This window comes from Rhododendron vialii, chromosome 10a (genome assembly GCF_030253575.1).
Source record: "Rhododendron vialii isolate Sample 1 chromosome 10a, ASM3025357v1".
In the NCBI taxonomy this organism is placed as follows: domain Eukaryota; kingdom Viridiplantae; phylum Streptophyta; class Magnoliopsida; order Ericales; family Ericaceae; genus Rhododendron; species Rhododendron vialii.
Window position 1 is genome coordinate 14701625 of NC_080566.1, and position 70969 is coordinate 14772593.

The following is a 70969-nucleotide window of genomic DNA, read 5'->3' on the forward strand; positions in this document are numbered from 1 at the left end:
ATGGTCCATAACAAAGTCCTCTTAGATTGAGGAACACGACTTAGCAGCAAGGTCCTAGGCACTAGGGGCATAACCAGTGTGGAAAGTGACGCGATAAGCAAACATCATGGGGTATGTATCACTTTGGCAAAGTACACATCATGAAGAATCATATGAGATAAGGGGCACGACTAGGCCCTCCTCTATTCTCCTCTCAGAAGTATCCAACCTCCCATTAGGATAGCTGCTTAACAATTCAACTCATGATGATCGACTCAAAACAATGACCTCACCTAAAATGACTAGGGGCATGGGTTTGTGAAGCTATGTCTCATGTCAAATTGAGTGGTATGGACATGGAGCATGATTGATGGAATGGTATGATTTTGAAATCCTTGAGGAATAGTTGTCAAAGTTAATTTTATCCTAAGCATTCTTGACACAGCAACACGAGCACAATTATTATCTACAAACTTTCGAGGAGATAACATGAGTTTCCCATTTCATAAAGAGTGTAGCTAGATGGTCTCTTAGCCAAACAGTATTTTCACTAGAGTGTCACGGCATTTTAAATCTTATCTTGTCATAACTGCTTGGCTGGTGTGAAGTTTTGTCAGTAGTGAGTCACCTTAGGAAGCATTGGATCAAATATGCAAAAGTTGAGATGTCCAGAATACATTGTGGATTTACATACACCCTGTCATTTGCATTGATCTCTTGACCCTAGTATTTCATGTGTACATCCTTATGGTTGCTTAGCAAAAGTAGTTGTCTTGGTTGCACGAGCTAACTCCAAGTATAAAGTGTTCTTATTTTCAAGCAAAGTAGGTTCATCAATGCAAGGAATGAAGCAAGCCGTAGACCCAAGGTTGGGAAAGCTCCCTCCGACAGCTAACCCACCTTCGTTGCTGGATTTACTAACAATTTTGCAGGGGGAACAAAGGGATGCACTGTAAAGTCTATCTCCCTGCAAACACACTTGGCCTTCAAAAAAAAAAAAAGAGTTCTTTCTGAGGGATGTCATATCTTTGAAGAACACCTCAACTCTTTTGTGGAAGGCTGTCACACAGCATTGTCAAGGGCATGTCAAGATCTCTGCTGAACAGAAAGAGAAACATTGCACTCACATTCATTGCTATTAACTTCGCATGTTTCTATGCTAGGGGCAATTAGATTGTTGTTGTCATGGATGGTTGAGTTAGGATCAAGCATTCATGGCCTAAATAGGCGCTTATGTTTCTTCTTATAATACTCAGATTAATAGGCATGTGTATTGCGTTGCACTATGTCACCCAAAACGGTTGAACTAGGGTCCTTAAAAGTGTGGTGGCCTTGCCCCTAGCAGTCAACATAAAAGGATTTTGGCCCGTGGTCGATTCCAAATTTGTTGCATGTAGTTTTCTTATCCATGTTGTTTTCTAAACTATTCGAATGTGGAATTGTAGGTAGTTCTGAATGTTCTCAGCCATCACAATCGCTCCAGTATGTTGAGTACTACTCAGAGTTGTCATGATTACAAAGAAGCTAAAGTCCTCCAAAAAGACATCCATGTTGCTAAAGTCCTCCAATAGGCATTTGTGTTGACAGAAAGCATTTGTATGGCTAGCTTCCAGAAAGCGTTCAGCACTCCGAAAGGCATCCCGTTAGTAGAGGCGTTGAAAATCTACTTAACAATGTTGAAATTAGGAGGCGAAGGAAATCTCCTAGGCATGCATGAAGATCATCTCATCAGCAAAGAAGATGAAAATCTCCCAAACGAGTTGAATTTGCCAAAGGTGGCCATAGAAACCTCCTAAAGCATACGTGTGGGTCACCCCATTAGTCGATGTGATAGAACTTTCCTTGACACCTAATTGAAGAAGACAATGAAAATCTCTGAAGGCAATAATGGCCAACAGGTTTCACCTAAAGCATTTAACAACCCTTATGGCATTTTGGGTCAACAAGTCGACGGAGTCAATGTGGGAATGTGGCTGAAACTAGACTTGGGGGCACCTCAAACATATGGAATTTAGCCTTAAGAAATCAATCCTCTGATTCCTGGAGTTCTCACGACTGGTAAATCATCCTCTCGGCCGCCGCATGCTTCTGCGAAATCTCCCCTTTTAAAGGCAATCGATTTGAATCCAGGCACCAGCAAAGCATTCATGGTATTTTGGGCCCACGACCAATAGAATTCGTGTAATCAAATCCAGCCTTGGGAGCATTCCTAACATGCATGATATCAAGCACCAACATCGGAATGAATCAGAAGCCTCGCATAGGCTCTCAAATATCTGTCAGAAGCGCTCAGTCTAGCCTTAGGATCATTCTGAGCATGAGGAAACTAGCCTTGGGAGCATTCCCAAGCTTAAGAAGGATCCAGTATCAATCAAAGCCTTGCAAGGGCTACCAAATGCATGCATTCAGTCTAGCCATGGAGAGTATCCCAAAGCATGCAGAATTCACTAGGGAACATTTGGAATCTAGCCTTGAGAACAACCCGAGCATATGGAATCTCAAGCACCAATTCTGAACCCACTTCTAAGCTCTCTCTAAAGAAGCAAGCTTGCAATTTCTGGTTGCTTGGCCATCAAGTATTATGAACTCCAAGCTCTTGCTCTTGAAATCCAAGGATCATTGACACCTCAAACTCAGGCTCTACGCCCTAGTTACTATACTCCGGAAGTACGACAGCCGTCATGCTTACTACGACCAAGCTACTCAGTGACTCTATGCCTACAAGTTCAACGGCTCTATGCCCACTATCTCAACTAGCTCTATGCCACAACATCCAACAAGATATCATCTGTTCTCAAGCTCTATGCTTGAATGCTCAAAGTTCAACACTTTGAATGCTCGAAACTCTTTGAATGTCCAACCACTGTGTATTGGATGCTCAAGTTCTATACTTGAATGCTCAAGCCCTACATTTGAATGCCCAACCACTATGTACTGGATGCTCAAAGCCTGCACTTTGAATGCTCGGACTCTACCCTCCGAATGCTTGAACTCTACACTCTGAATGCTTAAGTCCAAATTTGAAAGAAGTTCTATGCTTAAAACAAACACAAACGCATGGGCCCATGCACATAAGTATCAATTGCATCACCATTATCATAATCGAGTCTACATCACCATTATCATTATGTCTAACAATCATAATCATATATGTTTTGCATCTCTCTTTCACCCATGAAACAAATCATTCCTGCATACAATCGGCTCTACGCCTCGGTTCCATCACTTTAAGCTCCAAGCTCTGACCTTCAGGCTTTGCCTTATGTCTACAACCGGCTCTGCAAGCTCCATTCTCCTGTCACCAGTCCCGTGCCACCATATCTCAAAAACCGGTGTCTCATCGTCTCCAGAAGATGGTTTCAATTCCACCCAAATTACATCAATCCCATCCACCTCATTCACAAGGATAGGCTACCCAACCGAGCTCCCCTCAGTCAAAGTAAGGATGTTCATGAAAAGAAATCGACTCACCCGCTGTGTACTAGTCTACCCCAAAATACTAAAGATGTTCGCCGCCAAATTCCCCGGGCAGCTCAGCGCTTCTTCAACTATTCTCCTCTAAGATCCTGGCATAGCCCAAGTACGTTGCATTACGGCTTTTAAGGCTCGAAGGTACATCTTCTGTCCTCAACCCTCTGAACTTTTATTTTTCCTTATTGCCCCGAACTACGATTGGTATGAATTTCCCTTCTGGAATATGTAGGCAGCCTCCAGGCCCGACCATAACAAAAATCTTTTTCAAAAAACTCCTTGAATAGTTGTTCGACCAAATTGAGTTGTTTTACGGCTTTAACTCTTACTTGACATGTCTCGCGATCTGTCTAAGTTCAATCAAAGAGGGGCATTTGTAGACACCCCAATTTGGCCTAACAATTATTTCAAGTCCCACCTTGGGGACCATCCAGATGATGAATACATGTGATTGCTGGTTGACTTCACGTAAACCCGTGGACTTTTGGTGAGCACTTTTAGCCACTTAGAAGACCTAATTCAGAGTCATATAGCTGTTCAGACAAAAATACAATATTCTAGGAAAATACATCTGTTAGTTGCAAGATTGATCTCATGGCCTCCACTTCATTCTTTCACCTGTCAAACATATTGTTTGAAAATCTCCCTGAGAGATTGATTCCTCGACCGCCAGATCGACTTTTTCTAGAATTCTAGAATGTTCTGTCATTCGTTTGATCGACACACCAAAACCCTAGCAGCCTTTTTCCGATTCTTCGGGGCTACAAAAAGAGGTTAGAGCAAAGATCTTCTAACGACATACTACCTTATTGATTCACGCCATTTGATTGGCCGGAGTGAGTCATCCCATGCCTATATAAAGAGGCCATAGGGTTCTGAAATTATCAACTCAATACACCCTCTCATGAGCTAATACTCTACAAAATCTATCTCCTATACTCTCTCTACAAAAGCCCTAAATTCTTGTAGGCAGCCGCGATCCGACGATCAAACCCTTGAAGTACAAATCCTAACCCTAGGGTTTCGAGAAAGAAGTCAGTCAATTACCCTCAATCCGAAGCAATTGTGCACTGAGGGATCTAGGTGGTGAGGCCCAAGGGCCTATGGTTTGATTTACATTTAGTCTCTGTACATCAATCATAAATATTTTGAATTTCTGATTAATTGTTCATATTTTGGTGTGAGGAAGAACATCGGTTGGGACATCGTTCCCATGGCCGATACATCAATCCAGAAGGATCCCTCGGTCGTGACATCTATTCACCGGCCATGGGATCCATTCTCTGGGATAGCTTGTTTTCTATTTTAATGTATTAACTGTTAAACGCTAATAATCAGATTACGTGTTTAGAATAAAAAAAAGCAAGTACCAATCATATGTCGAATGATTATGGGCCAGTCTCACGACTGAGAAAGAGGGGTGCTTAACACCTTCCCCTATTGTACTTTTAGCTCCCACACCCGGAATCTCTATCTGTTTTTCCTAGTTTTCATAAACTAGGTGGTGACTCTATTTTGATGATGACCGTTATCGTGTGGAGATATTCCTAGCCATGAGAATGTCCACGATCATGTAGAGATATTCCTAGCCATGGGAATGTCCACCATCTTGATCTATGAAGTGGAACAGAACATGAGAGGATCATCTGTCACTACTAGAATAATAGATAAAGACCACACTCAAAAGTTTAAAACGATCATAGCTTTAATGAAAGTGTGATGAAGAAATATGGAATGAAATTTTCATATCACTTTACTAATGAAACCGTGATAAAAAATAGTTTTTATCACAGTTTTGATAAAACTGTGATTGTAAGTTCTTGTTTTAATCACATTTGGTCTTGAAGCATGATGAAATATGCTTGCTTGTTTAACTACGTTTTGGTAAAAGCGTGATTGAATAAGTTCATTGTTCGTTTCAATCACATTTTGTGTTGAAGCGTGATAAAACATACTCACTTATTTAACTAGTTTTCATAAAAGCGTGATAGAATAATTTTGCTATTCCTTTTTTTTTTAATCAGATTTTGTTATTCATTTCAATCACGTTTTGTTTTAAGTGTGATAATATTGTAGGTTGGGAAGAGGCTTGTGAAGGGCACTGAATAATCTCTCTCTATATATCGATCTGCAACAAAGCAAGCCCTAGCAAAATCGTTCCCTCCCCACGCAGATCAACCATCGTTGCAGCTCTCACTTGGTATGTTCTTCTCTCTCTCTCTCTCTCTCTCTCTCTCTCTCTCTCTCGGGAGCCTATCCTCTCTCCCCCTTTCTTCGATGGAGACGTCGGCGAGGGAAGAGGACCTTGGAGAAAACGGCATGGGGGATTAGCCGTAACCTCTTGTTGGCCCCGTCGCCGAAGATTTTGGATATTTTTCCATCCCCAAAGCACCAAACAACTCACCTACAGAATCTATTTTTTGTCTTTCCTGGAAATATTTTTTTTTAACCCAACAGATAAAATTTTCCAAAGCTTTGGGCACTATTTTGATCAATGTTTTTGCACACCTGGCTAAAACCTTTTTTTGAATTGATAAAGAAGGGTTAGCCCCTAAATTAAAGGAGTGCACACCCTTAATTCCTGTATATTCCTGTATTGCATGATCTTCGGCTATGTTTTTTAATCATGAATTGATGGGGTGTAATAGAGTAATATAGTTGAAGAATTCCTTTATTGCATGACCTTAGATCTGTATTTGACTTTTGTATTTTTCCTTTTGCAAGGGTTACGTGAGGACAGAGATCCATTCAATCCAAAAGCTTACATTTTTGCTACTTGGTAAGTTCGATTTCTTATTTTTCCCTGTTTTGTACATTTGCTTGTTGAGTTTTGGTTGAAATATCTCCCGCATGGCCGCATGTGTAAGAGGAATGAGATTGTGCTGTTTGTTGATATTCTGATAATAACAAAAACAAGATTATGCAATTTGATTTATACTGATCTATAGCATTTTCATACCTTTTGTCTTTGGTATTCTAGAATTCACTTAAAATGGATAAATCCTGGATGCTCAAAGATCGTAGATCAAAAGATTATGAGGATGGGGTTGAACAATTTTTGAATTTTGCTATGATATATGCGAGGGATCTTCAATCCATCCGATGTCCATGTAGAGTATGTGGAAACTTGAAAAGCCAAGCTGTTGAAGAGATTAGCAATCATCTCTTTTTCCATGGTATTGATCAAAGCTATCAAACATGGATATGGCATGGAGAAGCAGCCACTAGAAAGGCACCGCCGTCTGGATATGCAGAAGATACTTTCCATCGGCAAGTTGACTCATCCCCCTCAAATGATGTAGCAGAAACAATTGAAATGGTTGAAGCCGCATATAATTATTGCACAGCTGATCCGAATGAGTTCAGAAAAATGCTTGAAGATGCAGAGAAACCCTTATATCCCGGATGTTCAGATAACACAAAGTTATCTGCTTTGGTCACAGCGTTCAACTTCAAAGCTCGGCATCAGTTGTCTAATACAGCTTTCGATGAACTGTTAAAGATTTTGGGCCAGTTGCTCCCAAAAAAAAATGAAATGCCGTCATCGATGTATGAGGCACCGAAGACCATGGATACATTAGGGATGGAAAATGAGAAAATACATGCATGTCCTTCAGACTGCATACTCTATCGGAAGGAGTACAAAGATGCAACTACATGTCCTACATGCAAAAGGTCAAGATGGAAGTTAAAGAAAAATTCAACTGAAGTAAGAGAAAGTGTCCCAGCAAAAGTTGTATGGTATTTTCCACTGATCCCGAGGTTCCTAAGGATGTATCAGTTACCAAAAACAACAAAGAACTTAACATGGCATGCTAATGAAAGAGAGTCCGATGGAAAACTACGTCACCCAGCAGACTCCCCAGCATGGAAGTTAGTAGACCACATGTGGCCAGATTTTGGTGCAGAGCCAAGAAACCTTCGGCTAGCTATTTCTGCCGATGGTATAAACCCACATAGTTCTCTTAGCAGCCGGTATAGTTGTTGGCCAGTTGTAATGGTTAACTATAATCTTCCACCATGGTTGTGCATGAAGAGGAAATTCATGATGTTAACTTTGTTGATATCGGGTCCACAACAACCTGGTAATGACATCGATGTTTTTCTAGCACCTCTAATTGATGATTTGAAACTATTATGGGATGTAGGGGTTGAGGCTTTCGTTGCTTACCGACAACAACATTTCAATTTGAGGGTTGTACTGCTTTGGACAATTAATGATTTTCCTGCATATGGAAATTTGAGTGGTTGCAAGGTAAAGGGGTATGATGCATGTCCAATTTGCAGCGAAGGAACTTGCCTTCGTAGATTAAAACGTGGTAAGAAGAATATTTATGTGGGACATAGAAAATTTCTTCCAATAAACCATCCATATCGAAGGTTAAAGAAGGCATTTGATGGCAAACAGGAGTTGGGATTGGCTCCATCGCCATTAAGTGGAGAGGAAGTATTAAGAAAGGTGCAAGGCATTAAACTCATATGGGGAAAAGAAAAAAAAACAAATCAGCAGGTGTTGGTCATAAAAGTTGTTGGAAGAAGAAGTCCATATTCTTTGATCTTGAGTATTGGAAGTACTTGCTTATCCGACACATATTGGATGTTATGCACATTGAGAAGAATGTGTGTGAGAGTATCATTGGTACGTTGCTTAACATTCCGGGCAAAACAAAGGATGGAATTAGTGCTCGTCTTGATCTTGTGGAGAAGGATTTACGACAAGAGTTGGCACCACAGGTTGGAGAGAAGCAGACATACTTGCCGCCAGCATGCTACACACTATCAAATGTGGAGAAAAGAAGACTTTGCACAACATTGTCGGACCTCAAGGTCCTCGAAGGATATTCTTCAAATTTAAGAAATTGCGTCAATATGGATGATTTGAAACTCTATGGCATGAAGTCACATGATTGTCACGTACTGATGCAATAGTTATTTCCTGTGGCAATACGTTCTGTGTTGCCTAAAGAAGTGAGATATGCCATTACAAGATTATGCTTCTTTTTCAATGCTATCTGTGACAAGGTTGTTGATGTGGCAAAGTTGGACAAAATTCAATCCGATATAGTAATCACATTGTGTTTGCTTGAAAAGTACTTTCCACCATCCTTCTTTGATATCATGATTCATTTGACAGTGCATCTTGTTAGAGAAGTACAACTATGTGGACTTGTTCATTTTCGATGGATGTACCCATTTGAGAGGTTCATGAAAGTTTTAAAGGGTTGTGTTCGTAATCGTAATTTGTCCAGAGGGTTGTATGGTTGAAAGTTACGTTGCAGAAGAAGCAGTTGAGTTTTGCGCAGATAACTTATCTAGAGTCGATCCAATTGGAGTTCCTGTTGCTAGGAACATGACTTCTGATGGTTTGGAAATCGAAAGGCCCTTACCAGGTGGTTATGTTGTTGCCGTCGATCGTGAAGAATTTGAACAAGCACATCGTTATGTGTTAGAAAACAGCAGTGAAGTTGAACCTTACATTGTGTAAGAGCACCCAACTCTCTAATTTTTTTATCTATACTATTTTATACTAGTTGGAGTGTTTTCTTAATGCACCTAATCATTTTGTAGGGAGCATATGGCTTGGTTGAAGGTACAATATCCTCGCCAAGAAAAAAGTCCAAAATGGTTACAAGTTGAACACAATAGAACATTCATAGATTGGATACATTATAAGGTAATATGGCAAACAAATATGCTTCTTTTTTTTTCCCCTTATAGATAGCGTAAACTTTTTTTTGTGATAGGCTAGATACGATAAACTTTACTTGGCTAACTAGTAATCTATTTATAGGTTGCAGATGAATTAAACCTCAAGCGTAATATATCCAACACCCTTGAGTGGATTGCATAAGGACCTCGCCTAGATGTGATTAAAAGTCCAGGCTACATCATAAACGGCACCCGTTATCACACAAAAGATCGTGATAATTCGCGAGTCACCCAGAATAGTGGAGTTGGCTTGGTGGCAACGGCAATGCAAGTTACCGGCTATAAGGATAAAAATCCTGTGTTTGGAGAGATAAATTTTTATGGGATTATTAGTGAAATATGGCAACTTGATTATCTGTAGGGAGTATTCCCGAACAGATACATTTAAATTGCCGAACACATGATGTATAAAAGAGCACGTGAAAGATTGAACAGGACTTATCGCCGAGCAGTGCGTTGAGCGGCGATGAGGGCCGATAAACATGAGAAGTCAATGGTGTAAACTAACTGTTCGGCAAATAGAGACATTCCGATTACGTTGGACCAAGTTACATGTGAAGTAGTTGGTCCAGACAGACTGTTCGGCAACGAGATGGCCGAATAAAGAAAGAACTTCAGTCGAGTGTTGGAACATAGGGAACATTCTGGAAGAATCCTGAAACAGTGGTATTCCGTTAAAGAATGAGATCCCGAGGAAATAGGATCTAGAAAAGATACCCAAACGAGAATGGGATGTTCGTCCAGTTATGGAAAAGAGTCCTAAAAGGACTGAAGGTAATGAATTGATAAGGAAAACGAGAATCCTTGATATCCGGGGATTCCTATACGAAATAGGAATCCTAGGGCAACAGGAGTGCTTGAGCAGCAAGCATATGCAAATCTATAAATATAAGGTAAACCTAGAGGTGAAAGGTACACAAGACATTGCATTCATACGTGACTTCCTATTGATATTTAGGGTTTATTACCAGTACGAGATACTAACATAGGCATCGGAGGGCCTTTGCCACGAGAGGCAAAGGTGCGCTCACTCCTTGTCTATTTTGCAGATCAAGGGTTCCGATGACAAATTAGGGTTCCGGTCAAGAGGCACGAGAGGCTGTTACAATCCAGTGCTGATCAAAGTACTACTTGAATTTGTCCACCTACAATTGGCGCTGTCTGTGGGAATCGAAAGAGTTCCCTTTGAAATACGACCATGGTGGAAGTAGATCCAGCAACACCGCACGACCCAAAAGATGTGTTAGATGGAGGAAAGGATAAATCTCCACCTGGGGCTCCGAGAAAGCCCGAGGGTGGACACAGGAGGACCAAGAGTAAGGGCCGCCCCCTTACCGTCCATGATAACTCCAAAAATAGAGAGGGAGAGACGGCTTCGAGATCCACGAGAAGGAGTAAATCCCATCGAAGGGATCAATTGGTCGCACACTCCAGGAGTGTGCACAGTAGCGAAGACGTTCTTGATAAAAAGAGGCAAGAAATCGAGGAGTATGCTCGTGTGATTAAAAAATGAGAACATGAGATCAGAAAACTAGAGCAAATCAGGGAACATCCAGAGGATTCCGGACTGTCTCGAAGAAATTCTAGAGGCAGTGGATATGCTATGATACAATATAGAAAAGCTCCTTCATGAGGAAGAAGGAGCAGAAGCAGAAGTCCAACCCCAAGGCGACATAGAGCTTCTCCACGAAAAGAAAAGAGCAAGATCCGAACACCCGAGCGAATGAGGGTTTCTCCAAGAAAGAGGAGAAGCAGAGGTCGAAGTTCTACCCCTGAGGAGGAAGGGAGTAGGAAACATCATAGGGACAGGTACAAAAGACCTGATTCCGATTGGGAAAGAACTAGACCCAACGAAAAGAAAGGACCAAAGGATGAAACCATGACTGCACGAGAGGCAGCACGGAAAGCACTTAAGAATATAGCATCCTCCCCTTTTGCAAGAAAGTTACAGGAGGCTAAGTTGCCGACCAGAGTGAAACACGGAATGTTCATCCTCTACGAGACAGATGCTGATCCCGTGGCACATATACAGCATTACTAGCAGGCAATGTTTATGCATGAAGGAGATGATGCAATTATGTGCAAGATGTTCCCGTCAAGTTTAGGGAAGGTAGCTTTGTCTTGGTTTCATAGGTTGGGTTCACGTTCCATCCGAACATGGGTGCAGTTGGCCGAAGAATTCACTGCACGGTTTTTGACAAGCAGGAAAGCTCCAAAACCTTTTGAGAGCCTTTCCTTTATGAAGCAAGGCGAGGACGAGCCGATCAGGAAATATGCAAAAAAGTACTGGAAAACCTTCAACGAGATTGAAGGTTACAGCGAGGAATACGCGATAGCCACGTTCAAGACAGGTTTGCTTGTTTGGGGGGAGCTGCGTAAGTCCCTAAACATGAGCCCGGTGCAGACACTGGCAAAATTGATGGAGCGAATTGAGCAGCACGCCAGAAACGAGGATGACATTCTTCGGGAGGATGGCAAGCTGGCCGCCAAACAAGTAAAGGGGCCAATAAAGAAAGCAGACAAGCCAGAGCCCAAAACTTATCGTGAAAGGAAAGATTATGGACAGACAAAGAAAGAGCCGTACAAGGACAAACAAGCTCCGGATCCAAAATCATTCTTCTCAATAAATACGGTCTGGAAAGAGCCCATCTACAGGATTCTTTACCGAATAAAGAATCAACCATATTTTAAATGGCCTCCAACTCTAGGTGGGAATAAAGATGCAAAACGTGCTACGAATCAGCACTGCAGCTACCATAAGGATTGGGGCCACATGACTGAAGATTGTGAGATGTTTAAAAGGCATCTTGATGATTTGGTCTCGCGAGGTTATCTCAAAGAATTTATCCAAGAAGATTCCAAGGATAAAGAAAAAGCAATGGAGTTGGATTACGAGCAGAATCCAAAGGGAGTAATCCATATGATACATGGATTAGCCGAACCTTATACGAGAAATGAGGTGAGATTGCTTCAGAGACAGATTAAACATGACCAACACGTGATGCAATTGGGAAAGAAAAGAGGGCGTAACGAAGAAGCATGCAACGATGGCATAGTTTTTACAGATGAAGATCTGGGAGGAGTCCAGGTACCTCACAATGATGCTTTAGTCATAACCCTACGAGTTGGGGAATATGATATGGAAAGAATCCTGGTGGACTCAGGGAGTTGCACCGAAGTACTATACTATGATGCATTCAAGAAGCTGGGTCTAACTCAAGAAGATTTGGTACAATCAGTAACCCCTTTGGTTGGATTTGGAGCAGGAGCAGTTTGGTCATTAGGAAAGGTAACTTTACCTGTTCGGGCTGGGACAGTGGTACTACGAACTGACTTCCTGGTGGTGGATGTATCGTCCTCCTATAACGTGATTATAGGGAGAACATGGTTACACAAGATAAGGGCAGTCTCTTCTACTTTCCATCAAATGGTAAAGTTCCCAGGATCCAATGGGATTGAACAGATCAAGGGTAACCAAAAGGTAGCTCAACAATGTTTGGTATCCATCATAAAAAGAATCCACAACGCCCACCATGTCAATACAGTGGAAATTCCAGATCAGCCGACCATTGAGGATATCGGAAAGGACCAAACCGAGAAGGTAGTTGAGGGTTTGAAGAAAACACAGATCAACGAGATTGATCCAGATAGGTATTTTTTAATTGGGGAATCACTGCCAGCAGAGGAAGAAACTGAATTGATAAGTTTCTTGAAGACTTACGTCGACGTATTTGCCTGGACACCAGAGGAAATGCCTGGTGTGAATGCAGACATTATTTGCCATCATTTGAATGTAGATCCACAGCATAAGCCAGTCATTCAAAAGAAAAGAAGGGCAGCCATACAACACGTTGACGCAATAATTGAAGAAGTAGACCGTTTGTTAGAACCCAAGGCAATAAGGGAAGTTTACTATCCGGAATGGCTATCCAATACTGTTGTTGTCAAAAAGAAGAATGGAAAATGGCGTGTTTGTGTGGACTTCACAGATTTAAACAAGTCATGCCCGAAGGACAGTTTCCCTCTTCCAAGGATAGATCAGTTAGTTGATACAACAGCAGGATACGAACGAATGAGTTTTCTCGATGCATATCAAGGATATCATCAAATTGCCATGTTCAGGCCAGATCAAGAAAAGACTTCTTTTATTACACCACGAGGGTTGTACTGTTACAATGTCATGCCCTTTGGATTGAAGAATGCAGGGGCAACATATCAAAGATTGGCAACCATCATGTTCAGAAAATTGCTCGGCAAAACTATGGAGGTTTATATAGACGACATGGTGGTAAAAAGTAAGACTGGGCAAGGCCATATAGCAGATTTGAAGGAGGCTTTTGAAATCTTGAGGAAATACAAACTGAAACTCAACGCCTCGAAGTGTGCATTTGGAGTCGGTTCTGGAAAAATTTTTGGGCCACCTTGTAACCATAAGAGGGATTGAGGCGAACCCCGACCAGATAAAGGCCCTACAGAATCTGTGGAGTCCTCGGACAACGAAAGACATCCAACGGTTGACTGGGATGGCAGCGGCTCTTAATCGATTTATTAGCCGGTCAAGTGACAAGTGCAGACCTTTCTTTCAGCTGTTAAAGAAAAGGGAAAGATTCAAATGGGGAGCAGAGTGTGAACAAGCCTTCCAGGATCTGAAGGGATATTTGGCTTCTCCTCCCCTTCTTTCAACTCCAGAACCAGGTGAGTCCCTAGTTTTGTACTTAGCCGTTTCTGAGCATGGTGTGAGTGCAGTCCTCTTGAGAAATAAGGGATCCGAGAAAATCCCAGTCTATTATGTGAGTAAAACGTTGTTAAATGCAGAAACAAGATATTTACCCCTCGAGAAGTTAGTCCTGGCATTAAGGACAGCAACCAGAAAATTGCCACATTATTTCCAGAGCCATAAAGTTATGGTGTATACTTAGTTCCCAATAAAATCACTGCTACGAAAAGCAGACTTCTCAGGAAGGATCTCAACTTGGTCCATTGAGTTGAGCCAATATGACATCGATTATCAGCCGCGCACAGCAATCAAAGGCCAAGTGTTGGCTGATTTTGTGGCAGAATTCTCACCCACAGTAGCGCCTTTGCCTCCTACGAGAAAGGAGCAGAAAACAAAACTACCCCAAAAGGAGAAACAGGCCCCAGCCGAACAAGATCCCCAGGAATGGAAACTATTCGTTGATGGGTCGGTTTGTAACACTGGATCAGGAATCGGGGTTGTGCTTTTACCCCCTGAAGGGTCAATGTTAGAACTATCCGTTCGGCTAGGGTTTAATGCATCAAATAACGTGGCAGAGTACGAGGCACTTTTAGCTGGCTTGAGAAGTGCAAAAACCCTAAAAGCAGAACGTGTTAGGGTATACTGTGATTCACAACTTGTAGTCCATCAACTGTCCAGGCAATATGAAACCCGGAGCGAGAAGATGGCGGCCTATGTACAGGCAACCAGAGATCTGCTTGATACCTTCGAAAGGGTGTATATTGAGCAGATAAGTTCTGGAAAGAATGCTCACGCAGATTCATTAGCATGGTTAGGCGCAGCTGTACCAACTGAGTTTAAAAGAAAGATAGCCGTAGAGTATCTGACTGAGCCGAGCATTGGGAGAAGTGTGGAGATGGTCTTGGACGTGAACCAGGGACCAAGTTGGATGGACCCAATTGTGGAGTTTTTACGAGATGAAACACTCCCTTCAGACAAAGAGGAGGCTCATAAAATAAGGACCAAATCTGCTCGGTTTTCGTTATCCCCAGAGATTGTGGAGTTTTTACGAGATGAAACACTCCCTTTAGACAAAAAGGAGGCTCATAAAATAAAGACCAAATCTGCTCGGTTTTGGTTATCCCCAGAGGGAAAATTATATAGGAAGTCTTTTACAGGACCCTATTTACTTTGTGTGCATCCTGAAATGGTGCAAAAGTTCCTCCACGAGATTCACGAAGGAACATGTGGAAGCCATGCTGGGGGCAGGTCCATAGCCCATCGAGCAATCACCCAAGGTTATTGGTGGCCGTACATGCAAGAAGATGCTAAGGTATACGTAAAAATTTGTGAAAAGTGTTAGAAGTTTTCACCAATGATTCGAACACCAGCCGAGGATCTGGTGCCTTTGACAAGTCCCTGACCGTTTGCTCAATGGGGAATGGACATCGTGGGTCCACTACACAAAGCAACTGGGAATCAAAAATTCCTGCTAGTTGCAACAGACTATTTCACTAAGTGGATTGAGGCAGAACCTTTGGCCAAAATCACCGAACCTATGATAGAAAGGTTCATGTGGAAGAGCATCATTACTCGTTTTGGGATCCCATACTCATTGATTACAGACAATGGATCACAATTTCAGAAGAAATTCAAAGCATTCTGTGCTCAATATGGAATAAGGAATTATTATTCGACTCCAGCCTACCCTCAAAGTAATGGACAGGCAGAGGCTTCCAACAAAACAATTCTTGATGGAATCAAGAAAAGGTTGGATAAAGCAAAAGGGAAGTGGCCTGACGAAATTACCATTGGTTCTATGGGCACACTGAACAACGCCTAGAAGGTCTACAGGAGAGACCCCCTATTCATTAGCATATGGAACAGAGGCCGTTATTCCATTAGAAATAGGTCTGCCGACCAACAGGACCATTTTGGTTGAAAGTGGAGGCAATGATAGGGCCCTTGAAATTGAGCTTGATCTCGCTGAGGAGAGTAGAGAAAGGGCCTTGATCCATCTGGCTTCCTACCAGGAACAGTTGATGAAGAGCTATAATAAGCATGTTCATCCTCGAGAATTTGGTATGGGGGACCTAGTGCTACAAAAGGTGCTCGGCAATACCAAGGTGGCCAACGAAGGGAAGCTGGGGGCCAATTGGGAAGGCCCATATCGAGTAACCGAGATTGTAGGCATAGGGGCCTATAAATTGGCAGATTTGGATGGTAATCCAGTTCCAAGGCCTTGGAATGTCCATAATCTACAAAAATTCTTTGTTTAGAAGCATTAAAATTCTATTTTAGATAGCACTACGTATTTGTGTGGGAATTACGAATATAATTCCCTTGTTCTAGTTTTGTTATTTTAGTTGCAAGGGGTACGAATAAACGCCCTCTTGAGTTTCACAGATTATGAATACAATCACTTTTTAGCAGTATAACTATTGTGTTCTTAGTATTTGTCTTAGGAATACGAATTATGGGCTTGGTTTCCCTCATTCTTATTGGGGAGCAGGGAACGGGCACTTATACATGTAAGTACGTGACACTTACAAGTATGAAAACACTTGTATGTTTGTTCTTAAGTACGTGAAACTTAACAAGTATGAAAACACTTGTATGTTTGTTCTTAAGTACGTGAAACTTCACAAACACTTGTATGCTTATTTTTTAAGTACGTGAAACTTAAATTCAGTTCAAACAAGTACGAGAAACTTAGAACGTTTTTAAGTACGTGAAACTTAACAAGTATGAAACACTTGTATGGATTTTTAAGTACGAGATACTTAGAAATTCATAAGTACATGAAACTTAACTGCAGTACGAGATACTTAGAGCATATGTTTCTAAATGCAAAAACGAGGGAGCCGAGCAAATGATATAGTTATGCCACAAGGGGCCGAATACCTGTGTCATGCAAAATGTCAAAAAGTACAAGTGCCACGCAGGGCCAAAAACTTACGGTCACGCAGGACCAACCAAACTTTCCAAAACATAAAAACAGTTCATGACAAAACAGATTACCAAATCAGTCCACACTTTGGACCTCTGGAGGAGTTTCACGAGGAACGTCGGAACGGGTCCCGGTCACGGCACCATCTGGATTCTCCTCCAGGATGATAGGTTCATTAGTTGTGTCACGGACAGGTAAATCTTCAACAGTGGTACCATGGTTGTCAGCAGGGGTCTTCTCATCAGCATCGGCAAAGTCTTCAATTTGCTGATCCACGTCTTCCTCCAAATCATCTGCAATGCTTGAAGCTTGTTTGCTCGGCAAATCATTCTCCACCCAAAGGATTGAGTCTTCAGCAATGACAACCTTCGTCAGACAAGCCTCCCAGCTAGAACTCCAGATCTGGTCTCGTATAGCCGGCATCTGTTCCACGTAACTGGCAGTAGCAGCATCAAACTCTTTCTGATACCCCTCCTCTTAAGCAGTTGATTTGGTTTTCTCTATTTCTACCAAAGCCTGGTGGAGGTTGTCTTCAGCTGTCCCAAGTTTGTCTTTCGCCTCTTGAAAATCAGCCTTGGCTTTGTGTCTCTCTCTCTAGTCTGGTAATGGTGCGGAGCAACCTAGTGTTGTTGTTCAAAAGTGTGATCAGTTCGGTATCAGCGTCCTAGAACTTCTGGCCCAGTGTAATCATCTTTTGAATAAACTGCAAAAGAAATCAACAAGATGATATTGTGTAAGAAAACAAAAGGAACATGAAGCATGCTTAAAAGTGACGAGAACACTGTACCTTGATCCCACTAACAAGACCAGTGGAGATAAGCCGTTCAGGTGCGGCCTCGGACTCTTTCTACATATCCACTGGAAGTAGCAGACCTTGGGCGAGTGCAAGTGCTGTTTCTGAAGAACTGGCGCTATCTCCAATGTGGACTGGCCGATCACCCCTGATGAGTTGAGGGGCCCAGCTTTCAGGAAGCACCTGAGTGCTCGGAGAAAGGGGTTGTTGGAGTGAGGCTACGGCTTGGGCAGAGGCGTCTCCAACTTCTTCACTCCTAGGACGTTTGTCCCGATGAGCATTAGCAGCCTCAAGGGAACTATCGTGTACCCGAGGAGAAGAAGATGATCGGGTTGATCGCCCCTAGTACGACGAGATCATGGGGGGGGGGGGGGGGGGGGGGGCCAGTAGAGGCCACCCTACGGGAAGTGCCACGTCCCCGAGTGGAGACGGTAAGGAGGGTGCTGAGGTTTAAAGGTTGAAGAGTCATAATATCCAAGTTGGGAGGAGATGGAGTATAACCTGAGGAAGAAGATTGGCTAGTAACACGACTAGAAGCAGGACGTTCGGGTTGTTGTTGAGGGGCAGATTGACTTTGAGAGGATCTACGGAGTCTCAAGCGTGGTAGTGGGACTCCTTCTGAAATAGGAACTTCACCCAGCTGCCCGGCTACCATCACTCCTGCGTTAGCCCTTAAAATCCTTGGCGGGGGAGAAGTTAAAGTAGAGGCGGCACTATTGCTGGGGTGGGCAAGTCTCCTGTCAATGACACCTCTGTATGAAGGGTCGTATCCCAGCAAAATGTCAGCGTCACGACCCCGACCTGCTGTTCGGGTACCAGGTATGCCTGTATATTTCAATATCTTGTTGATGTCCTCTGTTCGGACGTAGCTCGGCTCTCATCTAGGACGCCTGTTAGCATTCTCCACTGCAAGTCAAAGCATAAAACAGAGGTTAAAAAGCAGAAGTACAAAAACAAAGAAAAATGGAAAATGAGGAGCATACGTGGGTATCCCCATATGTGGGGGCAGTGGAGGCCCACCACCTGACCATCCTCTCCTAGTGGCTCAAAGGCTCCAGTGACGTAAAGGAAATCAATCTCATGATCCCGAGCAGAGTCTGACAGGTTTAGCACGAGACGCTTTTCTGCCTTTCTTACTTTGAAATAGTAGGTATTGTATTTAGGGTTTAGTACAATGCTGTACCACCACTGAATATCCCAAATTCCTAGCTGGGTCCCCAGAATCCTATTCAAGGCAACTACTCCCATTATCAGCCTAAAAATATTTGTTGATACTTGTATAGGGGTGAGACGGTACCAGTTTAGAATCTGGCGAAGTAGTGGATGAAGGGGAAATCGCACTCCACCTTCGATAATGGCCACAATAGGGATACACATTCTATCCCATGAGCCACCATCCCTATTTGCACCTAGAGGCGCGAGTTCGAGTCCTAAATTATCAGGAATGTCATAGTCTGTTCTAAATGCCGCCATGGCAGCAGGGGTGTCGCAGAGCTTCCTAAATTTACTGGGTTTTGGATCATGTTCATCCGCCATGAGTATACTCGAAGAAAAAGTAAAACTGAAAATGGGCGCGACTGAAACCCTAGAAATGACCCAAAATCTGAGAATGAGATCTCAGATGGAAACTAATGGAACAAAGGGAGAAACCTTAGTGGGAAACCTAAATAGGAGAAGTAGAGATCTTACAAATCTGAATGAAATGGTCCCTGTAGCACGAGCAATTTGCAGGCGGCGGCTATGGCGGAAGAAAGGGAGTTTTTTGCCTGAAGAAGACAAGACAATGCTCTGGGTTTTTGATAAAAAATCCAAAGAAAACCCCTTTTACGGATTTAAGTGAAAGAAACGGAGATGAAGCGTCTCGTCTCACTCCGTTACAAGTTAAAGTAACGGAAAGCAAAAACCGTTCTGACGCCGTTTCATAGAACGTCAGTTCGAAATTCATGATAGGCATACGAGACGTGCCACGTGGAGTCATTACCCCGAAATGGTATAATGACAGAGGCGCCAAACGGCATCAATGAAGTGTTAAAGACAACGACCGCACGGGATCAGAAGAGTTTGGTCTAAACATTCATTTTTAAAAAAGCTTCATATATTGCCCCCAAACAGTGGCACGTAAATGAAGCTGGGGAGCAATTGTAGGGAGGTATTCCCGAATAGATACATTTAAATTGCCGAACACATGATGTATAAAAGAGCACGTGAAAGATTGAACAGGACTTATCGCTGAGCAGTGCGTTGAGCGGCGATGAGGGCCGATAAACATGAGAAGTCAATGGTGTAAACTAAATGTTCGGCAGATAGAGACATTTCGATTACATTGGACCAAGTTACATGTGAAGTAGCTGGTCCAGACAGACTGTTCGGCAACGAGATGGCCGAACAAAGAAAGAACTTCAGTCGAGTGTTGGAACATAGGGAACATTCTGGAAGAATCCAGAAACAGTGGTATTCCGTTAAAGAATGAGATCCCGAGGAAAGAGGATCTAGAAAAGATACCCAAACGAGAATGGGATGGTCGTCCAGTTATGGAAAAGAGTCCTAAAAGGACTGAAGGTAATGAATTGATAAGGAAAACGGGAATCCTTGATATCCGGGGATTCCTATACGAAATAGGAATCCTAGGGCAACAGGAGTGCTTGAGCAGCAAGCATATGCAAATCTATAAATATGAGGTAATCCTAGAGGTGAAAAGTACGCAAGACATTGCATTCATACGTGACTTCCTATTGATATTTAGGGTTTATTACCAGTATGAGATACTAACAAAGGCATCGGAGGGCCTTTGCCATGAGAGGCAAAGGTGCGCTCATTCCTTGTCTATTTTGCAGATCAAGGATTTCGACGACAAATTAGGGTTCCGGTCAAGAGGCACGAGAGGCCGTTACAATCCAGTGCTGATCAAAGCACTACTTGAATTTGTCCACCTACATTATCATATGTTCCAAATTCCAATATTGAAGTGTGATTGGGTTGACAACAAGGGTATTAAAGTTGATGAGCTTGGGTTCACACTTGTTGGGCTTGGAAGGATAGGCCACAAATCAGATTTTTTCATTTTGGCTTCCCAAGCCAAACAAGTTTTCTATGTGAAAGATCAACTTGATTCGAGATGGTCAGTTGTCCTAGAACCACCTCAGCGTCGATATCCACGTAATGGGGATGATGAGCTCAATGATTGTTCTTTTGAGCAGCATGGATTTGACAAAGTTATGCCAAAAGTTGAACCTACTGACGTAGCTAATGAATCTGAGCTATCTTATGCTAGAGGAGATCGTGAGGGAACTTGGATCGACAATGAAGGATAAATTACATGTCCCTAGTTTCTAATGTTTTTTTTAATGTCAGATACAATATCTAGTCTAAGTTCACAATGCCAAATTTTGGCTTTACCGGCGATAGTATTACCGGCATTAATTTAATGCCGTTAAAAGACACTTTTAGCGGCATTAATAAGACCGCCGGTAATAATTACCCTAAAACGGCGGTAATCCAAATACTGCCGTTTTTAGTGACTTTTACCGGCGGTTTTTTAATTACCACCGGAAAAAGTAGAATGTACGGTTATTTTTATTACCGGCGGTTTATTACCGCCGTTTATAATAAAACCGACCCGTATAATATAAATAATATTATTTATCTTAGTTGAACCATAATGCGGGTTAGCCGAGTTGGTCGCACGCGCGTTCAAAGATCCGGAGGTTCCGGGTTCGAGTCACAGGGAAAGCAAAAAAATTTAACCACCGATTTTATTGCCGGCGGTATTATTACCGGCGGTTCTTTACCGCCATTTTTAGTATTACCGGCGGTTTTCTAATGCCGCTTTTATTTTTCCGACAATTGTTTTCCCGGCGGTTTATTTCCGGCGGTTTTTGAACTATTACCGGCGGTTTTGAGTATTACCGGCAGTTTTGGGACTATTAACGGCAGTTTTCTCATGCCGCTAATGCTAAAATTTGGCGTAGTGGTTTTTAGCTTGTTCTAAGTTTCTCCTTCACTCTTTATCTTTGTCTTAACTGTTAGTATTTGGATATTGCAAGTTAATGTGTTTTCCTTTACCAGAATACTTGTATAGCCATGTCTAATTTTCTTGCCAGTCGTTATTGTTAAGGTATTTTCTTCGAAGTTTATACAGGATGGGTTCCAATGATGATGAGCAGCAGGGTAATGAAGAGGATTTGACGGCGTCACCAATTTGATACTAGATTTCTATTCGTTAACCCCTCCATCATCAGTGAAAAATTCAAGGCTGGTGAAGTCTCAAAAGCAACAATGCTGTCAAATAGACTACAGGAAGCCAAGGCTGGCCAATTAGTTTTTGTTCCTTACAATTTGGAGTTAGTATTGGTTCTATTTGTTATTCCATGAATAGTTTGATTATATAAGTGCCGTACTTGTGCTCAAACTTTGTCTTGATTAATTTTACAGCATAAGCAAGGCGTGTGAATGTTGATGCCTTTTGGATGAATAAACGTGAATAAAAAATACAATACCAAAATTGTAAGTACATATTAGTCAATGGAAATTATGAATCACCTTTCAATTGGATACATCTAGCGATACCGAAATGACCGCTAAAATTTTCAATCGAATTGTTTACATATTGTAATAACAATTGATATGTATATTCATATTCATATTTATACATTACATTGCTAATGATGCCGCCACCACCGTTCTTTCCGCAATCTAATGTCTAAGTATTCTTCTATCAATTTTTGTAAATCAATCGTGTTAATTAGTTCTCACGAAGAACATTCATTTTACATAGTACAAAAATCACACTTAAAAGTTTAGGCTTTAGAGTTGCATTGACATGTTTTTTATTTTGCCGTGCGACTAATATATTGGTCAGCATGTGCCAGACACTAAAAGGAAATCATCCTCGATCGGCCCACTCTATTGGCTCACTTGTGGTATGGACTCAGCGTCTCCGGCCCTCCGAAAACCTCAATCGTCCCACCCGCAGCGGAGTACAGTCATAGCGTCTCTAGCTTTCAAAAAAATCTGTAAAATTTGTATAGATTTTTGGCCCATCAAAAATCTGTAGATCAGGCTATTGGGGCTTCCGAAACCTCCAAAAGATAGGGAGGCCAAAAAAAAAATTAAATTGTGAAACAGATAGGGATTAAACCTAAAACCTTTATATGTTAAGAAGACGAAGAGATTGGAGGTTAACGACCAGGCCCGGCCCTAAGATTTTCGAGACCCTAGGCGAGATTTGAAAATGGGGCCTCTCAAAGGTTTGTGTATATATATTAGTATTTTTAGTAGTGCAGCATAAAAGGGTTGTAGTCCAATGACAATTTGCGTGACCTTCTCATTGGAGCTGTGGGTCGCGTGGTTGAACCACGGCAGCTCCATTTCCAAATGACTTTTTGTACAAGTTCGAAGGTGTTCAAGTTAAATTTTTTGGCATGGGTGGGATTCGAACTCAGGCTTCGCGTGTGGCACACGTGATCCTTACCACTAAACTACACAAACTTACATGGAAAATAATTGACATATATGACTATTGATTACTAAGTAATGAAAGATGGAAGGGGAACATTAGGCATTACATTCCAAACGGTGGCGTTTTCATCTTCTTTTTTCACTATCCTGCGCCCTTTATGTAGAACAGTTATGACTACACCGTGTGGTTTGTCACGTACGGATCTCGTCTTGATTATCCAAATCATTCATCTTGTAGGAATCGGAAAATTGAACCTTCATGGAAAATTTCAAACTGATCTCATCCCCGCAACTACCTCATCGAAACACTTTTTATATAGAAAAATAGACGAGTCTAATAAGTTTTGCATGACTAAGCTATTCCAATGAGGTGGTTACGGGTGTCCAATAAACTTCATTCTTGGTATGAATGATCTACTCTATAAGATTTATAAGATAGATGGTTCCGATCGCGAAGAAATACCTTAGGCAGTGTTCAAGACGTGCATTATAAGACTTTAAAACCTCCAAATGCATTAAATGTCCTTCGACTATGTGGTTGCCGATATTCGATGATCTTCAATTTGGGTGACATTGATGGAATTGATAAGATATGAAATTCTAACCGTTTAGATCGCCTATTTTCATAATAGACTCAACAATTACTTTTACATTCTATATGTTTAACTTACTTAATATTAAACTAAGTCTTCTGTTGCAGTTGAATGTGTACTAGTCAGGCGACTGCAACACAATCACAATGATCGATACCATTTATTTCCTTCTGCTTATTGATAAAATCATTCACTTGAAATTTTGGGCTCAATCGAGTTTAGAAAGCCCCTTCAACAAGATGCAAATTCATTAACAAATTCCAAATTTTCTATCCGATCAAGTGTCTAATGACACACAATTAACTTCATTCTTGGTACGAAGATGATTTAGTCAATATACGTAAAATATTAGACGGTTCCGATCGCAAAAAATGCCTAATGTGGTTGCTGATATCCAACCGATAAAGGTTTGATCCATTATTTGCTCAATTTTCCAACAGAAATCCTATCAGAGCAAAAGAATAGATGAAGTCCTTACCCATACCGGCATGAGCTAATTTTTTGGAAGATCCCTTATAAAATATTTGTAAACAAATTGAACGGTTTCGATCATTTTTATAGAACCTCAAAGTGGATCCTACATGGCACAGTGTACATTTGGTGTACACTAAAATGGTGGTTTTTGGTGTACACCATAGTCAGGCTCTAATAGATTAGCCAAAAAAGATTTCGCGCCTAAGTCTCCCGCTTACTTTACTTTCCCCCTCCGGAAAAATTATTCTATGCTCTGACGCATTGCCATGTGGTACCTCAAATCTCTTTTTAACCATACATTTTTTAGGTCCTAGATTATTTTTAAAGACCTCACAATAATATAGGGTGGGAAGAGGCTTCTCGGCACATACTGGCCGAGGGTATTGAATAATCTCTCTATCTATCTATATTTGCAGCAGAGCAAGCCCTAGCAAAACCGCTCCCTCCCCAAGCAGATCAACCATCGTTGCAGCTCTCACCTGGTATGTTCCTCTCTCTCTCTCTCTCTCTGGAGCCTATCCTCTCTCCCCCTTTCTTCGACGGAGACGTCGGTGAGGGAAAGGGACCTTGGAGAAAACGGCGTGGGGGATTAGCCGTAACCTCTTGTTGGCCCCATCGCCGAAGATTTTGGATATTTTTCCATCCCCAAAGCACCAAATAACTCACCTATAGAACCTATTTTTTGTCTTTCCTGGAAATAATTTTTTTTTACCCAACAGATAAAATTTTCCAAAGCGTTGGGCACTATTTTGATCAATGTTTTCGCACACCTAGCTAAAACCTTTTTCTAAATTGATAAAGAAGGGTTAGCCCCCAAATTAAAGGAGTGCACACCCTTAATTCCTGTATATTCCTGTATTGCATGATCTTCGGCTATGTTTTTTAATCATGAATTGATGGGGTGTAATAGAGTAATATGGTTCAAGAATTCCTTTATTGCATGACCTTAGGTCTGTATTTGACTTTTGTATTTTTCCTTTTGCAAGGGTTACGTGAGGACAGAGCTCCATTCAATCCAAAAGTTTACATTTTTGCTACTTGGTAAGTTCGATTACTTATTTTTCCCTGTTTTGTACATTTGCTTGTTGAGTTTTGGTTGAAATCTCTCCCGCATGTGTGAGAGGAATGAGATTGTGATGTTTGTTGAAATTCTGATAATAACAAAAAAAAAATTATGCAATTTGATTTATACTGATCTATAGCGTTTTCATACCTTTTGTCTTTGGTATTCTAGAATCCACTTTAAATGGATAAATCCTGGATGCTCAAATTTAGCTTGTTCTAAGTTTCTCCTTCACTCTTTATCTTTGTCTTAACTGTTAGTATTTGAATATTGCAAGTTAATGTGTTTTCCTTTACCAGAATACTTGTATAGCCATATCTAATTTTCTTGCCAGTCGTTATTGTTAAGGTATTTTCTTCGAAGTTTAGACAGGATGGGTTCCAGTGATGATGAGTGGCAGGGTAATGAAGAGGATTTGACAGCGTCACCAAAAAAACAACAAAGCAAGAAAAGAAAGAGTAGAGGTTCAACAACTCTGCTAGATATTATAAAGGCTAAGAGTTCTGGTGTGAAGAAAGTCATTCAATATAATGAAAAAGGTCAACCGACGGGGGTAAATAGAGCAAAGTACGCCAGTTATCTTGGTGTTTTGGCAAGGACACTGGTTCCAATATCTTGTCATAATTGGTTTAAGGTGACACCTCAATTGAAAGATAAACTATGGAGCAGTGTTGAGGTATATCTAACTTGTGTTTTTAGAATTCAATTCACCCATCTCTTCATATTAAAAAAACTCTTTTCCATAATTGCTTAGGCGGCATTTGATGTTGATCGGAACACTGAGAAGCAAGTTTTATCTTCTACTTGCGAGAAATGGAGGACATTCAAGGGAGCTCTTTCACGGCACATACGTAATAATAGTTCAGATCTCGAACTCCTTTCAAAACCACCAGAAAAATACAGGTTCATCGAACAAAAAGATTGGGAATTATTTCTGAAACATAGACTCTCCAAAGAATTTGTGGTAGGTGCAATCTAGTTTGATTATTGCTTAAGTTGCCATTTCTATGATGCATTTGACTAATAATTATACTTTGCTTCTTAAAAGGAAGAGAGCGAGGAACAACGAGGTAAGCAGAGCTTCAACAAATATCCTTGCAGGCTAAGTCGAAAGGGTTATATAGGTCTTGAGGAAGAACTTGTGAGTGTTCACAGATTTTGTTGGTTTATCTGTTAATTTCATTAGTTAAACTGTTGTGTGAGGAATAAACAACAAATATAATACCTTCTCATTTTGAACTCTATCAACTAATTTCTTGTTTCCTCGTCTGTAGAAGAAGAAAAACCCAGCGAATCAGAAGTTTGACAGAAGCTTCATGTGGAAGAAGGGTCGTCAAAACAAAAAAGGAGAGTACAATAATGAGGAAATAGCGCAACAAGTTGCAAAAATAGTAAAGAACTCCATAATGCACTGATCTTAGTCTTTTGTTTCAATGAAATTAGATTGTGTTCATTCTTCTTATACAGTAATGTGTGTTATAGGATGAGGTTACCAAACAAGTAGATGAGGGCGTTTTAATCACGCAAGGAAGCAACGATATCCTAACCATGGCATTGGGTAAGGAACATTCTGGTCGAGTACGCTCTGTGGGACCACATGTTACACCAAGTGCCTACTTCCATATGCCTAGACGTGGAAATCACTCAAGTTGTGAGGAGAAGCAAAAATCTCTTAAGGCAAAGTTGAATCAAGTGCAAGCTCAACTCGATGCATTGAGAGGGCACACCCCATATATACCCCAATTTCAACATATTGGTTCGGACAATTGGAGAAGTGATGACATATGGATCAGTCCACAACGCGATCCAATTGTGATGGAGACTAGGACAAGAATGAAGGATGACTTGCCACCTCCGAATCAGAATCCAAAAGCAAAGAAGGGATGTAAGTTTTATTTCTAGTTAGCATCCATCGATACTCATAATTCACTATTGATGGCCAAAAGTAAAAAAAGGTATGTAACTTTTATTTCTCGTTAGTGTCCATTAATTCTTATATAACTCACTTTTGATGGCTAACATTTAATTTCCTTATTCGTTGTAGAGCAAACAATGTAAGTTAGCAGTGGGATCCATTGAAAACATTGTAGCACATGGTACAATGTACGAGACAGTTTCCAGTGATGAAGCAATGCATACCCAACTAGGAGATTCTAATGTGCGTGTCACCGTTGATTTTGTGATAGTACCATATGCTCATCTTCCCATACCTATGCTAGGAAGTGTGACTCTTGTAGGCGAGGCCATGGGGTATCAAGTGGCCTGGCCCAAAAACCTCGTGTTGGTTGACGATGAGGTAAAGTTTTTTATTGTTACGTACCCTTTTTTTTTTTGAACAAATCCTTATACTGTGAGGATCATTTATGTTTAGGCAATGCCGAAACATCTACCAAAACAAAACAAGTTGAGAACCAAGAGTGATTTGCCACATCCGAAGCCAAATCCAAAAGGAAAAAAGGTATTTAACTTTTATTTATCGCTAAGTCCATTAATACTTATAACTCAATCTTACTTGATGACTAACATGATATTTTCTTATTTGTGGTAGAGAAAACAATGTAAGTTAGCAATGGGATCCATTGAAAACATTGTAGCTCATGGTAGAATGTATGAGAGAGTTTCCAGTGATGAAACAATACATACGCTACCACTGGGGGATCTTAATGTGCGGGTGTACGTTGATTTTGTGATAATACCACATGCCCTTCTTCCCATACCTATTCCAGGAGATGAGACTAGTGTAGGTGAGGTAATGGGGTATGAATTGGCCTGGCCCAAAAATCTTGTGTTTGTTAACGATGAGGTAATTCTTTTTATTATTATCTTTTTTTTAACATATGCTTACCTTTGGTTTGTGAGAAATCCTTCTCTCTCTTTTTTTTGTTTTGTTTAGGGAGCTTCAAAACATCTGCCAAAACAAGCCAACAAGGTATAATCTCCAATCTGGAAAGCTTTATCATGATTTCCTTAATGTGAATGATGCATAACATATGTCTGGTTATGGGAATTTTCTAATTCAGAGGGCTCCGGAGCATGTTCAAGTGAGTGCCAATGAGGTAAACATATCATGTCTTGCATTTTAATGGGGTAAACATTTTGTTTCCATACTTATGTTTAACTTCTACGTATGTACTCTGAAAAATTTGCAACTTAGGCAACTTCAAAAAATGTTGATTCGGACAAGTATTTGGAGTCTATTCAGCTTTTTGCTTCATATGCTATGATTATGGAGTATGAAGATACCATGCTCATTATACTAGAGAAGGGCATATTTGGTGTCGAGCTTGAGTTTTCACTTACAAGAGAAGACATGGAGTTCATTTGTCAATTTAAAGAATTATCTATCTCATGCATAATGTTGTACATCAGGTATGCGTACATAAGTACTTTGATGACTGAACTCCAGGATTTTACACTTCAGATGTTTATATCAATTGTTTCTTTCTCTGTCAGTTATCTTCATGTGGCTATGAAGGAAACCAATTTGGATACTAGATTTCTATTCATTAACCCCTCCATCATCAGTGGAAAATTCAAGGCTGGGGAAGTCTCAAAAGCAACGATGCTGTCAAATAGACTACAGGAAGCCAAGGCTGGCCAACTAGTTTTTGTTCCTTACAATTTGGAGTTAGTATTTGTTCTGTTTGTTATTCCATGAATAGTTTGATTATATGAGTGCCATACTTGTGCTCAACCTTTGTCTTGATTAATTTTAGGTACCATTGGATGTTGGCTGTCATTGACTTGTCTTCTGCTATAATATATTACTTTGACTCAATTTATAGTAAGATCAATGTTAACCTTCAACTCATCATAGAAACGTAAGTTATTTGACTTCTTACAATCTACTAAGATTTTTGTTTCTTCGACTGATTATAACAAGAAAAAATTTCTTCATGAAGTGCACTCAAAATTTATGATTCCAGCAAAGGAAACAGAAGGAGAAATCCTAGTTGGAAAGTCATTAAGGTAGCAATTTTGAATCTTTTGCTACTATTTTCTTGGTAAGTGTGAGTCCTGTCCTTATTAATTTCTCTTTATGCTTTCTTGTAGTGCCCGAAACAACCAACTGAGGTGGAATGTCGATTTTACGTGATGAGGTTCATGAAAGATGTGATAAAAGACCCAAGCATCTTAAGCAATCGGGATGTGAGTTTCTTTTTTCTTTTTCTTTTTTCCCCCTTTACTGCATGCTTTTACTCTATCTGTAGTAGGATAATTTTTCCTCACTTTGTCATATCATTTTCTTGTAGTTTGGCGGGAAAATGATTTACACGAAGACCGAAATTGATTCAACACACGAAGACCGAAATTGATGAAACACGTGTTGAATGGATAAACTGCGTCTTCAGCAGGTCGCAATCAGCTCGTTCACGTAAGTTAATTGGTCTTTTTCATAGGACTTGCCCCTCACTAGACCTAAACTCTAATTGGGAGTTCTAATGTAATGGAAAGTGAAAGTGAAAAGAGAAATTTATGCTGAATAGTATGATGGTACAAGGTTCTGAATTCAAAAAAAGAAATGTGCGCGATATTTGTTTTAGTTGTAACTAATTGCACTGGATGATCAATGCATGAAAGGTAATTTAATGTTTTGGCTCTACGCCTCCTGGGGGAAAAAGGGGCAGGAAGCCTAAGAAGAAATGATTAGATCTGCCTTTTGGAACATAAGGGGTTTGAATGGTCTCCTGAAACAAAACCAGGTGAGGAAATGAGTATATGAGAATCAATTATCTTTGTTGGCTTGGTTGAGACAACAGTTAGGCTAAATAATTTGGATGCAACCATGAGTCATTGTCTCCCTTCTCAGGGAAGTTTTATTCATAGTGTTGGTTCTGGTGTTGTTGCTAGAGTTGTTGATTGGAATGCCTCTTGTTTTAATGTGACTCCTGTGTTGGTGGATAGCCAGTGTATCACCACTAGGGTTGAGCAGCTTCAATCTTCAGTTTATTTCTATATTTCAGTAGTATATGGTGCTAATAGTGTTCCTGATAGAATATTACTTTGGGGTGTTTTGAGGTCCTTATATGGGATTATTGGCGGTAACCTCTGATGAGCGGAACTTTGTAAAGTAAGAGGGGAGGCCACCCATGTAGATTGTATAGATTAATGCGGCTATAGAACAATATCAACTATGAAGACTTCAAGATACTTTTTACTCGAGTGTGTTGTGGTTTCTCAAGGCTTTCATAATTTGTATTCTGCTTTCTTTTACATACAATTTCTGTAATTATAATGCATAGAAGATATAATAATAGTTATGCTTTGTCGAATTAATCCTGCATTAATATGCAGGATAGATTTTGTTGGTGTTGCTGCAGTATGGTGCTGTTTATTGGTCTCAGAAATTCTAACACTAGCATTTTATGTATTTGTTTCAGTTCATATGCCGGACGGTGCAATGTTTTCTGGACCGATCGACGAAGATCATGTTGGTTGAGCTGTTTTGAAGAGATTTTTGTTTTTTAATTTCATGTTTTTGTAGTCCCCTAGTACGATGTTTGGGTATTATAACTCATGAGCTACTGGTATCTATTTTAATAGTTCTTATTGTCAAAGATTGATTGAGAAATTTGGGTTTAATTAATGTCTTTTTTATCTACTTGTTATTGTTTTTTAATTGGGGCGCTGACAAATATTTTTTTTCTTTCTTTTGGCGTAAAATTATTAATGTTGAATGTGGAAGATTATGGCAATATGCATAATCTACCATTAAACCACGGTTTTCACTTAAAAACGTAATCTTTTACGTGAGAACAACAACGGTTTTTCATAAAACCCGTTCTCTTCACTTGACTATTAACCATGTTTTTATGTTATAACCGTGATCTTATAACATATTTAACAACGGTTTTAGGTTCAAACCATAATGTTATAGTTAATTTAATTACGGTTTTTCATGCGGACCGTAATGGTATAATATTTTAAACCACGGTTTTAATAGAAAACCGTGCTTATTTGATTGAAAATGATCACGGTAATTAAGATACAATCACGATTTGAGTAAAAACTGTGATTAGTTCATTCAAAATGATCACGGTTTTAAGAGATACAATCATGGTTTGAGTAAAAATTGTGATTAGTTCATTCAAAATGACTACGGTTTTATGAGAATACTGAGATGTTTAATTGCAAACAATCACGGTTCTTACCTATCAAGCATGGTTTTTTATTAGCTTGTATCACAGGTTATAACCGTGTTTAAAAGTAGGAGACTTTTAATAACGGCCCGATAGACACCACAGTTTTATAACCGTGATTAAAATCAATAGATCACGGATAATAACTGTGATCATTAAGCATTATTGTAGTAGTGTGTATGGCGATGTCCCATTTGAGAGGTGTCTATAGCCGGCTTGGAATTTCCCGAACATAGTAGGCTCAGGCCGAAGACCGAAGCCCCCTATCACAGACATAGTCCTGTGTCAAGGACAACGGCAGCATCTGCGAGCGCGTGTGGTAAATGGATCAAAACCCACTTTGTCCATTCCAATATCCTCCTACAAAACTTCGTACTTATTATATACACAACATTTGTGCATCTTGAGCCACTTCTGGAGACAATTTATCATTCATACCCAATCAAAAAAGGTGTCTAGGTCCCACTTAAATTTTTGGGTCATAATCCTCGAACTTTTTTTCCGAAGAAACTTCCATTTTGCCAGCAATAACACTAGTGATCATATGTCTCACGCAAGCTTTTAAGTAGTTGCAGCTAGCTATGTAGCGGATTGACCGCTATTGATTGGTTGGTCTTCCCGATCCCATCACCGGTGACACTTAAAATTCGCATGCAATATTGATTCCAAAATTTTTTAACAAGATGTTCAAGAATTAGCTTAACTCTACTGACTAGTATATTAACCAATAGTATATACACAAAATTCCATATAGTTGTATGTATAGTGCAATTTGAGACATAGAAGTATGAAAATTCTTACAAATGTTCTTGATCATGAAATTTTACATCTTGAGCCAAACAAGATTAGACTTGCCGCATAAATCTGCTAATATTCAAAAAGGAAAAATTGTGGTGAATAGGGTGGCGCCAATCGTTTTGGTCATATTCTCTTCATTTTGAAAATGTCAAGTCCATTGTCATTCATAGCAAATACCGATACTAATAGATCATTTTTTCTCTCTTTCTCTTAATTTTTTGTCGTAAGGAATATGTACCTCATTTGAGCTAATATATATAAGTTTAATTATTAATTACCTGAATTGATGGGTATCGATATACTGGCTCAATGTTCAATAAAGCCCCAAAAAAAAAAAAACTACTAATAAAATTAGTAACTTTTTTTAATGGTGGTTACTTCACCAGGGTGTAGCCGCCTATTAATCACACACATATCAACTACTCACTCTGTCAATTTTTAAGTATTCACTACGGTTTTGTGCATCATTTTCAATGATTTATATCTATCGACATATATTATGTTTTAAGTTTTTAAAATTATTGTCTTATAGAAGTAATTGAGATCTATCAGACAATATCTATATTATATATTTTTAGCAATATACATTAAGAGATATAAGCAATTGAAAATGACATGCAAAACCGTAGTGGATATTTAAAAAGGAACAATTTGGCCGTAACACCGAAAGAAAAATGGTCCATTCCTTGCATACACTATGGTATTGTTCCATTCTTAAGGATATTTGTTGCCAATTTGGCAACTCTCCATCATTGGCTTTGTTGGATCTATTGACCTATATTTGTAATAAAAATTATGATCGATCCTCCAAGAAAAACAATGTGCAGGATCAAAATACCACACTCCACTTTTGTTCTTCTTTGATCAGTGTATCCAAATCCTATGTTATTTTTTTGCCAATTAATGGGCTAAATGATCTTGAAGGCTGTAAGTACGAGAAATTCACATGAAGAACCTTTTTTAATCCAAGGGAAATCGTAGAAGAGAAACCGCAAATGGGACAAAACTTGGATTACAACCAAGGGAAGAACAAAAAAAATCACAAAGCTATCCGCAAGACCCAAAATGGTTCAAGAATTTTGCCTAACAATGGTGCATTTAAGGGAAACTCTGATATGGCAAGTGCACCAGGGTTTAGAGCAAGTCCAATCGTTTCTATATATATTGATTGGAAAGTTTCAAAGTACCCCCAAACTTTACACCCAATTTCAATTAGACTCCTAAACTTTCAAAAAAAAAATTAATTTTTTTGGAACCAGACAATTTTATAAAGGGCAAATTTTCGTTGTCGTCCCTCTAGTTTTACGGTTGTCTCAGTTTCATCCCTCTAGTTTCAATTGTCTCAATTTCGCCCCTATAGTTTGTTTTTCGTTCTAAATTGGTAAAATCGTTAACACCGCTAATGAAACTAACGGAAAAAAATATGATTAAAAAATTAAGTGCTCCGATTTTCAATCCGGTTGAACCAGTGCGAAGATCTTATTTTTTTGATCATTTTATCCTAGGTGGTCGTAATGAATTTTTGGCTCTAAGGCCTTTCAACAAGCACCCGAAGACTCCTTATTTAGTTTCAGGGCTCTCTTAGGGTGCTCATTGAAAGGCCTTAGAGTCAAAAATCCATTATGACCATTTAAGATAAAATGATCAGAAAAACAAGATCTTCGCACCGGTTCATCAGGATTGAAAATTAGAGCACTTAATTTTTTAATCATAATTTTTCCATTAGTTTCATTAACGGTGTTAACGATTTTACCAATTTGAAATGTAAAACAAACTACAAGGATGAAATTGAGACAATTGAAACTAGAGGGACGAAATTGAGACAACCGCAAAACTAGAGGGATGACTACAAAAATTTGCCCTTTTATAAAGGGACAAAGCCCAACACTCAAGGAGATGGCCTTGAGAAACTTAGGACAAATACAACCAAAATAATCACCAAACAAAGTTCAACCTGGCCAAGCTACTATACAAAGGACCAAAATTTGAGCAGAATTAAAAACAGACTCCAGGAACCCCCATCTAGCACAAAATCTGGAATTGCTAGGTGACTTCACCATCCTCCTCCAAGAGCATGCACATGCCCTGATTTCTCCCATGATCAAAGCCACTGAGGAAGAATCATTGCCAACTTGACGAAAGATTTGGAAATTCCGCACTCTCCAAAGATAGTAAATCGACGCAAACAAACAAAGCTTGAATGTGGATGCTTGAATCGACGTGGATCGACAGTTCAACACCCCCCACTGAATTTCAGAGGCCAAATCCGAGCCATGAGAGGACACCTCACACTTCTCCCTAACCTGCTGCAAGACCAAAGTAGAAAAGGGACATTCATGTAGGTGGACAAAAATGAACAGTGCTTAGAATGGCTCAAGATCGTAACGGCTTCTCGTGGTTCTTGATCGGAACCTTAATTTGTCATCGGAACCGTAATCTGTAAAATAGACAAGGGATGAGCGCACATTTGCCTCTCGTGGCAAAGGCCCTCTGATGCCTAAGTTAGTATCACATACTTTAGAAATCCTAATTATTTGTAGGAAAGTAATAATGCAACGTATTACGTACCTTTTACCTCTGAACTTCAGAGGCCAAATCCCATCCATGAGAGGACACCTCACACTTCTCTCTAACCTGCAGCCAGACCAAAGCAGAAAAGGGACATTCATGTAGGTGGACAAAATGAACAGTGCTTAGAACGACTCAAGATCGTAACGGCTTCTCGTGGTTCTTGATCGGAACCTTAGTTCGTCGTCGGAACCCTAATCTGCAAAATAGATAAGGGATGAGCGCACATTTGCCTCTTGTGGCAAAGGCCCTCCGATGCCTAAGTTAGTGTTACATACTTTAGAAATCCTAATTATCTGTAGGAAAGTAATAATGCAACGTATTGCATACCTTTTACCTCTAAGTTAACCTTGTTTATATAGGCATACGTATGCTTGCTACCCAAGCATCCTTGTTGCCCTAGGTTTCCTATCACGTATAGAAAACCCACGATCCTTTGGATTCTCGTTCCTTTATCTATTTATTACCCTAGTCCTTTTAGGACTCCTTTCCATGACTAGCCGAACATCTCATTCCCGTTGCGTATCTTTCCTAGTTCCTACATTCTCGAGATCTTATTCCCTACGGGGTACCAGTGTCCTAGAACCTTCTGGAATTTTCCTACCGCCTTATCACTTAAAGCTATCTTTCTTTAGTGTTCTTCCTCTGTTCGGCCATCCTTTTGCCAAACAGACTACCTGGACCAGTGACTTCACATGTCATTGGACCTCTATTGATGACTTGGATTACTAACTTCTCATGTCTTTGGTCACTTTGCCAAACACCACCCTCATCAGTAGTACAGCTTGTCTCATCTCCCACGTGCTCCTCTATACCACGTGTTCGGCCATTAGTCTTGCCTGTTTGGGAATACCTCCCTACAATTCAAAGAACAAGTGGGAATGAGATTCCTGTCCTCCATGACATAAGATACAACTTGAATTAGCCTGCACCCCCCAAGCATGTGACCTATCCTTTGTTGACAAACGACCCAAAAAAGCCACCCACTGAATAAATGACCAACGAGGTACTGATTACTTATACCAAACCAGACAGGACCAGTCCACCTCAGGAGCACGCGACCTAAGTATAGCCCAGGTAGACTTAGCAGAAAATTTCCCAGTAGAGTTCAAAAGCCAAACAATAATATCCTCCCTATTAACATGAGGAACAAGATCATGGGCAGTCCCAACAACACTATCCCTAACCAGAGAACTTCTAGCACTAGGCCATCGCCAATCACCAATCACCATTACAGATAATAGAGTCAACTTTTACATAAAGGGACCTTCTAAAAGTAGCATTCACTCTATCCCCAAAAAACTGATACAAAGACCCAAGGGTATGCTAGTTATCAAACCATAAGAAGGTATTAGAACCATTCCCCACTTGTGCTTTAATGAACTTCTGGCCAACACTCCTAAGCCCAAAAATTTTCCTAACAGCCCAAGAGGAGTCACTGGGAAGCTTCATGGGCCAGAAACAGCTATGTTTTATAACATAAGTATGCACCCACCTAACCCAAAGAATATCCTCCTTCTTGCACAAAGCCCACATATGCCTAAGCATAGAAGCCTTATTCCATTCCCTGATTCTTTTAAAGCCCAGGCCACCTTCTTTCTTAGGGACACACAGAGTAGACCAAGCCATTTTAGCTCCACAAGACTTCAATTCCAAACCTTTCCACAAAAAAGCACTAAGCATACTTTCAATTTCCTTTATAATCTTCTGGGGCAAGATAAAGATGGATGACCAATAAACTTGTATACTAAAAAGCACAGAAGCAATGAACTGGGCTTTGCCTCCAAAAGACAATAGTTTATCGGACCAAGATTGAATACGTTTAAGCATCCTATCCTTGAGCACCAAACAATCTGAATGCTTAAGCTTGGAAGAAATCAGAGGCACCCCTAAGTACTTAATAAGAAGCTTAGCCTCAGGGATGTCAAGAATATTCCTCATCTCTAGTTTCAGATGCTCATATACCCCACCAAGAAGCAAGCATTTTTTTGGAAATTAGGTTGAGACTAGAGAATAGATAAAAATCCTTCAGAACAATATCAATGGTAGAAAAAGATTGTGTACTGGCCCACAAATAATGAACATATCATCAGCAAAAACCAGGTGACAAAGATTAATAGTAGCACACTTGGGATGAAAAGTGAAACTCTCAAGGCAGATTCAGGATTGAAGGATAGCAGAAAAGGCTTCCATAATCAACACAAAAAGATAAGGAGAGATAGGATCACCTTGCCTCAACCCCCTTTTGCCAGGGAAGAAGCCCTAAATTTCTCCATTAATAAGAACCGAGAAGCGAGGGGTAGAAACACAAGCTCTGATCCAGTCAATAAAGATAGTAGGGAATTCCATAAAGTGCATGACTTCAAACAAGAAATCCCAATCAACATTGTCATAAGCTTTCATAACATCCAGCTTGATAGCAAATCTTGCAGGCCCCTGATCACGATGGTACCCCCTGACAAGCTCTTGCATTAACAAAATATTATCCATGATAGATCGACCTTTGATGAAAGCAGATTGGGCGAGACCAATTATTGAAGGCAAAACAGGCTGAACCCTATTCGTTAGCACCTTAGTCACACATTTATAGAGAGCATTACAACAAGCTATAGGTCTATAGTCCTTTATAGAGTTAGGAGAAGGAATTTTGGGTACCAAAGTAATAGTTGTAGCATTCCAACCCATAGGCATTACCCTATAAGTAAAGAAAGAAAGGATACCAGCCACAAAATCTTCTTTAACAATCGACCAATTGTCATGGAAGAAAGCAGAGTTGAATCCATCAAGGCCAGGGGCCTTATTCCTATGAATGGATTGTAAAGCAGACCAAATTTCAGCTTCAGTTATAGGGGCCACCATACTAGCCCTAACCTCTTGGGGCACCTATTTAAGTATAGCAGCATATAGAGCCGCTGAAGCATCCTATTTGTACATGAAATCAGACCCCAAAAGTCTCTGATAATACCCAAGAATTTCTTCTTCAATAGCAACAGGATCCTCAAGTCTCACTCCTTGATCATTAACCAAGCTCAGAATGTTATTTTTCACCCTATGAGCATGCATCTTTTGGTGAAAGAACTTAGTATTCTTGTCTCCCAAAGCAAGCCATTGAACTCTAGATTTTTGTTTTTTAAATACTTCTTCAATGGAACTGGGGGCATAGAATTGTTGACCAAGGTCCTTCTCAAGCTCACACAAAGTAACATCATGAGAGAATTGAAAACATAAATTCTGAATTTTAACCAGATTAGACCTGGCTATCTCCACTCTACCACTAAGATTACCATAATGCTCCTTATGAAAGGCCTTAAGCACAAGTTTAAGCCTCCTAATCTTAGAGCTATGCCTGAGCATAGGATCACCACAAACATCTTTGTTCCAAGAAGAATCAATCAAACCACAAACTCTGTCATCGGCCATCCAAAAATTGAAAAATCTGAAAGGATAGGCTTTAAATTTATTGTGAACCATAGTCATAACAAGGGTATAGTGATCAGAGATCCCTGGTGGGTGCCCAACAACCTCAGAATCAGTGAATAACTCCATCCACCCCTCATTGATTGCCACCCTATCAAGCCTAATCTTATTATCACCAATGCCACCCCTCTTGTCAGTCCATGTAAACTAGAAGCCCTTAGTGACCATATCATGCATGTTAATATCATCCAACGATTAAAATCTGTAGCTGCAGCCTCATCAAACCCAGATACTCGTTCTGCTGGAGTTCTCACAACATTAAAATCCCCCATAATCACCCAAGCAAAGCCACCTAAAGAGGAAGATAACATTCTCAACTCATTCCATAAACTGATCCTTTCTCTAGCATAATTCAAACCATAAACCATAGAAACAAAAAAGCTCTTATGTTCAGTATGAATCTCAACAGAAAGAAAAATTATTTGAACTGAAGAGAAGACCAAGGAAACAGAAAGCAGGCTTGGATCCCAGCCTACAATAATTCGAGCAGCTGGGAGGCTCCCCAAATTATGAACATGATGCCAATGCACAAGGAAACAATGGCCAGTAGAAGGAGACATATTTTCAGGCCTAATTTTAGCCTCTAGGACACCAAACAAAGAGATAGAATTACCTCTTATAAAGGAGCACACCTCTTTTTGCTTCAAGGGGTCATTAAGACCCCTAATGTTCCAGCAACTAATTTTTGTCATTTAGAGGAGTTAGAATTCTTACCACGTCCTCTGCCCTTAGCTTTAGCCTTCCCATCCTTAGGAGCAGGAAGAGAAGCAACTCTTCCAAGAAAAGGGTCTTTAGTCACAACACCCTCTCTGACAGGGGTAGGAAGAACAGACCCACAGCCAGAATAAGAGACACCGACTGCATGCAAGGAAGAGACACCCCCATCCAGCTCAAGACAATTCTCAGCCAAAGGATAGAATTTATTCCCAGAGGTGCTAATCACAACGCCAATGTCACCCAAATCAGATTTAGAGGGAAGCCGAGACACCTCCAAGGAACCTTTACCAAACACCTTAGAAGAAATAGACACCTTAGGTGAAACAGTTTCTGAAGCATATGTTTGAACAATCTTATCTATTCCAGCCGAATCACAAACCTGAATATGAGTGGGAGATGAAAGACCGAGCACTTTGACAGGACTAGGCCCAACGTTAGCTCCTGTAGAATTGTTAGAGCCTCTAGGGATCACCCTGAGAGAACTAGAATCATTCAAAACAAACCCAATAGGAGCTATCACAGCTTGCTCAACAACTACTGCAGAAAGAGGGCCAACTACCTACCCTAAAAAGGACATACTAGGATTAGACTCCAGCTTTGTAGGGTCACCATTCACAGCAACCTTGTCCTTGTGACTAGCCACAGTATGCCCAAAGACATGACATTCAGAACATCGGGAGGGTTTCCATGGATATCTAACATTAATAAAAGCAGATAGACCATTAGCATACTCCACTTCTACCACTTCCAAAAAAGGAGAATCAACATTTACTTCAACATAGATATTTGCAAAAGTCAGCCTCTGCCCCTTCTCTGCTAGATCATCAGCATGGGGGGGCTTACCAATTGCACTAGCTATATAGCTAAGACCTTGTTCTATCCAAAATTCCAAAGGGATATTAGAAAATTGTACCCATATAGGAATAGTTCTCAGCTTCTCCTTAGTTAGAACCATTTGAGGTGCCCATGGTTTAAGGATCAACAATTTCCCAGCAACATGCCAAGGACCAGCCACTACAACAAATAGTGCCTTTAATAGCATAATTTGATAGCGTTTTTTAAAAAATGCTATTGTAAAGAGGCAATTATAGCGTTCAGCCATTTAGCACGAAAGGAAACACTCGAGCCCTATTTTAATATAGCGTCCCAGAAGTCTTCAATAGCGTTTCACTCTTTCCAAAATGAAAACCAGCGTTTCACCCTCCCCAGACTTCCCCTTTTCAACATCTCTCTCTCTCCCCCTCTCTCTCTAAAAACAACGGAGTAAGACAGAAGGGGGTGGGGGAAGGCGGCGACTCCTCCCCTCCCACCAACCCCTACCATCTCCGCCCTTCCTCTCTGCCGATCGGACCGAGCTACCGATGGTCGTCACCATCGAACTGCGCTGATCCTCGTCGATTAAATCACCTCGCCTAATCTATACGGACTTTCCCTCTCAACCGATCTTGCCTTTGTATCCCGCCGGACGTCATTTTATCACGCCGACTATTGTCAACCAACGTTCTCGGCCCAACCACCACTTGTCGTCGATCTGCCTTCGCAAGGGCCATCTGTTTAGGTTTCGGTGGGTTTTCCCTTTCTGGCTTTTGAGTTTGATTGCTGTGGGTACCGATGTTTACCCAATCTATTTTCTGTAGCCGATCGCCTCCTCGCTATTGCATGCTTAGTAGATCATGAGTTTTATTTGCATATATGTTGATATTGTTTTGTCAATCTCTGGTTTTTATGAAATTAGATTTTTAAAAAAAATGGTTTGCATCAGTTTTGTTGGGTCCTTGTTTGATGCAAAATCAACTTGGTTTTTCTGCTCGCTCAGGATCGATTGCTGTTGTACTAGGGTTTCAATCCTGAGTTCGTTCTGTCTTCCACCCAAAGGTTTGTTCCTCCTCTATTTTCTAAAAATCTGAAGCTTCATACCCTACTATTTGACTTGATTTTTCATTCTGTCTTCTTGATTCCGTTCTATAGTTTGTTTGATAGTATTTGGGGCTACTGTCTGCCACATATGAATCCTAAGGCTCAATTTGAAATAAACTTTTGTGCCCTAGTACCCTTAGATATTTGGACAATAGAATCCAAAAAATACAATAGATGCAAATGGTTACTCCTTGAACGAGAAGGAAAAAACTATTGTATTTTGAAAAATTGCTGTGCAATTGATCCAAATAGGGCTTGATTTTTGAGTGGTCGGTTTTGGATTGGCTCCTGCTACTGTTTGTCATACAACAAACCATGTGGGTTTTTCTATTTGTTGACAAATTTCACCCAACAAGTTGTGTTGCTGGATGTACCCTTCGCCCCACTCGTCTTTGTATTCAAGTAAGAGAAAAAAGATAATTATTGATAATTTTGTCTTCTAGGGCTTTCTTCGATTTGCGTGGTGAAATTTGGAGTCTATGATTAAGGGGCCCAGAAATGTTATAGGGTTTATTTAAAGTTCTAGTTGTTGAAAGTATATATAACCCCAACAGTTTTAAGGGTAATCTTGATGCTTTCATATGCTAAAGAGGAATGATCTAGGGCGGTTTTCATTTGTTTGGTAAAGACAAAAGGTTATTGTTTGTGCCCCATGGTTGGCCTCTATGGCAGCCAATGCCTCAATATCTATTTTCCTTCAGCTCATTTGCCCACTGAGTGGGATTGTTTGATCACTAGGGCTTGCGTGGATTTCTAGCCATGGAGGATCTATCAGAGATATATGAGAAGTGAGAATGCTCCATGAATTAGCCACTAAGGTACCCCTATTAGCCTCCCCACTACATATTTGTTCTGCGTAGCGTTTTTTGATGTATTAATATTGCCATGTAACGTTATTTGCGTAATAGCATCTATATATTCTTGTTTAAGTACACATTATATACATAAGCAATTGACTTCTTCTTAGGCCATCCACAGTAGTATAATAAAAAATGGATAACCAAAAGTTGGCACATCAACTTTTGATTATTCATTTAAGAGGTTGCTAAGCTTAACAATATTGAGGTCCACAGTGGTCACTCTAAGTCCATAATCAAAATAAGGGATACACTATAATTTCTCTCTCTCTCTCTCTCTCTCTCTCTCTCTCTCTCTCTCTCTCTCTCTCCCTCAATTTCCCGCCATTCACTTCCCTCTATTAAGGTTTTTTTTTTTGGGCCGAAATATATCGATTCCCTCCCTTAATTTTGGGGGAAAAAAGAATAAAATAGAAACGAGAAAAAAGAGTGAAATACCTTAATCCGACGATGATTGGTTGAATTGTAGATGATCGAGAAATATGAGTTTCACTTTTAGAGGGAAAAGAAAGAGAAACAATTTGTGGGTGGAGTGAAAAGATATAAAGGCGAAGAAGAAAAGAAGAAAATATTAGTTGAAACATGCGTGTATACAAATTTTGGAAGTAGTTAACTTAAGTTGTGTGGGATCCACAAATTTTCATTATTGAAAAATATTGCTAATTTTGGTTATCCAAAGCCCAAAATTTGATTATTTCTAAAGACGTTGCTAAGTTTGATTATACCATTGTGAACCATCTTTTACACAAACATTGTTAACTTTAAAAACAATTGGCTTTTGATTATACCACTGTGGATGGCCTTACATATGGCTCTTATCTTCTATAACCTTTGTGCACAATGTTATACAACAGCCACCCATTTAATGCTGAAGGAGGTCTAAAATTTAATGTTGAGTTTAGATAGTTGCAGATTACTTAGAGGAACTTTCATTATGGGAAAATTATATTTTAGCTTCTATGTTCCTATTTTTCTTAGTATGCTCCCAGGAAATGATTGTACTCCATGATTTATTTTTAATGGAGAAGCAAGAAAGAAATCCCAAGCTTTTGTAATAAATCTCTTGTTGTATTGTAAGCGAAGTGGACTCTTGTATGCTTGAAGCTTTGAACAGAATTGTGATAGATGAGAGTTTGCATATCTTTTTGAACCATCTAACATAAGTATACTTCTCTTAACACTACTGTAGGGGGATGAAAACAATTGACGCTTCGGATCAATTGGATTGCAACGGCTTATTCGTGCCTCTTCACCGGAACCCTAGCTCGACGTCTGAACCCTAATCTGCAAAATAGACAGGGGGTGAGTGCACCTTTGCCTCTCGTGGCAAAGGCCCTCCGATGCCTTTGTTAGTATCACGTACTAGAAAACTCAGCCCTAATTATCAGTAGGAAAGCAATAATAATGCAACGTATTGCGTACCTCTCACCTCTAGGTTTTCCTCATATTTATAGATTTATGGATGCTTGCTGTCCAAGCATCCTTATTGCCATAGGATTCCTAACTCGTATAGGAAACCCAGGATATCAAGGAGTCTCGTTTCCTTTATCAGTTTATGGGAAAGAGTCCTTTTAGGATTCTTTTCCTTTAAGAGCCGAACATCCCATACTCGTTGGGTATCTTTCTCAGATCCTATATTCTTGGGATCTTTATCCCTATAAGAGACATGACTATTCTGGAATCTTCCAGAGTATTCTCTCTGCTCCTACTCTCGATTGGAGTTCTATCTTTGTTCGGCCGTCTCATAGCCGAACAGACGGCTTGGACCAGTTACCTCACATGTAACTGGTCCTTGAGCCCGTACAACCTTCCTGGACCACTGACTTCTCATGTCACTGGTCCATATTGCCGAACACTTGTTTAGCATGATGACTGTCCTGTCTATATTCAAACTATGGTCCCACGTACCATTTATTCGGATATCGATTGCATTGCTTTCAACCCGTGATCACTCGTATTACGTGCAAGGTTCTTTACATCATCTGTTCGGCTGTATCATAACCGAACAGTCTATCTATAGCCATGACTTCTCATATCACTGGTCCATATCGCTGTTCACCGAACTGCTCGGCGATAAGTCCAGTCGTATTTACCACGTGTTCCCAAACATCACGTGTTTGGTAACTAAATGTATCTGCTCGGGAATACCTCCCTACAATTGCTCCCCAGCTTCATGTATTTACCACTGTTCGGGGGTAATATATGACGCTTAGAAACAGAATTCTATCTAGACCAAACTCTTTTGATCCCGTGCAGTCATAATTTCAATACTTCATTGATGCCTTTTGGCGCCTATGTCATTATACCATTTCGGGGTAAACGACTCCACGTGGCACGTTTTCGTATGCCTAGCATTAACTTCGAACTGACGTTCTATGAAACGGCGTCAGAACGGTTTCTGCTTTCCGTTACTTTTTCCTGTAACGGTGTGAGAGGAGACGTTTCGTCTCCGTCTCTCACCCTTAAACCCCTGAAAGGGCTCCGTCTGGTCTTTTACCCAGAACTCGAACTTTCAGTCTCCCTAAAAACCAGGCGAAAGCATCCCGCTATCTGCCATTGCCGCCATTTGCGAATTCGATTGCACTCCAAGAATTCATCACGGTATCGTTTGTAAGACTCTCGTTCCAACTCCATTTCTTCTGCTTAGGTTTTCATCTGAGATTTCATTCTCAGATTGTGGTCACTTCTAGGGTTTCAATCACGCCCATTCTTTCATTTATGTTTTCTTCGAGTATATCCATGGCGGATGAACGTGATACCCCTCATAGACCCAGGAAGTTTAGGAAACTCTGTGAAACCCCAATTGCCATGGCGGCATTTAGGTCTGAGTATAGTATCCCTGATAATGTGGGGCTTGAACTCGCCCCTTTAGGAGCAGATAGGGATGGTGGCTCCTGGGATAGAATGTGCATCCCTATCGTGGCCATCGTCGAAGGTGGGGTCCGATTTCCTCTTCACCCACTACTCCGTCAGATCCTAAACTGGTATCGACTCACCCCCATGCAAGTATCAACAAATGTCTTTAGGCTGATAATGGGTGTAATTGCTTTGAATAGGATTCTAGGGACCCAGTTAGGAATTTGGGATATTCAGTGGTGGTACAGTATTGTACTAAACCCTGACTATAATACCTACTATTTCAAAGTTAGAAGGGCAGAAAAGCGCTTCGTGCTCAATCTGCCAGATTCTGCTCGTGACCACGAGATCGACTTCCTCTATGTGACTGGAGCATTCGAGCCCTTAGGGGAAGATGGCCAAGTGATAGGGCTCCATTGCCCCCACATATGGGGTTATCCACGTATGCTCTTGCTTTTTATCTTTTGCAATTTCTTCATTTACTGCTTTCTCGTAGCTTTCTTATGAACTAAATTTGGTTTTTCAATTTGAAACTTGCAGCTGAAAACGTTAACAAACGTCCTAGACGTGAGCCGAGCTACGTCCGAGCAGGGGACATTAACAGGATACTAAAGTACACAGGAGAACCAGGAACCCGAACAGCTGGTCGGGGTCGAGACGCTGATATACTGCTCGGATACGATCCTTCGTACAGAGGGGTCATTGATAGAAGACTTGCTCATCCCAGTACCAGTGCTGCATCCACCTCATCTGCTCCTCAAGAACGTATCTCAAGACTTCAAACTGGGGTTACTGTTGCTGGCCAACCTGGTGAAGTTCCCATTTCAGAAGGCGTGCCACTTCCTCGTTTGAGACTCAGAAGATCTTCTCGTGGATCAGTCTCTAATCAACAACAATCCGAGCAGCTGATTGCAAATCGTGATACCAGCCAGTCTTCTTCTTCTGGTTATTCTCGATCCCCTTGTAACCCAGGTACAATGACCCGTCAACCTCTTAATCTCAGCTCCTTACTTACTGTGTCCGCACGAGGACGCGGTGCTACCAACAGGGTAGCATCAACTGGCGCTCCGCCCCCACAACCTCGTCGCAATAGGGGGGGATCAGCAAGATCGTCATCTTCTCCTCGGGGGGAGGAGGGTTCCCTTGATGCTGCTGACGCACATCGAGACAAACGACCGAGGTCTGATGACCCAACTGGTTCTGTCCCACAGACTGATACAGAAACCCATCTCCCCGTGTCACCAACTGCTCAAGTACTCCCCCAGACATGGACTCCTTCTTTTACTAGGGGAGACCGTCTTGTCCATGTTGGAGATAGTGCTAGTTCATCTGAGACTGCTCTAGCCTTGGCCCAAGGGTTAATGCTCCCTGTTGATTTGCAAAAGGAGTCTCTGTCGTCTCCTGATCGGCTGGTGTCTACTGGTCTTGTTAATGGAATTAAGGTAATGTGACTCAATCGTTTCGTATAAGTCTCTATGTATATTTCGTATACCACATATCATATACTGCTACACTTGTCACTTACCACTCGCTGTGTTTGCCAGTTTATCCAAAAAATGGTAACCATAGGGCAGAAGTACCAAGAAGCTGAGGCCGAACAAATCAGGTTGCTAAATGACAACACTCGACTTCTTCGGACAGTTGCTCGGCTTGAAAGAGAAAGAGACAAAGCCAAGGCGGATTTTAATGGTGCTAAAGGCAAGCTGCAAGTTGCCGAAGAGAGCCTAAACCAGGCTTTATCTGAAATTGACAGCACCAAGAAGGCTTCATATGAAGATGGCTACCAGAAGGGTTATGATGCCACAACTGCCAGTTACGTGGAACAGATGCCAGCTTTACAGGACCAGGTCTGGATTGCCAGCTGGGAAACCTGTCTGACAAAACTAGGGGTTGCTGAGGATTCACCCTTCTGGGTTGAGAACGAGCTGCCTAGCACCCGTTTTCAGAACATCGAGGACATTCCAGAGCCAACAGGACACCCAGAGGAAGACTTTGAACAGCAAATTGAAGAATTTGCTAATGCTGAGGAAGATATCCCCACGGATGTGGTCCCTACTGAAGCTCCTGCTCGGGATGTACCTGTTGAGCCCATTAACCTGGAAGAAAATGTAGTCGAAGATGGTGCTGATACTGACATCAACACTAACACTCCTGAGGTCCAGAATGTGGACTGATTTGGTAAGTATAAGAATTGTTTTGGTTGCTGGTCCTGCGTGACCATAAGCATACTTTGGCCCTGTGAGGCACCAGTTCAGTTTGAATACTTTGTTAACACAGGTATTTGGCCCTTCGTGGCATAACCTTATGTTTTGCTCGGCATCCTTTGTTGTTGCAGCTGTTCGTATGCAATGTTTCAATCTAAGTATGTCGTATCATTTGTTTGCATAAGTATTTCGTACTTTTTAGCAAATCTTTCACGCCTGTTAAGTTTCACATACTTAATTTTGTTTAAGTGTCACGTACTTCAAAACATTTGTTTCCCAGTGTCTCGTACTGTTTTAAGTTTAGTACTTTACAAGTGTATTCATACTTGTTAAGTATCACGTATTTAGAACATCACACAAGTGTCTCGTACTTGTGTTTCAGTTTCACGTACTGAACTAAATGTGGCTTACATTTAAGTCAAGCCAATATAGGTTCTCAAGTATCACGTACTTAAAACACCATATAAGTATCTCGTACTTGTATTTGTTTAAAAGAAAACACACAAGTATTTTCATACTTGCTAAGTATCACGTACTTTAAGAAAAGACATACAAGTGTGTTCATACTTGCATTCAAATGTATACCCAAGTCTCACATACTCAAAAGGTATACCCTGCTCCCCAATACGAATAAGGAGAACCAAACTCGTAGTTCGTATTTAAATACCACAACAGTTATTCGAAAGAAGTGATTGTATTCATAATCTGTAAAACGCAAGAGGGCGTTACTCGTACCCTTTTAAAAAATAATCAAAACTAGAACAAAGGAATTATATTCGTAATTCCCACACAATCACGTAGTGTAAATCCAAAACAGGATTTAATACTTCTAAACAAAGAACTTTCGTAAATTATGAACATTCCAAGGCCTTGGAATTGGATCACCATCCAAATCTGCCAATCGATAGGCTCCTATGCCTATAATCTCAGTTACTCTATATGGGCCCTCCCAGTTGGCCCCCAGCTTGCCTTCGTTAGCCACCTTGGTGTTGCCGAGCACTTTTCGTAGCACAAGGTCCCCAACACCAAATTCTCGAGGGTGAACATGCTTGTTGTAGCTTTTCATCAGCTGTTCTTGGTAAGAAGCAAGATGTACCAAGGCTTTTTCTCTCCTCTCCTCGGCAAGGTCAAGCTCGATTTGAAGGGCCCTGTCATTGCCTCCACTTTCAACCAGAGCTGTCCTGTTGGTCGGCAGACCCACTTCCAGAGGTATGACAGCCTCTGTTCCAAATGCCAACGAATAGGGGGTCTCTCCCGTAGACCTCCTAGGCGTTGTTCGGTGAGCCCACAAAACTAACGGTAACTCATCAGGCCATTTTCCCTTTGCTTTGTCCAACCTCTTCTTTATCCCATCTAGGATAGTTTTATTGGATGCCTCTGCTTGCCCATTACTCTGAGGGTAGGCTGGGGTGGAATAAAAATTTCTTATTCCATATTGGGCACAAAAAGCCTTGAATTTCTTCTGAAATTGGGATCCATTGTCTGTAATCAATGAATAAGGGACCCCAAAACGAGTGATGATGCTTTTCCACACGAACCTTTCTATCATAGGCTCAGTGATTTTGGCCAGTGGTTCTGCCTCAATCCACTTTGTAAAATAGTCAGTTGCAACAAGCAGGAATTTTCGATTCCCAGTTGCTTTGTGCAATGGACCCACGATATCCATCCCCCATTGAGCAAAAGGCCAGGGACTTGTTAAAGGCACCAGATCTTCGGCTGGTGTTCGAATCATTGGTGAGAATTTTTGACACTTCTCACAAATCTTTACATACACCTTTGCATCTTCTTGCATGTGTGGCCACCAATAGCCTTGAGTAATTGCTCGGTGGGCAATAGATCTGCCTCCAGCATGGCTCCCACATGTTCCCTCGTGGATTTCATGAAGGAACTTCTGTACCATCTCAGGATGTACACATAGCAAATAGGGACCCGTAAAGGATTTCCTATATAACTTACCCTCTGGGGACAGCCAAAACCTAGCAGATTTGACTCTTATCTTGTGGGCCTCCTTTTTATCAGAAGGGAGTATCTCGTCTCGTAAGAACTCCATTATTGGGTCCATCCAACTTGGTCCTTGGTTCACGTCCAAGACCAAGTCTACACTCCTCCCAATGCTCGGCTCGTTGAGGTATTCTACTGCCACCCTTCTTTTAAACTCTGTTGGTACTGCTGCAGCCAACCAAGCTAAAGAATCTGCATGAGCATTCTGTCCAGAACTTATTTGCTCAATATATACCCTCTCGAAAGTATCAAGCAAGTCTTTTGCTGCCTGCACGTAGGCTACCATCTTTTCATTCCGAGTCTCGTACTCGCCGGACAGTTGATTCACAACAAGCTGGGAATCACAATACACCCTGACCCGTTCTGCTTTAAGGGTCTTCGCACTTCTCAATCCTGCCAGGAGTGCTTCATATTCAGCCACATTATTCGATGCACTGAATCCAAGCCGAACAGAGAGTTCAATCAGAACTCCTTGAGGAGGAAAGAGGACAACTCCAATTCCAGAACCAGTATTACACGCTGATCCATCAACGAATAACTTCCATTCTTTTGGATCCTATTCGGCTACGGGTTGATCCTTCAAGGATGATGTCTTAACTGCCTGTTCCTTTCTCGTAGGAGGCAAGGGAGCAACAGTGGGGGAAAACTCTGCCACAAAATCAGCCAACACCTGGCCTTTAATTGCTATGCGTGGCTGATACTCGAGATCATACTGACTTAACTCCACGGACCACGTCGAGATCCTTCCCGAAAAATCTGCCTTTCGAAGCAGTGACTTTAATGGATACTCAGTATAAACCACAACCTTATGGCTTTGGAAGTAGTGTGGCAATTTCCTGGTTGCTGTCCTAAGTGCCAGGACAAGTTTTTCTAAAGGCAGATATCTCGTCTCTGCGTCCAACAATGTCTTGCTAACATAATAAATGGGGATTTGCTCAGTCCCCAAATCCCTCAATAAGACTGCACTTACTGCGTGCTCGGAAACAGCTAAGTACAGAATTAAAGACTCACCTAGCTGTGGAGTTGACAGCAGTGGGGGTTCGGCCAGGTATTTCTTCAGATCCTGGAAAGCTTGCTCACATTCTGCTCCCCATTCAAATCCCTCCCTCTTTTTCAATAGCTGAAAAAAGGGTCTGCATTTATCGCTTGACCTGCTGATGAATCTGTTAAGTGCTGCTGCCATTCCAGTCAGCCTTTGGACTTCCTTGGTAGTTTTGGGACTCTGTAGTCTTCGTAAGGCATCAATCTGATCGGGATTTGCCTCTATCCCTCTCAAAGTTACCATATGGCCCAGGAATTTTCCTGAACCAACTCCAAATGCACACTTCGAGGCGTTGAGTTTCAGCTTATACTTCCTCAGGATTTCGAACACTTCCCTTAGATCAGAAATATGCCCTCCCTTTTCTCGACTCTTTACCACAATATCATCTATGTAAACTTCCAAAGTCTTCCCGATGAGCTTCTTGAACATAATGGTTGCAAGTCTTTGGTATGTAGCCCCAGCATTCCTTAGTCCAAAGGGCATAACACTGTAACAGTATAACCCTCGTGGTGTGATGAACGAAGTCTTCTCTTGATCAGGTTCAAACATAGCAATCTGATGATATCCTCGATATGCATCGAGAAAACTCATTCGCTCGTAGCCAGAGGTTGCATCAACCAATTGGTCAATCCTAGGCAAAGGAAAACTGTCCTTAGGACATGCCTTGTTCAGGTCTGTGAAGTCCACGCAGACTCGCCACTTTCCGTTCTTCTTCTTTACCACAACAGTGTTGGATAACCACTCTGGGTAATAGACTTCACGTATTGCCTTGGCCTCCAATAAACGATCGACCTCTTCAATCACTGCATCTACATGCTGCGCGGCAGCCCTTCGTTTTTTCTGAATGATCGGCTTGTGTTGAGGGTCAATGTTTAAATGATGACAGATCACGTCTGCATCCACCCCGGGCATTTCCTCTGGCATCCATGCAAAAACATCAATGTATTCCTTTAGAAATCTTATCGACTCAACCTTTTCGTCTGCTGGTAATGATTTCCCAATCAAAAAATATCTTTCAGGATCAATCTCGTTGATCTGAATCTTCTCCAGGCCTTCAACCACTTTTTCAGCCGGGCTTCTCCCAACGTCCTCGATGGTTGGTTGATCTGGTACTTCCAGTGTGTGAACATGGTGGACCTTTGGGGCTGTTTTGATGATGGAAATCAAGCATTGCTGTGCCACCTTCTGGTTTCCTTTAAGGACTTCAATCCCATTTGATCCTGGGAACTTCACCATCTGGTGATAAGTCGAGGAAACTGCTCTCATTTTGTGCAACCAAGTCCTTCCTATAATCGCGTTATAGGAAGATGGGACATCGACCACCAAAAAATCTGTTCTCAGCACTACTGATCCGGCCCGAACAGGTAACGTTACCTTTCCGAGGGGCCAGACTGCTCCTGCACCGAACCCAATAAGAGGCGTTGTAGACTGTTCTAAGTCTGATTGGGCCAGGCCCAGCTTCTTGAATGCATCATAGTACAACACCTCTGTACAGCTCCCCGAGTCCACTAGAATTCTTTCGATGTCGTACTCCCCAATTCGGAGGGTTACGACCAATGCATCATTGTGGGGTATTTGGACCTCCGCCAAATCATCGTCACTGAATGCCATGCTCTCGTTGCATGCATTAGTCTCTCGCCCTCTCTTTTTTCCCAACCGCATCACGTGCTGATCATGCTTGACCTGTCTTTGCAACAGCCTCACCTCACTCCTCGTATAAGGTGTAGCCAGCCCATGTATCATATGGATCACGCCTTTAGGGTGTTGCTCGTAACCCAGTTCCATGGCCTTCCCTTTCTCTTTAGGGTCCTCCTAGATAAACTCCTTGAGATAGCCCCGAGAGACCAAATCATCAAGGTGCCTTTTGTATACCTCACAATCCTCGGTCATATGGCCCCAATCCTTGTGATAACTGCAGTGCTGATTCGTAGCACGTTTTGCATCTTTGTCTCCACCTAGACTTGGGGGCCATTTAAAATATGGCTGATTCTTTATTCGATAAAGAATCCTGTATATTGGCTCTTTCCAAACCGTAGTGATAGAAAAGAAGGACTTGGGGTCAGGAGCTTGCTTGTCCTTGTATGCCTCCTTCTTAGCCTGCCCGTACTCCCTTCTGTCTTTGTAAGACTTGGGTTCTGGCTTATCCACCTTTTTGGCAGGTGCCTTCTGCTGTTCGGCAACCGTCCTGCCATCCTCACGGAGTATGTCATCCTCCATTCTGGCGTGTTGCTCTATCCGTTCCATCAATTTAGCCAAGGTGGCTACTGGATGTTTATTCAATGAACGGCGCAGCTCCCCCCGAACAGGCAAACCAGTTTTGAACGTAGCAATTGCATACTCTTCACTGCAACTTTCAATCTCGTTGAAAGTTTCCCAGTACTGCTTTGCATAATCCCTGATCTGCTCGTTCTCCTCCTGCTTCATGGTGGAAAGACTCTCAAAAGTCTTTGGGGCCTTTCTGCTCGTTAAGAACCGAGCAGTGAATTCCTCTGCCAACTGCCTCCATCCTCGTATGGATCGTGGGGCCAACTTATGAAACCAGGATAAAGCCACCTTGCCAAGACTGGAGGGAAACATCTTGCACAAGATGGAATCATCCCCCTCATGCATAAACATGGCCTGTTGGTAATGCTGTATGTGAGCTACGGGATCCGTATTTGTCTCGTAAAGTACGAATGCACCGTGCTTCACTCTGCTCAGCAACCTTGCTTCTTGTAGCCTCTTTGTAAAGGGAGAGGCTGTAATATTACTCAGGGCCTTGCGTGCTGCTTCTCGTGCAGTCACTGTCCCATCCTCTTGCTCCTTTGACTTGTGGGCCGAAGTCTTGACCCAATCAGCATCAGGTCTTTCGTACCTGTCTCGATGATGCTTTCTCGTGTCCTCTTCCTCGGGGGTAGAACTTCGGTCTCTGCTCCTCCTTTTTCGTGAAGAAGTCCTTCTCTCTGGTGTTCGGCTTCTACTTTTTCTTCCCCTTTTCCGTGGAGAAGCTTCATGACGCCCTATGACAGGACTTCTGCTCCTTCTTCCTCGTGAAGGATCTTTTCTGTATTGTACCATAGCATACCTACTGCCTCTAGAATTTCCTCGAGACAGGCCAGAATCCTCCGGATGCTCCCTAATTCTTTCCAATTCTCTGATCTCATGCTCTCGTTTTTTAATCAGACGAGCATATTCCTCGACTTCTTGCCTCTTTCTATCAAGAACGTCGTCACTATGGTGCACACTCCTGGAGTGCGCGATCGATTCATCCCTTTGACGGGATTTACTCCTTCTCGTGGATCTTGAAGCCGTCTCTCCATCTCCTCTATTTTTGGAGTTATGATGCACGGTAAGGGGGTGGTCCTTACTCGTGTTCCTTCTGTGCCCACCCTGGGGCTTTCTCGGAGCCCTAGGTGGGGATTTGTCCCTTCCCTCATCTAACACGTCTTTTGGTTCATGCGGTGTTGCTGGAGTTACTTCCACCATGGTCGTATTTCAAAAGGGAATTCTTTCGTTTCCCACAGACGGCGCCAATTGTAGGGGGATGAAAACAATTGACGCTTCGGATCAACTGGATTGCAACGGCTTATTCGTGCCTCTTCACCGGAACCCTAGCTCGACGTCTGAACCCTAATCTGCAAAATAGACAGGGGGTGAGTGCACCTTTGCCTCTCGTGGCAAAGGCCCTCCGATGCCTTTGTTAGTATCACGTACTAGAAAACTCAGCCCTAATTATCAGTAGGAAAGCAATAATAATGCAACGTATTGCGTACCTCTCACCTCTAGGTTTTCCTCATATTTATAGATTTATGGATGCTTGCTGTCCAAGCATCCTTATTGCCATAGGATTCCTAACTCGTATAGGAAACCCAGGATATCAAGGAGTCTCGTTTCCTTTATCAGTTTATGGGAAAGAGTCCTTTTAGGATTCTTTTCCTTTAAGAGCCGAACATCCCATACTCATTGGGTATCTTTCTCAGATCCTATATTCTTGGGATCTTTATCCCTATAAGAGACATGACTATTCTGGAATCTTCCAGAGTATTCTCTCTGCTCCTACTCTCGATTGGAGTTCTATCTTTGTTCGGCCGTCTCATAGCCGAACAGACGGCTTGGACCAGTTACCTCACATGTAACTGGTCCTTGAGCCCGTACAACCTTCCTGGACCACTGACTTCTCATGTCACTGGTCCATATTGCCGAACACTTGTTTAGCATGATGACTGTCCTGTCTATATTCAAACTATGGTCCCACGTACCATTTATTCGGATATCGATTGCATTGCTTTCAACCCGTGATCACTCGTATTACGTGCAAGGTTCTTTACATCATCTGTTCGGCTGTATCATAACCGAACAGTCTATCTATAGCCATGACTTCTCATATCACTGGTCCATATCGCTGTTCACCGAACTGCTCGGCGATAAGTCCAGTCGTATTTACCACGTGTTCCCAAACATCACGTGTTTGGTAACTAAATGTATCTGCTCGGGAATACCTCCCTACAGATAAGTCCATTTAATGCTGAAGGAGGTCTAAAATTTAATGTTGAGTTTAGATAGTTGCAGATTACTTAGAGGAACTTTCATTATGGGAAAATTATATTTTAGCTTCTATGTTCCTATTTTTCTTAGTATGCTCCCAGGAAATGATTGTACTCCATGATTTATTTTTAATGGAGAAGCAAGAAAGAAATCCCAAGCTTTTGTAATAAATCTCTTGTTGTATTGTAAGCGAAGTGGACTCTTGTATGCTTGAAGCTTTGAACAGAATTGTGATAGATGAGAGTTTGCATATCTTTTTGAACCATCTAACATAAGTATACTTCTCTTAACACTACAACAAATACTGCTTTGAGGGGTTGGATTTAATTTATCGAAGTATCAGTTTTCATTCCGAAAAAATATTGGGGCTTTTGTGTTGATTCATTCCAAACAATTCTCTATTTTTCTCGAAATTCTATATTTGTAATTGATACTGTATTGGGGCTTTTGTTTAGGTTTTTGGTGGTCTAATGATTCTTGCAAAAGGAATTTTTAACAAAAAGAAAGAGAAATACTAAAAAATTCCCTTGCTATTTATGACTAGTGACCTTGTATTGGTGAATATTAGAAGTTTTCTACATATGACTTAGTTGATTGGCTTCTATTGAAACAGAAAGTAAGAGTTTTGGAGAGAAAACACTTCAGAGCAAGATGGTGAACATCGTAATATGCACTTCGACATCGCTTTGCTAATAATTTTGAAGTAGCTTCACAATTTCTGCCGAGATTTCAAGATGATTTCGTTTGGACGAGAACAACAACTTATATCTATTTCTCTCTCAGGTTATATCTACTGCTTATCATCTAAAGGGAATGGAATCGGGTCATGGGTTTAATAAACTATAAGAAGATGAGTTGTTAGTGCTATCCATGTCCATCATCATTCGGCTAATGTGTTTTTTTTTGTTACAAGTGCTTCCTAGTGTTTGTAGATATGCCTCAATGAACTATATTAGTATATTGTTGATTTCATAGTTCCTCGTTATGAAGTTCTGATTGGTTGATTTATATTAATTCGAATGAAGTCAGCTTGGGTGGTTTTCTAATTAGAAAAGAGTTTTTTTTTGTTTCCTTGCTAGTCATGTTCATTATTTGTTATGTGTAGGAGATATATATGGGTTCTACTAGAGTTATGCCCAATCAAAGAGCCATTGATCTATGAAGTGATTGTCAAAGTTAGAATATCCAAGATTGATTTGCTATAGATGCAACAGATACACAAGCTCGCACAAGAATCAGTTTGTGGTAATTCTCTTCAACCTATCCTAGCCATTGTACTTATGAAATGATTTTCGCCATTTGCAAACATGCTATTGGCTGAATTATGTGTAAATGAGCTTGGCTCCTTTAGTGGAGGAACGATTTTTTATGATTTTCAAAGGAAAAGAGAGTTAATAGAAAAGAATTGATTGTCTTGCTTCGGAGATTATGTTTTAGGCTATATAAAATATAAATCAAGAAAGCCTTGCAAAGTTGATAACATAGGATTCTTGTTCCTCAAAGATTGATCTTTGCCTCAAAGGGTTGTATCCTTTCACAGGGTGGTTGGTCTTCCCAGATTGATTTATGGTGTTTCCAATGGTTTTGAGGCTTATGTAATGACTATTTTCCATTTTCCCTCGGGGTGGTACTTCGATGGATTGTTTACTTGGTCAGCAGCTAGGATATAAACAAACTGCACAAAAAAAGGAGCAAAGTTGTTTACCTATTGCACCATTGAAGCAAAGAGTTGTCGAATGGAGAAGCCCTAAACAGGTTCACACTAGAAGCAAAAGTTGACTAGCAAAAACATGAGATACAATTTGTCTTTTCGGATGGGGTAGTGATCATCTATCACTTATAGTCTGGTTGAATTACTCATTCTTCATGCCTAACAATGTTCTTGTTATAAGTCAGACTATTCAAAATGTAGTGTCCAACGTATGAAATGTTGAAATTTCGTTTGACTAAGTGGACTTTCTCCACTGACACTTATTATTTAGTTTTTAATTGTACTTAGTAGGATTGTATCATCTTCATGTTTGGATGTGGTGGAGCCGTGGAGATCATATAGATCATTATAACGTTATCAGTCATTCATCATTGTGGATCATGTCATTTACACCTAGGGTTGCATTAACTTGTGATTAATTGGCAATTATTTGATCTCTGTTTCCAAATAAATGATTGAGAATTTCTGTCAATTAATACTATTGTATATTGACGACATACCATTATCGAATGAATACCTAGATAGTTGAGATTTATGGAAATTGAATACCCCACCGCCCTTACATTCGATTCTTGTTTTCTCTACCCACAACCTTTGGAATATAGATCAATCATAGCATCTTAATATTCTATATAACTGGGTTAAATGTGCATTTGATAAAGACGTGACTAAAGTAGTTTGTATAATTACTGCATCTTAAAACCTGCATTATTGCTAAATGGGTGAATGTTGATCTTAGTTGTCCATTTATGGAGCCATATCCTTGTTAACTATATATTTGAGATTTTAGTGCGTACTTGTCAAAATTGAAGTTCTACTGTTCGATCTAGTGTTCAATTCATATTGATTTTTGGTTGGCTATTTGTAATTTCAATTCATATTAATGTTGTCTTCCCCTCTATGTAGGTCTGTGGCTTGAAAGAGAAATTGACGGTCTGTGACTTTTTGTCAAAGATGTAGATACGATCTTTCCAGTGCTCGTTGGAACTTCGAAGCCTGTCGTTCCTATGATACATGTTCTCGTACTGATATTCTTGTATATAAGTTTAGCATAGTACGTACTTGATGCTGGATCAACTTTTGTTATTTTGGAGATGTAATGCTTTGAACATATTGCTAAGGAATGAGTAATAAATTGTGTCCTTCAGTTTCTATGAGTAAATTTGTATGAGCTTGCTAAGAAATGCCATTCAAGTTTTTGAGAGTGGTAGCTATAGAATTAATGCTATTACTTTGAGTTTAAAAGAGCTACAAAAATAGCTTCAAAATATACCTGATTCACAAAAACCAACCATAGCATTCCAAACATGCTATTCAAGGCAAATATATACCTGATTCACAAAAACCAACCATAGCGTTCCAAACATGCTATTGAAGGCAAATTAAATATAGCAGGCTAAAAACGCTATGAAAGGTAGCTTAAAGACAACATGCCAAAAACACTATCAAAAGTCACCTATAGATAGCGGTCCAAGAATGCTATTGAAAGCAAAAACTTTTAATTGCATCGGCTAATAAGGCGTTCTTCGGAACGCTATGTATATCATTCTATAGCGTTTTTGGCATGCTATGAAAGGCCTTATTTGTTGTAGTGAGCCTTCATAACATAACGATAAGCATCAGCCTTACAGAATCTAAAGAAGAAAAACCCTTGGTCATTAGTTGAGACATCGTAAATGCCAAACTTCTCCCAAATCCTCATAATAATGCTCTTAACAAGAGGGAAAGGGGCTTTTTTATCAAGGAAATACCCTACAACACAATCAGTCCATAGTTCAGTACCAAGATTAATCACTTCTTGAGGGGGGCAAACCACAACCTTCAAATCACGAATCTGTGGAGGAAAGTAAGATAGTTGCATACGAGACGAGACAGGAGTACTCGAAAAAGGAGCCTGAATAGGCACCACCGGGGAAGAAACTGCTCCCAAATAGTCCAACAAATGAACAGCATTACCCCTAGTAGAAAACAAACCAGGAGTAGAGGGAATTACATTCATCCCAGGCGATGAGTTAGGGTTTTTTGAGTTTTTTGATTTTTTAGGGTTATTGTCTATAGAAGAAGAATGTAAAGCAGGAAAGTGGTCAACTACCTCCATCAAACTACAGCAGAAACAAAACAGACAAGAACACGGAGATTGCCATGGGAAAGGAACAAAGAAAATGAAAACCTGTAACTGTGAATGATCTGAGCGAGAAAATCGGAAGGAAACTTGAAAAAGAACTGTCGCAAAATCGTGAATCTTCTTCACATATTCTTTTTCGACACCTAATCGCCTCTAGAGTCCATCCGCACCTCCACCTCCAAAGCACGAAGTTGGTAGTAAACCATGAAAGAACGAGCGTCGAAAGCCCAAAATGGAATGACAAAATCAATTTTACTTTCAACATTATTTTCTATTAATCAAAATGCCCTCTTCCGTTCCAATCTGTCAAATGACTAGCAGGTTTCATTAAAGGCTCTATTAAATGTGATTATGTGGCATCCCAACCCACTTAAAATGTGACACGTGTCTAAACCCCTTCTCTCTCTCGTATCACACACAAGAAAACTGAAGCAGACCCACATTCCTTTCGTGGCAGCAATGCAAACACAAGGATCACACGAACCATTGCTCTCTCCCTACCCATCATCACCTGCTTCTACTCTGCCCTTCACTGTATCTCCATTGGAGACTGCTTTTGTTAGTAATTTATTTTAATCAACGGGTATCTGTAATATTAACGTGGGGAGATTAATAAGTATTTAATATCATGGAGCTCGTAATATAATTAAGATAAGGACGAGAGTGCAATTATAATTCTGTAGTGGGGTGAATTATAATTAGGGAAATAAGAAATAGAATCCTAGTGGGATTAAGTTTTTTTATTGACGCTGGGAGCCCAGACTTATTACTCCTTAGGTCCCTATTGTAGCCCTATATATACACGTTATGCTCTCTAGGTCAGGTTGATGTTTTTCTATTATTTAGTAAATAGAGGCAGGCTTAGAGAGAGAGCAAACAGATCATGAAAGAGTCTACACTTGGTTTGTGTTCTAGACGTGTAGGGAATACGATAGAAGATCATAAGGTATGGTCGAGCAATATTCGTGGTTTATAGCAAGGCGTGCTATAACAAGTTCAACCAGCGTTCGTGTCGTAGGGAGTTGAGGTTGAACCCTAATTCCTCCTTGTAGGGGTTTACAATTTCTGTTGTCTAATCTGTACGCGTCATTACTGGGTCTTGGGGATTCAGTTTTCTAACAGTGGTATCAGAGCAGGTTGTAATCGTGCGTATGGATTAAACAGGCCATGTTTTCCGTAGATTATAGAGGGTAGGACGTAGAACTGTGCTAACCCTTGTTTTGCAGCGTTCTTACCCAGTTATTATGGTCACATCTTTTTTTGTTGATTATGTGTGATTGGATCCCACGATAATTTTTTCGTGGTTATTGTTATTTATTGGGTACCACGATTATTTTTCGTGGTTGTAATAATTAACGTAGCATGTGTTATTTATTGGGTGCCACGATTATTTTTCGTGGTTGTAATAATTAACGTAGCATGTGAACTCCAATGGAGGCATAAGATCGATGTTTGTATGTTTCTTCGATTGTAATAGCATTCGACGGTTATTCGGAGATTGAAGATGGTAGATACAAAAGATAGAAGTTGTTTGGCTCGCAACAGTTTTTTTTCAGATTCGTAGGGTCTGATTGCAGGGCTATTTCGACCCAGTAAATTTTGGAATTAGAGAATCTGTTCTTCACAAAAGTTATAGATAATTGAATTTCGAATCCAACCCAATTTGCATCACTTAAATTGGAGGTCGGATGAGGAAGATATGACCAAAATACTGAAGGCTGAGCAGTTTACGCGGGAAATATGTCAAATCCGAATTTTCTTGCCTAAGCTTGGTTGGATTTTGGTTTCCTTGATTGATTCAAATTATCTCAGCCTTCCACACAAGTATAGCTGAAGGATTTCAAGTTTGGAAGGATTCCTTGTTGCTCAAGGATTGCATCTTTGATCATAATAGCTGGATTCTTTATCTTGTGTTTCCTTATTATTTGTGTTTCCATATTGTTTGCATATGTGATAGTTTACTATATTGGGACAACATGGTAATATATGGCCTTTGACCTAGATCACGTTTTTTGCAAACTCGAAAATTTTGATAACCCTCACAAAATTTTTTTTAAATAACTAAGTGGGAGAGGGAGTTTATTTTTATAAATCCCACGGTCTCAATTACTAGTATGTAGATGATGTAATTAATTTTGTGTGATGGTTTTCGAACCTTCCCCCCCATCGGGCAAATTAATTATGGCCTCATCGGTACAAATTTCCTTAAAGGATAGGTCTATGATAATTGTTGTGTGAATTTCTTCTCCATCAGAAGTAATTCATAACGGAACAATGGGTCATGGGGCTAGGTAATGGTATACACTTAGCTGTAAATAATAGTATCCTCACCACCTGAGTCACTGTTATTATTTATAGGACCAAAGCTATATTGGCTATTTACTTTTGCTTGGCATGGTATATTGTCTAGATAGTAAAATTAAAGGGTTGTGCCTATCTACACGAATGATAAAGAGTAGAGGACTTCCCATAAAGGCATGCTCTTCACGGTGTGTAGGGTTGCCAATGTTTTTCTTTTAACACATGGTAGAGGGAACCAATATTAAAATAAAATTCAAAATTTTTATTGCCCTTCATAATTGATTGTTATGTTATTTGATTCTCAGATTCAAAAAATGGGCTCTTTCAATCCACTTGCTATTATTCTCAAAGAAAATAAACTTACTAGACCAAACTATGTTGATTGGAAAAGAAACTTGGATATTGTGTTAACTGCTGAGGGCCATAAATATGTGCAATCTACGGCGTGCCCTCCTATACCTGAAGAGAATGCCACAGAACAGGAAGCAAAGCCTTATAAAGATTGGGTTAAGGCTAATGAGATGGCGCGGTGTTATATTATGGCTTTTATGTCGAATATATTGCAACATCAGCATCAAGCTATGGAAACTGCTTCCGGTATGATGCTGAACCTCAGAGAAATGTTTGGGGATCAAAATCGGGCAGCAAGGCTAGTTGCTATGAAAGAATTGGTGAGCATCACCCATGTTGAAGGGACCCCGATTAGGGATCATGTTCTAAAGATGATAACTCTTCTTAATGAACTAGAGGTTCTTGTAGCTGAAATTGATGGGGAAACCCAGATCGATTTCGTTCTTAACTCGTTGCAATCTGAGAGTTTTAAGCAGTTTCGCCTGACTTATTCTATGAACAAAGTGCATTTATCATTGGTGGAACTTCTTAAGGAACTCCAAGCAGTTAAGGATCTTTTGGTTGGGAAGAAACCACCATTAGTGTTAGTGGTAGAGCAGGCTTCTACGTCTAAGCCGAAAGGCAAAAAGAAGCAGAACAAGTCTCAGAAAAAGGTTGTGGAGGCAGTTCATGCGCCTCAAGGTGGAGTGAAAAAGCCTGCGGGTAAGTGTTTTCACTGCAAGTAGAAAGGACACTGGAAGAAGGAATGTTCGATTTTTCTCAATAAAGGGAACAAACAAGGTAAATCTTTTTCACTAGTTGTTGAATCATGTTTAGTGGTGTTATCTACCAGTACCTGGTGTGTAGATACGGGAGCCACTAATCATGTTTGCAATTCATTGCAGGGGTTCCAGGAAACCAGAAGACTCAGTGATGGGGAGATTTATCTACATATGGGAAATGCTACGAGAGTGGTAGTAGTTGCAGTAGGAAATGTTTTTTTAAATTTTAGTAGCAATAGGAGTTTAATTTTGAGAGATTGTCTTTATGTTCCTACTATTAGAGGAAACTTGGTTTCAGTTTCTAAGTTAATAAAGGATGGATATTTAGTTTATTTTAGTGACTCTGTGGTTATTAAGTTAAATAAACGTTTTATCTGTTCTGGTTCATTGGTGGATGATCTCTACATTATTAATCCTATATTTCCTATAGTGCAACTGCATGAATTGAATAACACTAATAATTTACCATGTAAGAGAAAAGAGCCTTCTAAATTGAACCAAACATATCTTTGGCACTTACGTCTTGGTCATATTAATCTGAATAGGATTTCTAGACTGGTTAGAGATGGACCTTTAGGTTCATTAGAAGTTAAGGAACTTCAGTCTGTGAATCCTGTTTTGAAGGTAAGATGACCAAAAGGCCTTTTTCAGCAAAAGGATATAGAGCCAAAGAGCCATTGGAATTGGTTCACTCTAATTTGTGTGGGCCTATGAATGTCCAAGCTATAGGTGGTTTTGAGTACTTTGTCACTTTTATTGACAATTACTCAAGGTATGGATACATTTATTTGATGCACCGTAAGTCAGAATGCTTTGAGAAATTCAGGGAGTATAGGGCGGAAACGGAAAAGCGTTTGGGTAAATGTCTTAAGACATTACGATCTGATCGTGTTGGTGAATACCTCTTGGGAGAGTTTAGGGACCACTTGTTAGCTGAAGGGATTACATCCCAGTTGTCAGCTCTAGGTATGGCATAACAAAATGGTGTAGCAGAGAGGAGGAATAGGACTCTTATGGATATGGTAAGATCAATGATGAGTTATTCAGATTTACCAATTTCGTTTTGGGGACATGCACTAGAAACAGCAGCGTATATTCTTAACTTGGTACCATCTAAGGTAGTACCATCTATACCCACAGAACTATGGATTGGGCGCAAACCTAGTTTGCAGCATGTTCGGGTTTGGGGTAGTCCAGCATATGTGCTAAATGGGAACACAGATAAATCAGAATCGAGGACAGAAGTTTGCTTGTTTGTAGGGTACCCTAGAGGAACGAGAGGTGGTCTGTTTTATAGTCCTACGGATAAGAAGGTCATTGTTAGCACTAATGCCCGGTTCTTAGAAGAGGACTATGTAATAGACCACAAACCCAGAAGTAAAATTGTTCTAGAGGAATTGAGAGGAGAGAGACCAGCACAAACTTCTTTACCACCAATAGTGCATGTAGGGAGGTATTCCCGAGCAGACACATTTAGTTACCGAACACGTGATGTTTGGGAACACGTAGTAAATACGACTGGACTTATCGCCGGGCAGTATAAAGAACAACGATATGGAACAATGACATGTGAAGTCCTTGGTCCATGTAATCTGTTCGACTGAATAAAGGCCAATGACATGACAAGTCACTTGTGTAAACTATCTGTTCGGCAGATAGGAGACATTTTGATTACGTTTGGACCAAGTTACATGTGAAGTCCCTGGTTCAGGTAGTCTGTTCGGCCATGAGACAGTCGAACAAAGAAGGAGCTCCAATCAGAAGTAGGAGCAGAGGGAATACTCTAGAAGATTCCAGAGTAGTCATGTCCCATAAAGGGATAAAGATCCCAAGAATATAGGATCTGATAAAGATACCCAACGAGTATGGGATGTTCGGCTCTTAATGGAAAAGAATCCTAAAAGGACTCTTTTCCATAAACTGATAAAGGAAACGAGACTCCTTGATATCCTGGGTTTCCTATATGAGTTAGGAATCCTATGGCAACAAGGATGCTTGGACAGCAAGCATCCATAAATCTATAAATATGAGGTAAACCTAGAGGTAAAAGGTACGCAATACATTGCATTCTTATTGCTTTCCTACTGATAATTAGGGTTTAATTGCTAGTACGGGATACTAACAAAGGCATCGGAGGGCCTTTGCCACGAGAGGCAAATGTGCACTCACCCCCTATCTATTTTGCAGATTAGGGTTCAGACGTCGAGCTAGGGTTCCGGTGAAGAGGCACGAATAAGCCGTTGCAATCCAGCTGATCCGAAGCATCAATTGTTTTCATCCCCCTACAATTGGCGCCGTCTGTGGGAAACGAAAGAATTCCCTTTTGAAATACGACCATGGAGGAAGTAACTCCAGCAACACCGCATGAACCAAAAGATGTGTTAGATGAGGGGAGGGACAAGTCTCCACCTGGGGCTCCGAGAAAGCCCCAGGGTGGGCACAGGAGGAACACGAGTAAGGACCGCCCCCTTACCGTGCATCATAACTCCAAAAATAGAGGGGATGGAGAGACGGCTTCGAGATCCACGAGAAGGAGTAAATCCCATCACAGGGATGAATCGATCGCGCACTCCAGGAGTGTGCACCATAGTGACGACGTTCTTGATAGGAAGAGGCAAGAAGTCGAGGAGTATGCTCGTCTGATTAAAAAACGAGAGCATGAGATCAGAGAATTGGAAAGAATTAGGGAGCATCCGGAGGATTCTGGACTGTCTCGAAGAAATTCTAGAGGCAGTAGGTATGCTATGGTACAATACAGAAAAGCTCCTTCACGAGGAAGAAGGAGCAGAAGCAAGAGCAGAAGTCCTGTTATAGGGCATCATGAGGCTTCTCTACGAAAAAGGGGAAGAAAAAGTAGAAGCCGAACACCAGAGAGAAGGACTTCTTCACGAAAAAGGAGGAGCAGAGACCGAAGTTTTACCCCCGAGGAAGAGGATACGAGAAAGCATCATCGAGACAGGTACGAGAGGCCTGATGCTGACTGGGTCAAGGCTTCGGCCCACAAGTCAAAGGAGCAAGAGGATGGGACAGTGACTGCACAAGAAGCAGCACGCAAGGCCCTAAGTAATATTGCAGCCTCCCCCTTTACAAAGAGGCTACAAGAAGCAAGGTTGCCGAGCAGAGTGAAGCACGGTGCATTCGTACTTTACGAGACAAATACGGATCCCGTAGCTCACATACAACATTATCAACAGGCCATGTTTATGCATGAGGGGGATGATTCCATCTTGTGCAAGATGTTTCCCTCCAGTCTTGGCAAGGTAGCTTTATCCAGGTTTCATAAGTTGGCCCCATGATCCATACGAGGATGGAGGCAGCTAGCAGAGGAATTTACTGCTCGGTTCTTAACGAGCAGAAAGGCCCCAAAGACTTTTGAGAGTCTTTCCACCATGAAGCAGGAGGAGAACGAGCAAATTAGAGATTATGCAAAGAAGTACTGGGAAACTTTCAACGAGATTGAAAGTTGCAGTGAGGAGTACGCAATTGCTACGTTCAAAACTGGTTTGCCTGTTCGGGGAGAGCTGCGCCGTTCATTGAATAAACATCCAGTAGCCACCTTGGCTAAATTGATGGAACGGATAGAGCAACACGCCAGAATGGAGGATGACATACTCCGTGAGGATGGCAAGGCGGTTGCCGAACAGCCGAAGGCACCTGCCAAAAAAGTGGATAAGCCAGAACCCAAGTCTTACAAAGACAGAAGGGAGTATGGGCAGGCTAAGAAAGAGCCATACAAGGACAAGCAAGCTCCTGACCCCAAGTCCTTCTTTTCTATCACTACGGTTTGGAAGGAGCCAATATACAGGATTCTTTATCGAATAAAGAATCAGCCATATTTTAAATGGCCCCCAAGTCTAGGCGGAGACAAAGATGCAAAACGTGCTACGAATCAGCACTGCAGTTATCACAAAGATTGGGGCCATATGACCGAGGATTGTGAGGTATACAAGAGGCACCTTGATGATTTGGTCTCTCGGGGCTATCTCAAGGAGTTTATCCAGGAGGACCCTAAAGAGAAAGGGAAGGCTATGGAGCTGGGTTACGAGCAGCACCCTAAAGGCGTGATCCATATGATACATGGGTTGGCTGCACCTTATACGAGGAGTGAGGTGAGGCTGTTGCAAAGACAGGTGAAACACGATCAGCACGTGATGCGATTGGGAAACAAGAGGGGGAGAGAGACTGATGTATGCAAAGAGAGCATGGCATTCAGTGATGATGATTTGGGGGAGGTCCAAATACCCCACAATGATGCATTGGTCATAACCCTACGAGTTGGGGAATACGACATCGAAAGAATTCTAGTGGACTCGGGCAGTTGTACAGAGGTATTGTACTATGATGCATTCAAAAAGATGGGGCTGGCCCAATCAGACTTAGAACAGTCTACAACACCTCTTATTAGGTTCGGTGCAGGAGCAGTCTGGCCCCTTGGAAAGGTGACGTTACCTGTTCGGGCCGGATCAATAGTGTTGAGAACAGACTTTTTGGTAGTCGATGTCCCATCTTCCTATAACGCGATTATAGGGAGGACGTGGTTACACAAAATGAGAGCAGTCTCCTTGACTTATCACCAGATGGTAAAATTCCCAGGTTCAAATGGGATTGAAGTCCTTAAAGGCAATCAGAAAGTGGCTCAACAGTGTTTGATCTCCATCATCAAAAAAGCCCCAAAGGTCCACCATGTTCACACATTAGAAGTACCAGACCAACCAACCATCGAGGATGTTGGAAGAAGCCCGGCTGAAAAAGTGGTTGAGGGCCTGGAGAAGATTCAGATCAACGAGATTGATCCTGAAAGATATTTTTTGATTGGGGAATCATTACCAGCAAACAAAAAGGCTGAGTCGATAAGATTTCTGAAAGAATATATTGATGTTTTTGCATGGGTACCTGAGGAAATGCCTGGGGTGGATGCAGATGTGATCTGTCACCATTTAAACATTGATCCTCTGCATAAGCCGATCATTCAGAAGAAACGAAGGGCAGCCGTACAGCATGTAGATGCTGTGATCGAAGAGGTCGATCGTTTATTGGAGGCCAAGGCAATACATGAAGTCTATTACCCAGAGTGGTTATCCAACACTGTTGTGGTAAAGAAGAAGAATGGGAAATGGCGTGTCTGTGTGGACTTCACAGACCTGAACAAAGCATGTCCTAAGGACAGTTTTCCTTTGCCTAGGATCGACCAATTGGTTGATGCAACCTCTGGTTACGAGTGAATGAGTTTTCTCGATGCATATCGAGGATATCATCAGATTGCTATGTTTGAACCTGATCAAGAGAAGACTTCGTTCATCACACCACGAGGGTTATACTGTTACAGTGTTATGCCCTTTGGACTGAGGAATGCTGGGGCTACATACCAAAGACTTGCAACCATTATGTTCAAGAAGCTCATCGGGAAGACTTTGGAAGTTTACATAGATGATATGGTGGTAAAGAGTCGAGAAAAGGGAGGGCATATTTCTGATCTGAAGGAAGTGTTCGAAATCCTGAGGAAGTATAAATTAAAACCCAACGCCTCGAAGTGTGCGTTTGGAGTTGGCTCAGGAAAATTCCTGGGCCATTTGGTAACTTTGAGAGGGATAGAAGCAAATCCCGATCAGATTGATGCCTTACAAAGACTACAGAGTCCCAAAACTACCAAGGAAGTCCGGAGGCTGAATGGGATGGCAGCAGCACTTAACAGATTCATCAGCAGGTCAAGCGACAAATGCAGACCCTTTTTTCAGTTATTGAAAAAAAGGGAGGGATTTGAATGGGGAGCAGAATGTGAACAAGCTTTCCAGGACCTGAAGAAGTACCTGGCCGAGCCCCCACTGTTGTCAACTCCACAGCCTGGTGAGTCTTTAATTCTGTACTTAGCTGTTTCCGAGCATGCAGTAAGTGCAGTCTTGTTGAGGGACTTGGGGATCGAACAAATCCCCATCTATTATGTTAGCAAGACATTGTTGGATGCAGAGACGAGATATCTGCCTTTAGAAAAACTTGTCCTGGCACTTAGGACAGCAACCAGGAAATTGCCACACTACTTCCAAAGCCATAAGGTTGTGGTTTATACTGAGTATCCATTAAAATCACTGCTTCGAAAGGCAGATTTCTCGGGACGGATCTCGACATGGTCCGTAGAGTTAAGTCAATATGATCTCGAGTATCAGCCACGCATAGCAATTAAAGGCCAAGTGTTGGCTGATTTTGTGGCAGAGTTTTCCCCCACTGTTGCTCCCTTGCCTCCTACGAGAAAGGAACAGGCAGCTAAAACATCATCCTTGAAGGATCAACCCGTAGCCGAACAGGATCCCAAAGAATGGAAGTTATTCGTTGATGGATCAGCATGTAATACTGGTTCCGGAATTGGAGTTGTCCTCTTTCCTCCTCAAGGAGTTCTAATTGAACTCTCTGTTCGGCTTGGATTCAGTGCATCGAATAATGTGGCTGAATATGAAGCACTCTTGGCTGGGTTAAGAAGTGCGAAGACCCTTAAAGCAGAACGGGTCAGGGTGTATTGTGATTCCCAGCTTGTTGTGAATCAGCTGTCCGGCGAGTACGAGACTCGGAATGAAAAGATGGTAGCCTACGTGCAGGCAGCAAAAGACTTGCTTGATACCTTCGAGAGGGTATATATTGAGCAAATAAGTTCTGGACAGAATGCTCATGCAGATTCTTTAGCATGGTTAGCTGCAGCAGTACCAACAGAGTTCAAAAGAAGGGTGGCAGTAGAATACCTAAATGAGCCGAGCATTGGGAGGAATGTAGACCTGGTCTTGGACGTGAACCAAGGACCAAGTTGGATGGACCCAATAATGGAGTTCTTACGAGACGAGATACTCCCTTCTGATAAAAAGGAGGCCCACAAAATAAGAGTCAAATCTGCTAGGTTTTGGCTGTCCCCAGAGGGTAAGTTGTATAAAAAATCCTTTACAAGTCCCTATTTGCTATGCATACATCCTGAGATGGTACAGAAGTTCCTTCATGAGATCCACGAGGGAACATGTGGGAGCCATGCTGGAGGGAGATCCATTGCCCACCGAGCAATTACTCAAGGCTACTGGTGGCCACACATGCAAGAAGATGCAAAAGTGTATGTAAAGATTTGTGAGAAGTGTCAAAAATTCTCACCAATGATTCAAACACCCGCCGAAGATCTGGTACCTTTAACAAGTCCCTGGCCTTTTGCTCAATGGGGGATGGATATCGTGGGTCCATTGCACAAAGCAACTGGGAATCGAAAATTCCTGCTTGTAGCAACTGATTATTTTACAAAGTGGATTGAGGCAGAACCATTGGCCAAAATCACTGAACCTATGATAGAAAGGTTCGTGTGGAAAAGCATCATCACTCGTTTTGGGGTCCCTTATTCATTGATTACAGACAATGGATCCCAATTCCAGAAGAAATTCAAGGCTTTTTGTGCCCAATACGGAATAAGAAATTTTTATTCCACCCCAACCTACCCTCAGAGTAATGGGCAAGCAGAGGCGTCTAATAAAACTATCCTTGATGGAATCAAGAAAAGACTTGACAAAGCTAAAGGAAAATGGCCAGACGAGTTGTCATTGGTCTTGTGGGCTCATCGAACAACGCCTAGGAGGTCTACGGGAGAGACCCCCTATTCATTGGCTTATGGAACAAAGGCTGTCATACCTCTGGAGGTAGGCCTGCCGACCAACAGGACAGTTTTGGTTGAAAGTGGAGGCAATGATAGGGCTCTTGAAATCGAGCTTGACCTCGCCGAGGAGAGGAGAGAAAAAGCCTTGGTTCATCTTGCTTCCTACCAAGAACAACTGATGAAAAGCTACAACAAGCATGTTCATCCTCGAGAATTTGGTGTTGGGGACCTCGTGCTACGAAAAGTGCTCGGCAACACCAAGATGGCCAACGAAGGCAAGCTGGGGGCCAACTGGGAGGGCCCATATAGAGTAACTGAGATTGTAGGCATAGGAGCCTATCGATTGGCAGATTTGGATGGTGATCCAATTCCAAGGCCTTGGAATATTCATAATCTACGAAAGTTCTTTGTTTAGAAGTATTAAAATCTGTTTTAGATTTGCATTACGTGATTGTGTGGGAATTACGAATATAATTCCCTTGTTCTAGTTTTGACTATTTTAGTTGCAAGGGGTACGAATAAACGCCCTCTTGAGTTTTGCAGATTATGAATACAATCGCTTCTTAGTATAACTGTTGTGGTATTTGTTTTTAATACGAACTGCGAATTTAATTTCCCTCATTCGTATTGGGGAGCAGGGTATACCTTTTGAGTACGTGATACTTAACGAATACAAGTACGAAACACTTGTATAGAATTTCAAGTATGTGAAACTTGGGTATACATTTTGAGCACAAGTATGAAACACTTGTAAACTTGTAAAAGATTTTCAAAGCTTTAAGTACGTGAAACTTAAACACAAACACTTGTGTGATGTTCTAAGTACGTGATACTTAGGCGTTTTTATGTGAGTACGTGATACTTAACAAGTATGAAACACTTGTATGGATTTTTAAAGTACGAGAAAACTTAAACGTTATCCAACACACGAGTAGTTCTAAGTACGTGATACTTAGAGGTTTTTGTGTGAGTACGAGAAACATAACGAATACAAGTATGAATACACTTGTATGTACTAAAAAGACAGTACGAGATACTGGGAAACAAATGTTTTTAAAGTACGTGAAACATACTTAACAAGTATGAAACACTTGTATGGATTTTTAAAGTACGAGAAAACTTAAACGTTATCCAACACACGAGTAGTTCTAAGTACGTGATACTTAGAGGTTTTTGTGTGAGTACGAGAAACATAACGAATACAAGTATGAATACACTTGTATGTACTAAAAAGACAGTACGAGATACTGGGAAACAAATGTTTTTAAAGTACGTGAAACATACTTAACAAGTATGAAACACTTGTATGGATTTTTAAAGTACGAGAAAACTTAAACGTTATCCAACACACGAGTAGTTCTAAGTACGTGATACTTAGAGGTTTTTGTGTGAGTACGAGAAACATAACGAATACAAGTATGAATACACTTGTATGTACTAAAAAGACAGTACGAGATACTGGGAAACAAATGTTTTTAAAGTACGTGAAACTTAAACTTCAGAACAGGAAATCATGTGTAAGTACGAAATACTTATGCAAAACGAATGATGGTTAACAGTACGAAATACTTAATTGCATCCGAACAGATGCAGCAAACAGGGAAGCCGAGCAAAACATTAAAGTTATGCCACGAAGGGCCGAATACCTGTGTTAACAAAGTATTTAACTGTACTGGTGCCTCACAGGGCCAAAATATGCTTATGGTCACGCAGGACCAGCAATCAAAACAGTTCATGTACTTACCAAATCAATCCACATTCTGGACCTCTGAAGTATCAGTGTTGATCTCAGTGTCAGCACCACCCTCGACTACATTCTCTT

The 70969-nt window shown here is 41.1% G+C and overlaps 5 protein-coding genes and 1 long non-coding RNA gene across 6 annotated transcripts; 5 read left to right on the top strand and 1 right to left on the bottom strand.

Annotated features, from left to right (window-relative positions):
• The first annotated feature begins 6442 nt into the window (after positions 1 to 6442).
• On the top strand, positions 6443 to 8659 carry LOC131302924 (uncharacterized). Its single transcript, XM_058329715.1, has 4 exons — positions 6443 to 7897; positions 7987 to 8277; positions 8380 to 8514; positions 8585 to 8659. The coding sequence occupies exons 1-4, from the start codon at positions 6443 to 6445 to the stop codon at positions 8657 to 8659; spliced, it is 1956 nt and encodes a 651-aa protein (XP_058185698.1).
• Positions 8257 to 9486, top strand: LOC131304783 (uncharacterized). The gene is made up of 3 exons (XM_058332163.1): positions 8257 to 8931; positions 9019 to 9124; positions 9242 to 9486. Exons 1-3 carry the CDS (start codon positions 8708 to 8710, stop codon positions 9299 to 9301), a joined length of 390 nt encoding a protein of 129 aa, XP_058188146.1. The 5' UTR covers positions 8257 to 8707; the 3' UTR covers positions 9302 to 9486.
• Positions 9487 to 25355: 15869 nt separating this feature from the next.
• On the top strand, positions 25356 to 27087 carry LOC131302925 (uncharacterized). Its single transcript, XM_058329716.1, has 5 exons — positions 25356 to 25861; positions 25940 to 26149; positions 26234 to 26326; positions 26460 to 26576; positions 26668 to 27087. The coding sequence occupies exons 1-5, from the start codon at positions 25559 to 25561 to the stop codon at positions 27085 to 27087; spliced, it is 1143 nt and encodes a 380-aa protein (XP_058185699.1). The 5' UTR covers positions 25356 to 25558.
• A 61-nt stretch (positions 27088 to 27148) lies between these two features.
• LOC131302926 (uncharacterized) lies at positions 27149 to 30625 on the top strand. Its single transcript, XM_058329717.1, has 12 exons — positions 27149 to 27481; positions 27557 to 27643; positions 27734 to 27988; positions 28079 to 28114; positions 28206 to 28241; positions 28340 to 28554; positions 28639 to 28812; positions 28902 to 29006; positions 29088 to 29154; positions 29239 to 29334; positions 29996 to 30227; positions 30531 to 30625. The coding sequence occupies exons 1-12, from the start codon at positions 27287 to 27289 to the stop codon at positions 30623 to 30625; spliced, it is 1593 nt and encodes a 530-aa protein (XP_058185700.1). The 5' UTR covers positions 27149 to 27286.
• A 6988-nt stretch (positions 30626 to 37613) lies between these two features.
• Positions 37614 to 39927, bottom strand: LOC131302927 (uncharacterized). The gene is made up of 4 exons (XM_058329719.1): positions 39465 to 39927; positions 38883 to 39422; positions 38402 to 38751; positions 37614 to 38315 (listed from the first exon to the last, which is right to left on the bottom strand). The coding sequence occupies exons 1-4, from the start codon at positions 39925 to 39927 to the stop codon at positions 37614 to 37616; spliced, it is 2055 nt and encodes a 684-aa protein (XP_058185702.1).
• Positions 39928 to 39950: 23 nt separating this feature from the next.
• On the top strand, positions 39951 to 57198 carry LOC131303900 (uncharacterized). The gene is made up of 5 exons (XR_009192253.1): positions 39951 to 40449; positions 40702 to 40760; positions 41541 to 41620; positions 55392 to 55531; positions 56904 to 57198. It is a non-coding gene; the product is annotated as an uncharacterized LOC131303900 (long non-coding RNA).
• The last annotated feature ends 13771 nt before the right edge of the window (positions 57199 to 70969 follow it).

What these genes read in the sequence shown, in the direction of transcription:
- LOC131302924 (XM_058329715.1), top strand. Translation starts at nt 6,443, where the DNA reads ATGGATAAATCCTGGATGCTCAAAGATCGTAGATCAAAAGATTATGAG. An exon ending in CAACATTGTCGGACCTCAAG is followed by an intron (nt 8,278 to 8,379) that starts GTCCTCGAAGGA and finishes CTGATGCAATAG; the next exon opens with TTATTTCCTGTGGCAATACG. An exon ending in ACAAAATTCAATCCGATATA is followed by an intron (nt 8,515 to 8,584) that starts GTAATCACATTG and finishes TTCATTTGACAG; the next exon opens with TGCATCTTGTTAGAGAAGTA.
- LOC131304783 (XM_058332163.1), top strand. Translation starts at nt 8,708, where the DNA reads ATGGTTGAAAGTTACGTTGCAGAAGAAGCAGTTGAGTTTTGCGCAGAT. An exon ending in GAAGTTGAACCTTACATTGT is followed by an intron (nt 8,932 to 9,018) that starts GTAAGAGCACCC and finishes ATCATTTTGTAG; the next exon opens with GGAGCATATGGCTTGGTTGA. An exon ending in TAGATTGGATACATTATAAG is followed by an intron (nt 9,125 to 9,241) that starts GTAATATGGCAA and finishes ATCTATTTATAG; the next exon opens with GTTGCAGATGAATTAAACCT.
- LOC131302925 (XM_058329716.1), top strand. Translation starts at nt 25,559, where the DNA reads ATGGGTTCCAGTGATGATGAGTGGCAGGGTAATGAAGAGGATTTGACA. An exon ending in AACTATGGAGCAGTGTTGAG is followed by an intron (nt 25,862 to 25,939) that starts GTATATCTAACT and finishes ATAATTGCTTAG; the next exon opens with GCGGCATTTGATGTTGATCG. An exon ending in GACTCTCCAAAGAATTTGTG is followed by an intron (nt 26,150 to 26,233) that starts GTAGGTGCAATC and finishes GCTTCTTAAAAG; the next exon opens with GAAGAGAGCGAGGAACAACG.
- LOC131302926 (XM_058329717.1), top strand. Translation starts at nt 27,287, where the DNA reads ATGTACGAGACAGTTTCCAGTGATGAAGCAATGCATACCCAACTAGGA. An exon ending in TGCCAAAACAAGCCAACAAG is followed by an intron (nt 28,115 to 28,205) that starts GTATAATCTCCA and finishes TTTCTAATTCAG; the next exon opens with AGGGCTCCGGAGCATGTTCA. An exon ending in CTTCAACTCATCATAGAAAC is followed by an intron (nt 29,007 to 29,087) that starts GTAAGTTATTTG and finishes TTCTTCATGAAG; the next exon opens with TGCACTCAAAATTTATGATT.
- LOC131302927 (XM_058329719.1), bottom strand. Translation starts at nt 39,927, where the DNA reads ATGCTATTAAAGGCACTATTTGTTGTAGTGGCTGGTCCTTGGCATGTT. An exon ending in AAAGCTGGAGTCTAATCCTA is followed by an intron (nt 39,423 to 39,464) that starts GTATGTCCTTTT and finishes CTCTTTCTGCAG; the next exon opens with TAGTTGTTGAGCAAGCTGTG. An exon ending in AGCTAAGGGCAGAGGACGTG is followed by an intron (nt 38,752 to 38,882) that starts GTAAGAATTCTA and finishes TTGGTGTCCTAG; the next exon opens with AGGCTAAAATTAGGCCTGAA.